Genomic DNA, 66,299 nt, shown 5'->3' on the forward strand with positions numbered 1-66,299 from the left:
CCTATTTCGTTGGGTACATGGGCGCCATGCCGATCTCCAACAATCTTCTCGCAACCCCACTTGGCGTCAGTCAAAGTCTGCCCGTGAAACTCGAAGCAAAAGGCGAAAACAGGTGTGTTTTCTTGTTGCTCACAGAAGCTAAAATGTCTCTGACTTTCACCCTCTGATTTGCTTTGAATCATGCATATCTGCAGTTGAGCAATCGTCGTGTGGATACCTGTGTGGCCTTGTCTCTCCCTACGAGTGTAATTCACATTTTCATGGATCCCGCTTGCACCTCTGACACAGAAGAAGACGGAGCAGGGGACCTCTCTCGAATTCACTTACCTTGGCGCTCCCATGAACTCACTGAGTTTGCTCACAAATTGGACAAAGCCATGGTTGAACGCTTGCGCAAAGAAAAAGGTCCTAGGGTTGTACAGAGAACTAAATTACTTGAATTACGACGTCGCAACCCTATCAACACATCTCCAGATTCGGCGGTCCCCATCGGCTTGCCTCGCAGCTGCTACGATCCCGCATTTCTCCAATCCAGACCAAAAGTAGCCCAGGAAGTCTTGAATATTCAGGATGAACCCTTCGAATTTCCTTCCATCTGATCCTCTTGCTGGCGTTTGAGATTAATTGATTCGATCATCATCCGTACCACTTCCTTCATGTTATCGCCCGGCTGATCCAATGCTAAACTGTGCAATCACTATTGTTTGGCGTGAATTCTTCTTTGAAATATGTAAATAAAAATTGCTTACTGTGCCAATTCCTTCTTCCTGTTTTGTATCTAAAATTTATTATATACGGATTTTCATTAGCCTCTTTTAGAGCTACATTATCAGGTAGAGCTTACCTCTATCATATTCACCTCAATGCTCCCTTCTATGAAGTAACAAATGATGTGAGTGGTGCAGCTCTGGCCCAGACGATAGGCGCGATCTGTTGCCTGGCTTTCTACACTTGGATTCCAACAAGGTTCCTTGAAGCATTTTTTGTCAGTCCAAGGCGCGATAGTGTTAATACACACTGAACTCACCATCAAGTAGACCTTTTGTGTACAGGTCAGGTCAATCCCCACGCCACCTGCTCCAATCGTTGCCAAAAGGACTTGGACATTAGGTTCCTGTCTAATCCTAGCCAAACTTTTTTCCCTCTGCTGTAGTGAGCAGGAGCCGTCTAGTGTTTCAAAGGCTATCTGATTTTCGAGAAGTGCTACACCCACACTGGATCACAATTTCATCAGCGGATTATAGATTCCAGGTAAAAAAATCTAAGTCGGAGCTCACATTTCCAGGAAGGAGGTCCACTGAGAAAAAACCACCGCCTTGGGAATATTACCACCTTGCTCCGAAGTTAAGTGCGTCTTCAGATCTTCTACCAAATGCGCAATGTTTGGACTATCGTGCCATGTAGTTTCCTGCCGTGGTAGATCATAGTGGCTCCCACCAGCCAATCGTGGGTGATTGCAATAAAGTCGGAGCATAGTCAATTGTTGAAAAAATTCTGCTGAATCCCAGCTTTCATTTTCTTGGTCGAGTCCATACTTGTCGGCAAAAATGTGATATCGCTGGCGGTAGTCTTCCGCCCAAGGTTCTGGCATCTGTAAGCCTACTTTTTGTTCTACTTTTGGTGGTAAACGGAGCACATCTGTTTTCAGTCTCCTTATCGAAACAGTTGCCAGAAGTTGTTGAAGCAATTCGATTGCTTTCTCGGATTTTCGTCGTATGTTTGGTTTGATGAACGTCTGCCAAACCTCTTCTCTCATCCACAGGTCCACCTTTATAAATCTGATCAACGTGTAAAGGTCGCTTAAGTTATTCTGCAACGGGGTTCCTGTCAAGCATAGTTTCCGTTGGGTCTCCAACGCTAGAATTGCCCGGCTTCGCTTTGTCGCTGAGTCACGAATCAAGCTAGTGAAAAAAATAACAGTCAGCAGTGCATCCTTTAAGCACATTATACAGGCCAGAATGAACTCACTGGCCTTCATCCAATATGGTACAAAACCAGGTTGCTTCAAATAAAGCATCACATCTGGACTCATAAAGATTCGCTACCGTATCATAAGTGACAAGAACGATATCATTGTCCCAAAGCATTTGTGCTGTCCACTGTTTGCGTTCTTCTCTGTGATACACAGCGTACTTGGTAAGGCTCTGGTCGAGGTGCTTATGGATTTCCGCCTCCCAATTGGCCAACGTCGATAATGGGCATATCACTAAGCGTTCGATCCTCTCGGCTTGCAGACCGCTTTCGCGAAATATTTGAATTACCTCGGCAGAGTGTGAAGAAGCGACAAACAGCATTAAGACTACCGTGAGAGTAGGTGTTGGTGTGGGGGAAGCGACAAGGGTGGCATCCATAATAACGGTTGGGAATGACGTCTTGGGCGAGCTTTGATCATGTGGCTCGCAATTCAAAAATGTATCGAGCTCTGTTGACACCGTGCCAATGGGCCCCACAAGCAACTTTTGCAAAACACCAGAGAGGGGCTCGGAGACATGCCCGGCTTGCGCCCCTAGCCAGGTAAAGACATTGATGCTCTCAGGTCCTTTTTGAAGGAGCTCGCGCGTTTGGCTTGGGTATTTGATTGATCCTCGAAGGCCGGCAACCATTACACAGTTAGCGGAGACTGTTCCAAGGCATTCGAGGTTCTTTCGGTTTTCGCTTTGGGTACTTTTCTCTGGGGGTGGGTTCATTTTTATTTAGAAGAAATCGAACAGGCAGTTTAGCAATAATAGTTGATAGATAGATAGTAGGAGAGGGGAATAACAGATGAAATACATATCTAGTGATCCCGGTCATTGCGGGTGACCTATGTGGTAAGCTTTGGTCAAGTGTGGGGTTGACTGAGTGCCTACACAAACTTTTGGTCGAAAGCTTGTCAATAGGTCCCAAAATTTGCTGCTCAGATTTTGTTGATTGAAGTTGATATCAAACCCAATGTGTAAGCTGACAGTAAACTCGGCAACCATGCAACTAACATCCCATAGCAAAAATCAAATTGTAAGACTATGAATGTCGCGGTTGTGATAAATACACATGGCTTCAAAACCAGTACACACTCATAAGGAATGATCACCCAATCTAGGCGCTCATTGCAATCTCCCAATAACTTTGAAATTTGGATTAAGTTATAAACTTTTTAAGTGATACATTTTGCTTCTTTGAGAGGTAACATATATAATATGTTGCTTGCTACACCATCTTAGAACTTTGAACTGGAACACAGAACTGCCTGCACTTGTTAGCACACAGAAAAACAGGACCAGCTCAGCAATCCTGGCATGCAATTCATCTTGATCAAAATACAACATACTGTGAAAAATTTCTTGAAGATCAAAAGTCAGGCGGCATTCTAGGCATCATGCTTTTTCACCTTGACATATTGTCTCTTTGAATGGCAAAATTATTTCTTTTAGTATTCTTATATTTCTTATATTTCAGATACAATTTGCAAACACATCTTAATGGGGTGTTTCATCCTAAGCTGTCAGCCTTCCTTACAAATTTAATGATTCTACAGTCAACAGAATAACAACAGGGAAAAAAGGTGACTTTAAAAATGAGTACTGTCTACTAAATAAGCATAAAATAAAACTACTGGATTTGAGTAAAACACATCTGTGGATGGTACGTTTGAATTACACTAAATATAACACCAGGATTGAAAGTGAGTAATACAATTGTAACTCAAGGCTATTATATGAGTAATTTCTGTATAATATCAATGTTTCAAGCATGGCAACATGCACATGTTTCCTCCCTTTTTGGGGTGGTGAATGTCAGCAGTGAGTCTTGGGGGTGGGGGCAGGCAAGCCAGTTCAGAGATGGTGTGTTGCACAGCTGTGGCTCACATAGGCCCTAGAATGAGCGGATACCCGTTTAGATACCTTGGTATCCACTGAGGTTTCTCAGAATCTCACATCTGCATCCGGTGGCAGATACTCGCTGAAATTGGCGGGTATCCACCAGTGGATAGCGGACACCCGCAGCGGGTTTTTGAAGTGACCTTCTCTACCAGCTTCCTTTGAGCTTTGGCATCTCAACTGCTAGAAGTTTCTGGAGCTTTTCTTGTAGTGTGCATAGATACAAAAAAATACATGTTGTGATCTGTATTCAGAAATCAGGCAGATTTGGGGAACTCACTAGAACACACTAAATTGTTTGTGGGGCAGGTTCAGCCAGAGTAAAACAATTACTGGGTGTGTGTTCCTGCCTAAGAATGTTGAGCTTTCTCCCAGCTGTCTGCTGGATGCCCAGGAGACCAAACAGGGGTTTCTTGAAGGAAACATGAATCCCTTTTGATCACCAACAAAAACAACCAGTCTGCAATAGCATGAAAAACTGGCCTGTCATTTTTTGGAAAGTATCAGATTGACAGTAGGAATTGAGATACCCATAAGCACCTGGGTAAGTACTTCAGTACATACATACATGTAATCGTTCCGCTTAGATATAGAAAAAAAGCTTGAGTTCTAATATTCTTTTTCTTCAGGTGTACATGTTGAGAAATCAAGTAGCTCATGCCTTCAGAGTAGCACTCAGAAGGCTCTCACCCAAAGTAGGAATGACTGGATCAAATATTCTAGATGGAAAGATCAGCAAAATCTGCTTGTTGGGAAGCTGGAGAAGTAGTATTAGTGGTCCTCAAAACTGAAATCATAAATACATAAACATAAAATCATAAGTGACTTTGGCAGGGACATTTTTACAGAATCACAGTCAAAAGACATTCATAAATTTATGTTATGCGGTTCTGATCCAATCTTGAAGACCACTAGCGTGTTGTACAACAAGCCATGCCCCAAAAACTAGTTAACTAACACCCAAATCATCTTGTAAGAGTGGAAAAGGCTGGCAAGAACTCACAAGAAGCACTGGGTTGCTAGGCTACAGGGCCATGCAATGATATTGTTGCAAACCTTGTGGCAGCCCTGTGAAACTGTTTGTAGTGCTACGCTAGGCTAGAGCACTTTTAGCGGCAGAAAGGGCAAGATGACGCTAACAAGCGTTGTAGTCTAACTTAACACAAGTCCCTTCCTTCCGAGGAGGCGCGAAGCGCCTCCAAAGGAGGGACTTGAATATAATGTCCCAAATCTTGCCTGAGCGCAACCAGCCATTTGGCTGGGGAGGGCATTACAACCTCAATATCCCCCACAACCACCCAGATTCATGTCACGCCTCCTAGACCATTGAAAAGCTGGCCTTTTTCTGGTATCTGTACAGCCCTCAAAAATCCACATACCCATAGCAGTTGGCAACTAGGGGGATGGATAAGTATGACAGCTTTGAACAATCCGCCAAATTCAGGCCCAGATACAATCCCGGATAGATCCGGTCCTTAGTGCATGAATAGTATAAGGTATACATCAAAAGGCATAGACATAATTTTTTGGTTTATTCACTGCTGGCCAGCACAATTCCGGTGCCACCATAGCCTATCATAACCTCAAACAGCAAATACTCGACTTTGAGCTAGATCAATGGCCGGCCTACCACGTACCAGCACAATTGAAGAATTACATGATGTAGACGAGCTATACGAGATGGACAACCATTCAAATATTCAACCACCACGTACCGAAGCCGAAAAAATTCTGCACATCTGCAAAGAACTCCAGAAGATGAAGATGACACCAAAGGTATTCATCACTGGTTTTCTTCGCTCAAATGATTCAGATATTGCCTTCCGACGACCATACTGGCGCACCGGTACTGGGCTAGAAGGAGCTCTGGAAGTTGTTCAAGCTGTTAAGACTACAGCTACCAGTACACCCAAAGGAGCCGCTATGTGGAAAGAATTTATCAAGGATGAGGTCAGTATTTTGTGCTCTTGATCTATTTCAGAGCATTTAGCATATGCATGCTCACTGAAGGATATTTCCAAATAAAGGCTGTTGAGATACTACGTCAAGAGAGACCCCCGAGCGGGTATTACCCAAATGGATCGTTTTATAGCAGCCAAGAGATTGGGCTCCCCTTTTTTACACCCAAAGCCGTGTTGGAACGCAAAAGGTTGCTCACGGAAGAACACACACCCTTCCTGTTCACACTGCTGAAGCGGACCATGAATGATGGTGACAAAGACGATAATGGACCTTCAGAGGATCGCCACAATACAGGTGAAGATGCGCTGTTGAACCTGGAAGGGATAGAAATAGAACCCAGCCCTACTCCGGTTGATCGGAAAACTAAGGTGATGGATATATCTGGTATTAGCTGTTTGTTTTTTTCGGTGCATTGCTGACTGGCCAATAATTCAGATTGCTGCAACCATTTGTTCCATGGTTTCGTTTGCTAGGAACCGCCGACACAATGGACTTCAGCTTTTTAATAGCATACAATTTGTTTCAGCTGGCTTGACTGAGCGGATGAATGAATATCTCCAACTAATTGGTCTTACATCCTGTCGACAAACCGCAATCAGTGCTCTCACGGTTTTATCTTCTTGTGCGGCATCTGAACTGAAGACGGCAATGAAGCTCAATGAAAGCTTTCCATTGGGCCCAAGTTTGTGCATCGATAATGTCGACATGGAGCAACGTGTGCATACACATTCAATTGGCCATCGATCAATGATGTTTCATGGCACCTGGGGCTATATCCATCATCCACCGCCATCCCTTTTAGCCTCTGTTGATCACACAAAATTTACATTAGACTCGTATTACACAGCCCTCAGCCATCTTCCTGATTTCGAAATTCAACCATCTCTGTTCCTACCAACGTATGAAGAGAACATACATTTTGAGGAAGTTCTTAAAAGCCAAATTGCACAAGTCATGTATCATTACATGGCACAACCATTGGATCCAAAATTGGCAATCTCAAGGAAGCCTCCTCCGATTGATCCGATAGACTGCTTGCCACCAAAAATTCAGATGCTGAAGCTCATGGAAGCTTCTGATAATTCCGGGGAAGGCTTTGGACAAGTTATCGAAATGATCATCAATCAAATCGGCCTAAAGCCAGAGGAGTTTTGCTCGCGAGTTCAGCTCATTGATGGAGACCTTGGGACATCTCAGAACTTCAACTCACTTCGGACGCTGCGCACCCCAAGCAATTTTCCTGATCACCGACTTCACAACATCTCTTTTCAGCTGGGGGCTTCACACACCCTGTGGAACATTGCACAGAGTATCTTGACAGCACACTTCGGAGACCAAGAGCAATCAAATGATCTTGGCGCGTGGCAGTACTTGCATGCACTGGGAATCCCTCCGGAGAAGGCTATCCCTAAAAAGGACTTCACGTCTATGATTAACAATATCAAAAAAGTCCATGAAGCAACCATTTTTTATTGTCTTTGGTAAGGCTGTTGTGTTTTTCACTCTGAATGAATACTCTACTCTCGTGCTAATTTTTGTATGTTTTAGTTTAATGATGGGTACCGAAAATGAACCTATTCCCAATGTGCAACCAAAGATTGCTACCACTCAATGGAACGAAACCATAGAAGCGTGCTATACCAATTTTTTTTCACCCGAGGCTCGCCGAGCCACCTCTAGAGACAGCTCACCAAAGTTACATGCACTTCTCCTCCGTTTGCATGACTTTTCCACCGTTGTGGAGGCTAATCGTGCCATGAAGGCAGGAGATATTGGTCGAGTCATGAAAATGTGGAAAATCTGGTCAATCATGACTCAGGCGCTACCGGGACTCGTGAACTATTGATCTTACCTACCTCGCATGGTCCTTCTCCTCCAGAATATACTTCCCCCCGACATTAGCAAGTATATTCTCCACACTCTTCTCATGTCACCAAGTGGCCGGCAAAACCATTTTGTTGCCAAGGATTACTATCTGGAGCTGCAGAATTACTCGCTGAAATTCCTTTATAATCAAACTGGCTTTGGCACCCAGGTCGAAAGGTTGCAGGAGATTTTTTCGTTAAACATGAACTTGGTGAGCCATGTCCACATTTAAAAAGACAAGATTTCACATCTGACTCTCCATCCAGCTCCGTTCAATGTTCCTCAGCCTTAGGATGGAAAGGGGTGGGCGACTGGTCTATCAATCTCACAAGAACGATATCACCACTCAATCACTTGAAATGTTTGTTCGCATGGCTCGTAATGAAGACATCACGGATAAAGACCACAAAGACACAAAGCAATCTGTTCCAGACTGCAAAGACCTCTTGTTAGAAGGACTTAAAGTCCTTCAGAATGATATTACTTCGGGAAAAATATCTCGACTAAAATTGCATTTTTTCTGGGATGCTCCTGCCGGAGAACTAAACCAAAGTATTGTCCAAGAAGATCCAACTGATCTTGAAGAAGAAGATCAGGAAGAAAATGAACAAACAGTCACCCCCAAGACTTGTTTTGAAATGTAACCCGCACATAATTGACCTCTTTCTGATTCGCCTTCGGCCGCCCCGCGCACGCTTTGCTTGTTGTTTCCGGTCCCGTCGACTTCGATAGCCCAGGCATTGTTTTTGGATACCTGAATTCCTGTATTCACACAGCGGTAGAGTTGCTTTGAGCGGTCGAGTTGCTTTGAGAGGCTGCAAGTGCCTTCATTCGCTTGTTTGCTCGGTAGCGAGCAGCCGATTCCCTTCTCTTTGCCTTCTTGAACTCCTCCGCCTCCTCCTTCAGTCGCTCTTGATTCATGATATGTTTTTGATAGCTCACATCGCCTTTGAATCTAGTAATTAAATCCATCAAAAACTGGAGTTGTCCATCTATGGCCTCGCCACCGATCAGTTTTTTTAGATTGGCCATATCTTGTAATTCATCGAGATTAGAAATGATTGCCTTGGCGTGCTCTTCGCGGAATACATCACGGCCAGCAAACCGAGATGATCTGCCCATCCGAGTGTCATAATACTTGTGGAAAGACGAGAGCAAGAGATCTTTGAATTTGTGGACAATGACCTGATCTTCCTCACAACCCAGCGAGGTTTTTCCAGCATGACGAGTGTGCTTTCTCTTGTTAGGATTGATGTTAGTCGAATCTGAGAATTCTAGCTGATCGATCATCGCGTCGTCAAAGTTGTCTTGGGTTAATTCCTTGAGGTTTCGGACAAGTTTGTCTCCGGATTCAACGTTGCAATTGCTGCAACTGCATGGTAGAAACTTCAGAGCTTTCTCACGTTCAATCTCGGCGATGTAGTGCGGATCATCCTTGGAAAGAGGGATATAGCCGTGTTTGTTGTCTATCGCGAATACCACTTGAAGGCATAGAGGGGTAATAGCAAGTGCGTCCATACGATCATCATCCGACTGTTGATGAATATTTGTAAAATCATTCATTGTATTTTTTCCCCCCTTCCGATTTCCTTCGACGAAGAGGATTGCAAGACCATTCTTCCCATCTCTCCCACACCTGGAGCAGGAAATAACTCATGTAAGTAAGCAAAAATGATTATTTCGACAGATAAGAGTGTATTCAGCTGTACCTTCCAATCATTTGAAGTATATTTGCAGGATCGGCCCTGCCCATGTGGATGACACACCTAACGCGCTTCCAATTTTGCCCAAGGCCAAGGGCCATTGTCGAGGATATTATCGGAAATTTCCCGTTCAAAAACCCTTCAACGACCAAATCTTTATCTTTATCGCCGGTACAAGCATGGAATTGCCTTGCCAAAGTATTATTTGGATCCAAACAATTTTGAGGGGTCCCCCGGGCCATGTCAAGCACTTTCAAAACTGTAAGTGTTCGAGCACGAGTTCCGCTGTAGATCAAAGTGGGTACAAGATCTTCATTTGAAGTCTTCTCTTTCAAAGGGAAAACATTTAGTAGGTCCAAGTTTGATTGCAGCGAAGAATTCATTTTGATGCGGATGATACAAATTTCTGTGCGAGTCAATTCACCTTGCATGATGTCAACTAGATCCTGCGTCAATTTCAAGCTTTTCAAGATGGCATCCATCGCAACTGGTCGGCAAGTCGCTGAAAGAAGCAGTATAGGTGCGCTGTTTCGAAATTGTAAGTGCACCGCAATTTTACCGTAAGACGGTCGAAAGATTCCGATGTCTTCCAGTTGAATAAAGACCGCATTCACTCTCCTTCCATTACTCTCCACTAGTCCCCAAAGGTACACCATGTGGGCCTCGTCTACCACTACCAAGGCAAGTCGTTGCTGGAATTCTGTGCTGAAGTATACCAAATCCCAAAGCTTGTTGTTCAAAAATATCTCCGGGCTGAGATACACAAAATTATAATCGCCCTGCTTGATTTCCTCCGCTACGTTTTTGTTGAAAGTAAGCTTTGTTAAATTGATGGCAGTGAATTTGCCTTTCTTCTTGGCCACTTGATTGTCCCCCAAGGCATCCAGGGGGTTCAGAACAAGAACAACAGGCTTTGTGTTTTGAGGCAAGAGCTTAAAGTAGATTTCTGATATTCTCGACTTTCCAAATCCAGTCCCAGCCAACAGAAACGTGGGCCGACCCCGCGCAAGATTTGCAACCGCATCGATTTGAAGGGGTTTGGCTTCTTCGCCGCCGTAGAACCTCTTTGCTTGGGATGCAATTGCCGCCTTTAAATCCGAGTCGTTGCTTTGAAGAAGCTTCTTGAGGATGGTCACGCCGGTATTGAGTTTCTTTGAAGTACTTCGAGTTGATTTCGGACTCGTCTTTTGTCCCGGTTTACTTTGCTTCGCGTTCACGGATGGAGTGCTTAGATGGCGATTTGCCGTCGGGATGCGTTTTGATTTTCTAGTCATCGTTGGCAGAGTTCAACTGTAAAGGTAGATTGTGGACCCAATTTAAAATTCCCATCAAAATTGTATGTTTGTAAGTTGATACTTGAAAAAAACCGTGAGACTTGGTCTGATCCAAAGAAATTATAATCCGGAGGGTCATCAAACTTTAATTCACCAAACCTGCAAATGCCCTTGCAAAAAAGTCTGCTGAGCAGGCTATTTATGGCCAAATTTTACCAAATAAAAGCCAGCAGATTCCCAAGATGGGCAGCTATAATCATGCCAAAAGGCATTTAAAAAGGATTTGTGGTTTAGTTGGAATTCTGTCTTGAGTTTATTTTTCATCATTTCCCTGCCAAAATTTGGCTGTCCTCAGGCCGCGGGTCTGACTTTACAAGTAAGCCTCTCCTTCGGAGAGCGTCCCTTCGGGACGAGGGGTCGGGCCCCCCCGACCCTCCGATCGAGAGGCTTAGTTTCTCCTTCGGAGAGCGTCCCTTCGGGACGCGGGGTTGGGCCCCCCCGACCCTCCGATCGAGAGGCTTAGTTAAGCTCGCGTTGTACACCCGGGGAGTCCGTCCACGGGGAAATCACGCGGAATCTACGAGGACTCCACGTGGTAGCCGCGCGCAAGGTCGGACCAGCGGCTTTTGGTCCAGGGAATCACACACAGGATCACCACCGGGAGGATCACCCGTGGATTCCACGGCAGATTTCCGCACTGCGTGGAATCCCCGTGAATTCCCTGTGATCACAACGTGAAGGTCGGGCCCACGGGTGGATCACGGGTCCTTCAACCGTGGACTCCCCGTGGATTCGCCGTGATACCCACGGGCGGGTCAAGCCCACAACAGGCAATCCGGACACCAGCTATAAAAACTGGATTGTTTTGCAGCAATTCATATTCATCTGGAGTACAGGGTAGCATATGCTGCATTCCATGGATTTAAAAAAGAAAAACAACAATAGATCCTATTTTACAACAGGAGAGAGAATAAAAATAGAGCCAAGAAAATAAGGCAATCATTGCCAAATCTTGACAATCACCACTAGTCCACCAGACTCCTGAAGAGACATCAGTGAGCGCGATGATCAACCAGTTGACACCGCAATGATGACTGCGGGTGGGAGTACCCGGCACAATCTCCGGCGTGCTTGGCGTCTGTCTTCTGCTATTCTCGCTTGTCGTCCGATGATTGCTGTCGTATTCGTCAGACAAAGAGTGCTTGGGACAAGAGGTGGCTCAGAGGCCAAGTAACCCTTGGACAACCTCCTGGCCGATCTTGTCGTGCAGAGCTGCTCTGAAAGCAGCGTTGTTCGAGAAGCTCGGCTTGTTTTCCAAGAGCTCGGTCTCTATCGCGATGAAGACCTAGTTGAGTAAAGCGGGAAACCGGGGCAGGAAGGGAAGAGAGAGGCATCAAAGGCAGAGGGAAGGATCATGCGGCGGCTGCGATCACAGGGGCGGGCTTGGTGGCCGCCTACAAGACCTCGGGCGTAGTGTTGGCAGGAATCTGCGGGGCGGCGTCGGAGACGGGCGCGGGCTGATGGTGCGGAAGAAAGCTGCTCAGCAACAGCGACTCTGGCAGAGGGGGATAGTGTGCTTACCTCAGCGGGGGCTGCCGATTCGGCCTCTTTCTTCTTCTCGCCAACAGCGCCGAACAAGCGGCCGCTGAACCGTTGGGCCAGCTTGGCCAAGTCCTGCACCAAAAGAAGCATGAAGAGATGAGTGGACAGCTCTGGGAGAGAGAGAGAGAGGAAGATGAATCGGCTGACTTTGGGGGACTTTTCCTTCTTCTCAACTTTTGCCTCCTCTGGTGTCTCTGCGGGAGCAGCAGCGGCCTTGGCCGGTGAGGCTTCGACAGCCTCGACGGCGGGCGCTTGAGGGGATGCAGGAGCAGCGTCCTGGGCAGGCAACGTCAGCGTGCAGTCTGATTGGACCCAACAGATGCGGGGGGGGGGGGGAAACAAAACAAGGTTGGGGGTCGGCGGTTGGCTCAGCAGCGACAGGGGCCTTGGGCTTGCTGGCACAAGTCCCTTGTTGCCCTGGGTCATCCAGAGTAATCAAGCCGGACCGGAAGTTTGAGCCGCGGCGGTTATCATCAAATTAGCCCTAATCTCCCGGTGAGCTGCATTCTTGTCGGTTCCACCGGCAATGCAGGGCCAGCCGTGACGGCGTGGGTTCCCCGTTGTTGAGAACAATGAGGAATCCACGGCTGCCCCTGCATGTTGTGTGCTTGTGGGCTCCACTGCAATCCCACAGGCGGCCGTGGAATCCTCGTCATTCTTGACGTGGAAATCCCAGGCGGGTGGAGACGACGGGCTTTCCCGTCGTCTCCACGCATTTTCCACGGGAGGGTGGAGACGACGGGGGGAGCAGTGAAATCCACGTGGATTTCACAGAGCTGGTGATCCCGTCGTCTCCACAAACGCGCGGGCCAGGAAGCACCCCCGCCGTGTAGTGCAGCGTGGCAGTGCTTTATGTTACGCCTTGTGCACGTGGCGCCAGCGCAGATCCGGCGGAAAGGCGATCAGCTGCGCTAAACCATAGCGCAATTTTGCTACGTTACACTACACCAATGCTCCCGTTAACATAGCTGGCCCACTGTTGAAATTGGAATGGTACCTTATCTTCTTCAAATTGGTAACACTTATAAGTACGGTTGCACAAGAATTGGCCTTCTGGCAAGAGTTAAAACAGGTCTAGTTATGATTGCCCCGCACTGCGCCACTACGCTACACTTGTCTATGCTACGCCAAGATGCGCTACGCTACGCTATGCCAAGGCAAGCTGTGCTATGTACGCTAAAGCGTGCGCCATTAGCGGCGAAATCCCGCTAAGACAGGCTGAAACGCAGCGCCGCGACTGCTTATTTGCGGCCTGTGCGCGTAGCGTAAGCGCACAGCTGCTAATAGCTGACGGTGAATCATAACGCTATGAGGAGCTACGTTAACGCTAACAGTGTTGTATCACCCCCGCAAAGTGCGTTGTTTGTGATTTCTTTTTTTTCTGGGGGTTTGTTTTCAACGCCAGCGAGGCGACCGGAGGTCCTGTTTGCTCAATGTCGGACTTACAAATTTGACAAATCTCTAGCTTCCCTCTTGGACTTCAAGAAAAGATGTCGGATTGATTCTGAATGAGAAATGGCAAGACCTGGCTGGAGCTCTCTGTGGTCTGACCACCGGGTGGAGCCGAGCTTGGCCTCAAGGCGAGCACTGACATACATTCACCACTTCTTCAGCACACTGTGTAAAACTAATTGATCCACTCTGAATGCCGGTGGCTTAGCAGCACACACTCTGGTGAGGCATTTCATGGCAACCTTCTGTCCAACGGTTGGGACTGCCCAGTGCACTGCTGGTGTAATACGCGTCATCAGCCCGAACATTGAACCCGACGCGCTCAAAAACAAGAGAAAAAAACCGGCCCGGTGTCTGGTCCTGCTCGGGACGACCGGAACTTACGCCTTGGCCATGTCATAGCCATGCCTCATCTATCCCCAATCCAGCTCGTCGACTTCAGTCACGCCAGCACTTCAAGCCCAAGAGAACAAACACATATATGGGCAACCCCCTCGGCAGCCCGACGGCAATAACTTATCCCATTTTGTTTTCAAACATTCCAAACGCCATCTCTTCTCTTCTTCTGGTTCCTGGTGAACGGAACATACCATTTGTGAAGTGCAGTCCTCACTCCCTCTTACTTGGGAAGATTACGAGTTTCTTTTTCTACTAATCCCTCTAATTGTTTATTCCATTTATTTATTTAATTTATTTGTTTTACTATCACCCAATAGCCCTCTGAAATAAGTTATCGCCTCTCTAATAGTTTCGTATCTGTTCTGCACCCCACCCGCCTCCCTTTTCCACCTCCAACGTACTCCGTTCGAGATGGCAAGCTTCTTGTGGCTTCTGATGGCCCTGACCTACTCTTTACCCAGCGCCATCCAAGCTCAACTGCCGACGGCACAGCCAGCGCCAAACCCGCAACAGTCCAACATGCTACCCCGTCCCATGGCTCAAGCATCCTCCGGCCAACAGCAGTTCTTATCTCAACAGCAGCCAACCTCTAGGCCCGGAACCATGCCCCCAGCTGGAATGGTTCAAGAGAGCGGAGCTTACCCGAGAACCGGCGTTCCCTCACAAACCCCTCCACCTCAAGACGCATCTTCAATCCAAGAGTCGCCAGCCCAGTTTCCGCCCAATAACCCAGCGATGGTAAGAAACCAGACACCACCAATGAGTGATGCTATGGGAATGAATCCCCCTCAGACGATGGCCCCACCCCAGACTATGATGACCTCAGCTCAGACGATGACCCCGCCTCAAACAATGATGACCCCGCCGCAGACAATGATGTCTCCCCCTCAGACAATGATGGACCCGGCTCAGACAATGACCCCGTCGGAGAAGATGATGGCCCCGGCAGATAAGAATCAGACAAAGACGCCACCGATGGATTTCTCTTCGCTAATACCATTCCAGAAAATTCCGCCGATGTACTCGATGAAGCAAGCCTCTAACACTAGCCTTACACCGTCTCCGACAGGATCAACAATCAGTCCCGCCTCCTCTGATCAGACAAAAAATAATAGCCCTGCCTTGAATGCGACGATGTCTGCCTACAACAAGAAGAACGCAACCGCTAAAAACCAGCCCTCCTTGGCGACCAAAAACCAGACCCTTCCGGCGCCCGACAGCTTGTCTTCGATAGGCGCGACGAGCCTCCCGTCTTCAGCCAACCAGACGATGGCGTCTAAAGCTAATCGAAAAGCGCCGCCCACGGATATGTCTCCAGGACTGCAGATGAATAGCTCCATGTCTCCAGGACAGCAGATGAACAGCTCCATGGAAATCTCCCAGGCAGAAATGGCAGGACCAGGGACGGGTCAAGTGTCACCCAAGGCGATGAAATCCGCCCCGATCATGGGCACTTCTGCCCCCAGAATCGACACTGTCACTACTCCTTTGCCATTAGCAGCAGAAACCAACGACAGTACTACTCCTGATTTCGCGCAGCTCATCGCCACTGAAAAGTTCAATGGCATGATTCAAGTTAATGCTCAGGATGATCTAAAGGCTCAAGAGTTGATCAATCGATTGAGGGCCGCTTCTAAAATGAAATTGAATAGCCATCAACTCGGCAATCAAACTGTATTTGTAAGCTTCAAATTTCCTCTCCGTTCCTCTATCTTTGGTCCTTTTTTTCTGACGTTCCGTCGAGGTTTTTCTGGTTTGTTTTTTGTTTTATGATTTCAGTTGAATAGTTTGACAGCTGAGCAAAAAATGATTTTAGAGGGTAAGATGAGAAGCTTAGCATTAACTCCTACTCAGCTACAACTGGAGGCAAACTATCTCGTAAGTCTTTCGACAGAATCCTAAAAGCCTTTCTCATCCCCCAAGGAATTAATCGTTTGTTTTATATTTGGTTTGCGACGCTGATAATAATAGGGTAATTTTGTTTCTGCAACGGACAAGATGGCTCACCAAGCTGGCTTCGACGCCATCAAGAAATATTTAACACCTGAAGCCCAACGCGGATTCGACGCGTCCGAAGGAATGAAAAGTTTAATACTAACTGATGTAAGTGTAATCTCGTCTCAACCACTCCGTAGTAAACCAGATCCTAATGTCCTCGTTCCTTGGTGGATAATAGGAGCAAAAATATCGGTACGAAGAAGGATCAAGAGAGTTTTTGGAGGACCCGGGCATGCGTAACCAATCTGGAGCAAACCACAATTCGAGTCATCTGTCCGACCAAAATCTCCTCGTCTTGTTCGGGCTCTTCATCTCTGGCCTTTTGATCATCAACGCCTAAAGTCGAACGTGCATTGTGTACTTGGTTTTCTGTTGATGATGAGCATTGTAAAATCGGCTTCTTCTTTAGACTGTTGTATTTTTTCTGGACTATCCAAGATAATAAAACTTTTCGCTGAAAACAAAACTTTTCACTGCTTATGTGTGATTTGGCGGAATAAAAAAAATAGTTGAAAAAAGTAAGTCGGACTCGTGGCCCTAAAAGTGAGAGAACCAATGAACAAGGGACAAAAGAAGCAATTGAGCCTGAGGGCACACGTGACATGTACTCCACTTTAGTCGGGCATTGGGCCATGCTTGCCTTTGGCCGTATACCTGAGGCCGTGGGAACATACTCCAGCACATCACTATGAGTAAGATCCAGTAGAAGAGGAGCAACCGTTGTGGAGGCTTTCGGAATCTGACTCTCCGCCGCAAATCATCGAGCCGTCCGGAGAGAGAAGGACTTGTCGTGTTCAAGCACAAGGGTTTGGACAGAGGTTTTGGCAAGGGGGGTTCACAATTGAAATTTACAAAACTTTAGGACACATTTCAAGGTGTTTATGAAGATTTTGATAGAAAATTGATCAATTGGACTAAGTGACCATTACTACATGCTGCTGTGCATTTTGCCAAATTTTTAAAGTTTTGTTCATAAAGGCCTTCAATTTAGCTCCAAAGTTTTGTAAATTTCAATTGTGATGGCTTGGCCTTGAACCTGATCACTCAATGGGCAATGCTTACCCACCTGAGAGCAAAGCATTGATCAAAGAAATGCAAGCTGCTCTTGAGTGGTACCGCACAACCACTGGACCACCGATCACGACTAACACCTTGGCAAACTCGGAACGGCAATGCGAGCTGATTGATCAATACCACCAAGCCCTAGAGAAAATTGAATCCAAAGCTGATTTTGAGTCAACAGCAATGCCAATATTTTGGGATATATGCCTTAGACCAACACAAGTTACAAAACAAAACTGGGCAAGTTATGACACCCTGATTGGAGAATGCTCTTGACTTGCTAGCCACCACAGCCAGCCAACCAGGTGGGAGTAGTGGACTTGGAAGAACCAGCAGCAAATCAGAAAAGCTTCAGGACCAGAAAACTGGAGTTTACAATCACAAGGACCAGCCTGTTGATTATCACCAAACCAGAAGCAATCACAATGGCAGCTCCACTTCTATTCCCTGCAATCATATATTATCCCAAGTTCCATTTGGTGACCCAGCCAGCAATATATGTGGAATTTCCCTTGTACCATTCAAGTCACCTACACAAGCTGAAAATAATAAGTGGTCATTCACTCAAGTTGCAAAAATCAAGAATTGCCCACATTGCTTCCACTTCCAATGCATTCATAAGTGGATGGTCAAGAACTTGCAAAAAAGCTGCCCATTTTGTCGCCAAACATATCCTAATCATTAAGGCCCAGAGTAGCCACAAATGTTCTCTAAAACAAAGACAACTCCCTCTTGATTGATTTCCTTTATCTGATGATAATCATAGTCTTGCTTGCAAAAGAACCATATAATATTGTTTCTATCTAATCCTTACATCTCACTTTTCCTATTACGCTAGCTACAAGAAAAAATAAACCCCGGGCTGCAGTAAGTTATCGCCTCCACATCTGCCACAATGTATTAATCAGAATCAGAGCAGGGTGTTGTAGCAGCTGCCTGATACAATGAACGTCGCCGTCAGCGCGTCAAAGAATGCCACATGAGCGTGGATTTGTTAATTTCAAGGGCCATTAATTGGGAATTACCGATCATTGAGCCTACTTTCTCAGACAGCCATGGATGTATAAGCATGCACTAATAATTCAAAGCCAAAGAAAGATAGACACGAAAAAAAACAAATGGAGTAGCAGTGAGAAGTGTGGAAGCAGTGTTCTTTGCGTGAGAAGAGTCGAGTGGTAACAACGATGGTAATATGGATCTGCGGCTTGGCACAACGGACAGGGTGGGGAAGTCGGGTGCAATCGAAATGAGGAGGGGGTTGCTTGCAAGATGCGTAAGTTTGACTATATTTCATCTACTTTGGACCGCAGAATCTAGAAGGAACCGGGCAGAAAAGCAAGGAAAACAGGTCAGACTGCGAGCGGACTGAAGCAAGCCGAGAAGAAGAGAAAGGGAAGGAGATAGAGGAGAGACGGACCTGGAAAGCGGGTGTGATCCAAGCGCCGCAGCTGCACTGCGAGCCCGCCCAATCGAACGATCCGAGTTTGGCGGCGCAGTGGGACCCCGGACAGAGGAGTTTGCCATGCAAGTGACCAGCCTGGAGGGTGTTTCCCATCCAACTGAGGGGCTCAACGAAGTAGGGGGAGCAGTCTGTGGAAGTGGAGAGGGGGGGAGAATGGAGGTTGAGGTGGAGGGCGGCGGGGGACTCGCGGCTGGTGGCCGACGACGTCGGGGGCGACGGCGAGGATGTGCCGGAATCTTCGTCCGAGCCGGTTGCCCCCGGCTCAGCCGGGTTTCGGAGGCCGTTGGGCGGGACAGCGATGCGCAGACTACTGAGGCCTGCCAGCGGACGGGAAGGAGGGTCGGTGGCGGGCGGCTTGCGGTCCGGAGAGAGCTGGTCGAGCCGGAACTGGGCCATGTCCTGCCGTTGGGGCGCGAAGGCCTGCTGGCCCTTTCCGGGAGAGTGGAACAGGATGTGGTCCCGCCCAGCAAGCTCGCGTCGACACATCTTGCAGCGCAGTCTGCGCCCTTGGATCACCACTTGACCCTTCCCCAGCTTCTCGACCACCGGCTGCGTCTCCGAGACCCGCGCCTTCGTCAAGCCGCCGGAACTCGCGCTCGATTCGCTCTTCTTCGTCAATCGCCGCCGCGCTGGAGGCTGTGCAAGCGACATAGACATAGGCTGGCTCGCTATACTCGCGGCCGTCAGCAGACTCGGCGTGTTCAGCTTCGTCTCCACTGAACTCGTCTTCAGCGCCGTCATCGCTAGGCTCGTGCCCTCGGCCGGCGACGGGGCGGGTGAGGGGTAGTAGGCCAGGATCAGTTCTATAGGTTTGTCAATGCGGTCAAAAATCGGGCACCAAATGCGTCAGTCGTCTTCCGCCTCTCTTTGCTGAACAGATCTCTATGCGACATACTTTGGGCTCCAGCTCCGTCTGATCCATCATTGGTCGCAAAATAAGTTTGGATTAGAACTTTCACTCAGCAGCAGTATTCGAAAGGGGCTGGATCTGGATCGGCTCACCTTTCATTTCGTCGGCCACGAAGCTCATGAGGAACCGGCGCTGCTCCTGATACTTTTGATGCAGGAAAAGCAATACAGAAAATGTCAGAAGATAAAAGACGACGAGGACGTGAAACATGTTCCGAAACATCAGACGGGAAGAAAAAAAAAAGTCACTTTGACAGGGTTCCATTCGCAGTCGCAACGTTCATACATTTCGAGCTGGTGGAAGAAGAAATCGTTCGGTTGGACTTGTGGTCTCTTGGATGCTATGAAGCCAACCGCTTCTGTGGACCGCGGCCGAAAAAAGGGAGTTGATGTATGTCAAGCATGCAAGTAGTTTTAAATAGATACACATACCATCGGTGGTTAATCGGTAGGCTTTCATCAAGTACGCAGCCAACAGGGTGGTGCTGCGACTGACGCCCTATTGCATGAACGAATGTGCACATTCCAAGCGTGAGAGCTGCTCTCTCGCGTCTACACAAGTATGTATCGCCCAAAACTCCTCTCAACTCACAGCAACACAGTGGATCAGTACGCCATATCCGTTGGGGTCATCCAGACGGGCTTGGATCCAGCTAGCGACGGTATCGAACCATTCTGTGCCAACAGGATATCAGCGGCTTGACCAAAAAATAGGGAAAAAGAAAGGGTGCGATTTACCGCATATATTTGTACGTTCGGTGTCGTCGAGGGGTACGGAGAGATGGTTGAAGCCGGGATGGTGGGGGTACGAGTGTTTGATGACGGAGACGACGTTTCTGATTTGGGAGTCCTTCAAGGCCTGGAGGGACTGGGCAGCGGTGAGGTCGCCGATGAAGAGTCTGGGCAGGACCTGTTGCATACGCTCCTCGGGCGGATTAAGCCTGTCGGTATCATGATGGGTGGATGGCACCGCTGGTGAGGGGAATGCTGGGGTGGTGGTAGTGGTGGTGGCCATTGATCGAGCAAAGGGTTTGTGGGGGGATCGCTTTGCGCAGATGTATGCGGGGATAAATGTGCGTGGTCAACTGGGGCCGGGTGGATGCAGACAGCTGAGCCCAGGGCCTGGCTATGTAGTGCCCAGACGGGCGGTTAGTGGCTTGTTTGTGGATAGTTAGCAGCTGAGGAAATACCTCAGAACAGCTCGCTTCGTGTCTCCAGGCAACGACGATCGAACGCGGGAATGGCCTGGCGCCGGAGAGATGGCTCCGTCCGTGATCCAGGAGATGGGCGTCGCGGTACATAGGCCCATCCGTCATTGCTGGGTACATAATAAATATGTATCACCTTACATACCCAAACTTACCCGACTGCAACTCCCAAGGTTGTCGGGGCGGTGCAAGGCATGCATCATAGTTTTTGGAGGACCCGGGCATGGGTGACAATAATTCGAGCCATCAGTCCAACCAAAATCTGCTCGTCTTCTTCGGGCTCTTCTTCTCTGGTCTTTCATCAACGTCTAGACTCTCAAGTCGAACGTGCACTGTGTACTTAGTTTTTCTGTTGATGATGGGCATGTAAAATCGGCTTCTTTTCTAGACTGTTGTGATTGTTTCTGATTAAATGCCTCAAATCGTGAACCCTCCCATGACGATGCCAAACACCACCTAAAGCTTTTCACCGCAAACAAAACCTTTGACTGCAATGTGTAATGTCGATTTGACAAAAGTAAAGTAAAAAACCCGTTGAAAACAGGCAAGTCGTGGCCCTAAATAGTGAGAGAACCATGAACCTCGATGGCCAAGGGACCAAAGAAGTAAGTGGGGGCACTACTCCCGTTCAGTCGGGCATCGGGTTTACACAAAGAGTGATAGTACTGCATGTATGTCTAGCATCAAACCGCCCTCGGAAAAAAAAGAGTGTAAAACAACAAAAGAAAGCACACATCCGGGATACACCGAGGGGTCCCTCACCAAGGCTACGATTGCTTGGCACGGAAACAGGGCCAGCAAAGACGGCCCAAAGAAGAAGAGCTCACACAGGAAAGAGAGAGAGAGAGATGGATGGGCTCTGAATCGATTGGAAAGATGCGGGACAGAGGAACATAAAAGAGGAAGATCATCGGGTATGTTTGATAGCATGTACAAAGCGGCATTAAACGCAAATATCGAGTGTGCGACGACGACGATGATCCCAGAACCCCTCGACACATAGACAAACACAAGTTGAGAAGAAGGGATGGGGAGGGTTATTTCAAGAGCGAGAGCGGGAGGATATTGCCGGCCTTACCGGGCCCGCGTTTCTTGCCCGCGCCGGCGCGAGGCGCAGATTTCTTGACCGGGCTGAGTTCCGGGGGGAGCCCGAGCATGTTGTTCTGTCCAACACCGCCCACAAGGAGAAAGCACAGAGTGAAAGAGGTGAGTGGGTGGATCGGGCTCTGATCGGCCCGCAGAAGACGACGCACCTCTTCGCCCCGATGGCTGGCCCAGGCCAACGCCGGCTTCTTGGAATGGAAGATCTTGCGCCTGCAATCGAAGCCCGCCGATCAGCCCACGCCCGTCCCCACAACACGCGAGCTGGGACCTACTTTTTCTTGTTGAGAGTTTCTTGCAACGCGCGCTGCTCGTCGTCGTCATCGTCGTCCCCAGGACCGTCAGCCACACGCGCGCCGGGGCCCTCGTCAGCCTCTTCGTCGTCGTCGTCGGCAGCGGCGCCGCTCTTGCGTTTCGTGCCCTTCCCACCGACAACCCGACCCGCATCGACCTCGCGGCCCTGATCTTCCCCCTCCCGCGCGTCGGGATCGGGGGCGACATGCGGCGGCGGCGCACTCTTTGCGCCCTTGGCCTTAGCCTTCGTCTTCTTCTTCTCTGCGCCCTTCGTCTTCTTCTTGGCGGCCGGCTCAGGGCTGTCCGGGGCGGCCGGCTTGGCGGTCTTGGCGGTCTTCTTTTTGCCGGGCGCGGGTGAGGGCGAGGGCGGGGTGAGGATGGAGCCGGATGGGGACGGCGAGCGGGGCGGCGGAGCGGGCACTGCTGGGCGTCTGCCTTTCTTCGGCCCGGGCGCGGCCGACTCGACCTCCTCTTCTTCCTCGCCCGCTCGGGACGCATCCTCCTCCTCCTCATTGTCGTTCTCCTCCTGGTCCGCAATAGCCAGAATCGCAGAGTCGCCGTGATCCCCATCCTCCTCCTCCTCATTGGTAGTAACGATCAGATCCGACTCGTCGGCCGGATCTTTCTCACCTGGGGGTTCCGCCGCCCGGGCCTTTGTGGTCGGTTTCCGTCGTCCACGAGGAACGGCGACGACGGGCTTCTTTGCTCCACGGGGTTTGGCCACCACAGCCGCGTGCTCATTACTCTCCTCCTCCTCCACTTCTTCATTGGTATCCTCGTCATTGTTCTTGCGCACAGCGGCTTTGGCTGTCTTTTTGGCGGCCTTGCCTCTCGCCGGTCTAGACTTCTTCGCCGGCTGCTCGTCGACGTTCTTCTCCACACTCGGCTCCCGACGATCAGTGGCTACAGGAGAGCCGACATCCTCGGGCTCTGAACTGGGTTGTTTGGCTTTCTCCTTGCCAGCCCTTTTCTTCGGCGACGTGTGAGCAGGTTGTTCGGGAGCTTCTACTTCTGGCTGTCCGACGACCTCTTCCTCCGGTGCTTGGATGACTGGGGTCGCACTCTTAGAAGATGGTCCAACCCCAGTATCACGCGTAGTCGAGGCGGTCTTGGCGCCCTTTGCTTGGCGGCTCCGGCTGAGCTTTTTGGCGACCGCGCCGATGGAGACCCAGGAATCGGAAGTAATCAGCCTGGCCGGATTGTCCACATCCTCATCCCCGTCTCGCTCTTCCTCCCCCTCCTCCTGCTCCTCTGGCGGATTCTTCTCACCCGCTTTCTCCCGTCCACGTTTTGTCACGGGCCGCGATGGCTGGGAAACAGCGCTGAGATGGGCATTCAAGGTGATGATTTCCTGCTCTTTCTCGGCCAACGTCGAACGTGCTGCCAGGAGATCTTGTAATAGCATTCGCTGGTTGCTCTCTTCACCCCTACGCCATCCACCCAACCCAACAAACACTTGAATTAATCTTCCTCTGGGTAGGGAAAAGGACGAGTGCTTACTTGTGGAGTTGGGACAAGGTCTTATTGAGGTCGGCTGTCTGATCCGACAAGCTCCTCACGCGACATTCGGCCAACTCGAGCTCTCTGGTGAGTTTATCCTTGAGCGCGGACTCGGAGATCAGCTGAGCCTGGAAGTTTTTAGACTGATCGGCGATTTCCCGGAGCTGTTCCTCGAGACGTTCGGCGCGGTTCTCGGCCTTGACGATCTGATACTTGAGCGTGTTGATCTCAAAGTTGGGCTCGAGCTGTGACTGGCGAAGCTCCTGCTCGTACCGGCCCTGAAGCTCCTCCTTCTCCCGCCGTTCGATCTCGATTAGCGACTCAAAGTTCTGGCCGATCTGCGCCCATTCTGTATTGGTGATCCGAAGCTGCTGGAGCTCGGCGTGTAAGGCCTGGTACTGGGAGACGGCATGCTGTTGATGCTCGTTGATGATGTCTGCTAATTGGCAAGCTTGCTGGTCTTTGATTGCAAGCTGGTTTTCTAACTGCTTGAGTTCCAATGCTTTCAGCCGTAATTCCAATTCGTGAGCTTTTGAGGCACTTTCCATCGACCTGATCCGTTCTTCGAGTTTCAGTCGCCCGATCTCTTCCTCTCTACTTCCGTCCCATTCGTCATTCCAAGCCTTGTCCGACTCTTGGACTTGTCGTACCAACTCTGACATATCTCGTTCGTCCTCTAGTATCTTGACGAGCTCCTCCAACTCTTCAATTCTGTGTTCCATGAACTGGAGGTTAGAAGTCAGACTGGTCGCGTTGGATTCTCGGCTGGTATCATAATCGGCCGCAAATGATTTTCGGGATGTAAACGTCTTGTGCCCTGTAAGTTCAGCTTGAGTCGTAACTACTACTGGTGCAGTGAACTTGGGTTGCTCGATGGGCATGGTAAGTTTAACAGCTTCATTGTGTCGACTTTTTCTGCGCGAGGTCTGTTTGGGTGCAGCTTGAGGGGGTAGTGGTGGGGGCTGAGATGATTTGTTTTTGAAGATCGGGAGTTCGATTGGCAGAGGAGTGAGTGCGGGAGGATGGGTAGTCTGAGTGAGGGTTGATGTCTGAGTGGATGGGATGGCTTGATTTTGAAGGGTCTTAGCGGGAGTAGATTTTGGGATGTTACTGGTTTGATGAGTTGGCGGATCTTCGGTTGGTTCGACAGGATGTTCTTCTTGGCCATCTTCATTTTCATCAGCGTGATTTTCATCTCCTTCGCCCTCTTCTTGACGCTCCTCCTCTTCTTCTTCTTGAGGTTCCTCTTCTGCTTCTCGTTCAGGCTCCTCTTCTTCTCGTTCAGGCTCCTCTTGTCGCTCGTCTCCTCCTGTTTGATCTTCTTCTACATAAACATACAAACAGTCACGTCAATAGGTTGATTCCGATGTGTTTTTGAGTGGGATGGACTGACGCTGGTTTGATTGAGCTGGTGCTGGTTGGTTTTTGATGATCCTGGGTGTTTTAGGTTGTCGGGTGAGGATGGGTATTGATGATGGTTGTTGTTGTGGGCTTCTGACCAGTTTTGGTTTCTTCTTGAATGGGTCTAGTTCTTGTAGGCTCGTTCGTTTTGGGATCGACCGCGGTGGCTTGAGCTGTTCTGGTGGTGGTGATGGTGCGATTGAGTTGAGTAGGCTGTCGAGTTCTTGTTCTTGTTCTGGTGGTGGTGGTGGTGTTGGTGACTTGGTTTTCGTGGGTGGTGTTCTCATCAGGCCCATCGTCGCATCAGGTTTGGGTCGAAGTTGTCTTGCCCCTTTAATATTTTCACAGCACGAAGCATTGTACAGCAGCAGCAGGCGGGGGGACGAAGGGGGGCACGGGGGAATCACAGCGGGTACTCAACATGGACACAGCAAACCACGCAGCCACCATCCAAGACAGCACACGATGGACAACACCAACCAAGGTAAAAACAACCGATCAGCAGATTCCATCCAGAAACTGACATCTGATCCGCATTGTCTATCCAGTCGACTTCATCCTCGACATCCTCGAAGACCAGAAGCGAAGGAAGAAGCGGAGGATCGAGCTGATCAAGGACGAGTTCGACGAAAACCTGAACGAACAAGCCCTCATCGACGAACTCATCAACATGCCCGGCTTCGAAGCATTCAACCAACGGCCCCCACCCCCAGCCACAGAGAAAGGAGCGCCCGGCGAGAGCGGAGAAGCAGAACCGCCGACCAGCAACAGGCGACGGCGGCCATCCCAATCATCCCCCTCCCTCGACACCGCCTCCTCCGCCAGCAAACGCAAGGGCAAGAAGCCAAACGTCAAGCGCGACCATCTCGGCGCACACCAGAAGCTCATCGACGACTTCTTCAGATTCGACCCCACCCATCATCACACCAACCCATCCCGCCAGGACCGGGAAGAGGAGCAAGCGGAGGATGCCCGGTTTTGCGCACAGTTCAAGCTGTCCAAGCGGCTCTTCAGACGCATCCACAGCGACCTCATCAAGCACGACCTGCACTTCACCCAACGAAAAGCGAGTCCACCGTCCAGCAGAGCTCAGACCACAATATTACACATGCTGACCTCATTCTTCCCCCGGGGGGTGTGCTGCAGGATGCGCTGGGCAATCTGGGCCATTCGAGCTACCAGAAGGTGCTCGTGGCCGTCCGCCAGCTGAGCCACGGCATCGGGAAGCCCGAGGCGATCCTGGACTGCTACATCCGGATGGCCGAGAGCACGGCGCTCGAGAGTCTGCTGCGGTTCTGCACGAGCCTGGGCGAGCTGTATGGCGGGCGATATCTGCGTTCGGCGACGGCGGCCGAGGCGGAGCGGGCGAGTGTGCACAACCAGCGGCGCGGGTTCCCGGCGGGCTTGCAGGGGTATCTGGGCTGGCGGGCGTGGGAATGGACGCACTGTCCGACCGGCTGGAGCGGCCGGTTCAAGGCCGCGTCTCCAACCACCGAAGCGATGGCCGCGGGCAGGAAGAAGATGCCCCCGACGATCCTCCTCGAGGGCCTCGTCGACTTCCGCGGCTGGTTCTGGGCCGCCTACGTCGCCACCCCCGGCGCCTGCAAAGACCTCGACCTCTTCGCGCCCCTCCCGCCCATCTATGCCCCCGTCTTCGCCCCGCCAACGCTCGACAACGGCCGGCCGGCCTTCTTCCTCGCCCACCCCATCTACCCCGCCCGGCCCCCCCTCTGTCCGCCCCCCTCTTCTGCCGCGGGGCTTCCTCCTCCTCCCCAGGAGGTGCCCGCCGAGCTCCGGAGACGGCTCCAGGACGAGTTCGATCGCGCCGTCGACAGCCTCGAGAACCGCTTCAGAATCATCCATCTGCCCTGCCGCCTCTGGTCCTCCAACTCCATGATCGTCCTCATCAAGGCCGCCCTCATCCTCCACAACATGATCATCGACGACCAGCCACAACCGGACCCGCCCTCTCCTCCTCCTCCGCCGCCTCTTTCGACAGCCGCAACCTCCGATATCCAAGTTCATCCTTCCTCCTCCGCTTCCATTCCTGCAGCTCCTTCGACTCTCCCCTCTCATCATCAACACCCCACTATCCCGCCCCATGTATTTGCTAAACTCAACTATCGCTACCAGCTCTTCAATCCTTCAAGCTCCTTGATCCCTCCCCAATGACTCCCCTCACTTTTTTATATCGGTCAATCTGTTGTTGTCTTTACTACTTTTGGCCATTGATATCAGCTTATAATACAAGTACACAGGCGGGTACAGAACGGGGGACAAGCAGCCAGGCACTCAGAGAGGCCGGTGTGGAGCTGGTCAGGAGAGGATATTGAGGTTGAATTCGTTGAGGATTTCCTGCTGTTTGAGCTTGAACCAGAGCTGGGACTCGGAGGAGTTGAACTGAGACATGATCTTGATCTGGTTGGTCTCCTTTTCGAGCCGGTTGAACTCGGCCAGGAGCTGGTTCTTTGTGGTGATGGCCTGGAGCAGGTCGGCGATCAGCCGGAGCCGCTTGTCGTTCAGCGCCATCAGCCCGTCCTTCTCCTGTACACCGGCGGCGGCGACGGCGGGGACGGCGGAAGACGAGGCGGCGGGGCGGGGAGGCGAGGCGGCGGGGGGCGGGATGAGCTTGGGGGCTTTCGCGGGCGGCGGGGCGGAGAGGGATGTGGGGATGTCTGAGGGCAGTGTGTTGTTGGTGGTGCTGGTGTTGTTGGTGTCGGGGGTAGAAGGATGTTCGGGCAGCCGGTGGTTGTCGGCGGAGGCGGAGGGGATGGCGGAGAGGAGCTGAGGATGGAGCGGCAGGCCGGGGTCGTTGGCGGGGGCGGGCGGCTCGTCGGGGATGAGCTTGCGCTTGAGCGGGACCATGCGGGGTCTCGCGAGATGGTCGGACCATTCCTGGCGGTGGCGGAGGATGGCCCAGCAGGAGTAATGGGCGAAGTTGTGGTCGGTGCGCAGCTTGTACTGCTTGAGGGCCTCGACCATCAGCTCGTCGGCGGTGGCGGCGGGGCCGAGGCGGGCCTCCTGCTCCTCGTAGGACTCGCCGAACTGGCTGATGCTCTGGTGCAGCTTGGCCCATCTATCCACGAACAGGTCAGTGGATGCGCCCTCCCGGCGGAGAGATGAGGGGGCGGCCTACCTCTGCTGGATCGAGCGCGGCGGCCGGCGGGATGCGGGGGAGGCGCGCAGGAACTCGTCGGCGACCCTGGTCCAGAAGGTGTCCTGGGCGCGCTGCTCGGCGTTGGCGGACGGGTTTTCCTGGGAGACTTTGAGCCAGGCCCGCGAGAGCTGCTCGTCCTCCTCGGGCTGCCACTTCTTCCCCCGCCCGAGGTGAGTCTGTTGGTGCTGCTGCTGTTGCTGTTGCTGTTGGTGGAGGTCTTCGGCTGAGATGAGGAGGGGGGTGTGTTTGAGGAGTCGCTCTGCCTCGATGACTGCGGGGTCGACCTCGACTGGGCCTACTCCGCGCTCCGGCGGGGGCTGGCTGGCTTCGATGTCTTCTCGCATCTTCGCTTGTCGCTTTCCGGCCGCCGTTCCAGCAGACAGCTTCCCTACGCTCGAGCAATCGGGGGGAATTATGTAGTCGTTGTGCGGGAGTAGAGGGTGGTGGTGAATGTGGTGCTGCTGATGGGCGGCAGTGACATCCCCAGCCCAGAAACCCCAGGATACTGTCACAGGACTGTCACAGGACTGTCGCAGGACTGTCACACGCCACCCAACACAACACCCACCCAAGCCAAACCCATCATCCACCTGCCCACCCCCCTCCCCCTCAGACGAAATACGAAATGGCTAGCACGAACCCAGCCAAGAACCCCAAGCTGCCCTCCACAGAGCCCACCAAGCCATCAAACACCCAGCAACAGGACACGCTCGGAGAGGACGACGAGTTCGAAGACTTCCCAGTCGAGAGTCAGTCGCCCAGCCTATTTATCCCCCCCCCCCCCCCCACTCTGTCGCTGAATTGGCACTATCCACAGACTGGACGGCCGCCGAATCCGACATCTCCACCCTCGCCATCCCGGCCAGCCATGCCAAACAGGCCACCGCCGAGGGCGCGCCCAAGAAGGCGACCATGGACGACCTCTGGGAGGACAACTGGGACGACGACGTGATCGAGAGCGACTTCGCCCACCAGCTGAGGTGAGCCGCCCTCCCACTCAGACGATCAGATATAAGAGACACTCATCATCCCCCCGCTTCCGAAATGTGTCTAGGGCCGAGCTCGAGAAAACTAAGGCTAATGGCGCCGGTCCTGCGCCCATGCAAACTTGATGCCTGTTCTCCTCCTGAGCCCTCTCGCTAAAAGAAAAAGAAAGAAAATGTTGTAATGCTCCCGCCCCTGTAACGGCCCATCCAGCACATTTGCTGAGGCCCTCAAGATATCTCTTGCGCTCAAGACCATCTTGCGTCTCTTGTTCGAACTTGCGCCCATTAGTCCTCCTGGCCACTCCAGTGACTGCTTTATGGTTGCCCAGCAAACTGACATGGATGGCCCAAATGGGTGCTGTTTACAGACGCACCAGTGGGGGTGGGGTCTCCTGAGTGGAGTTGGGGTGGAGATGCTCTATACTCCAATCCGCGGCTACACCCTGACCCACCACTGGTTTCCGAGAGTCGGAGGAGAGAGAGAGAGAGAGATGACGAGCAGTCCACGACTCGACGGTACGCACGCCCATGCCCACCCCGAAAGACAGACACGCTGACCAGAGAAGAACTGCTCTTACAGTCAAGCCGCTCCTGCCCTCGCCGCCCACACCCACGACCACGACCACGACCACGCCGACGGGGACGGCGGCGGCGGGAGAGAGGACGAGTGGGAAGGGCCGGCGAGGATGCACGCACCAGCCAGCGCGGCTATGGCCCGACGAGCCCGACGCGGCGGTCTTCAAGAGCCTGGCCATCCTCCTCAAGTCGCTCGCCTCGCCCGGCCCGGAGGGCCCGAGCCTGGCCGGCTTCTGTCTGCGCTGCCGCCAGGCCACCGCCCCCCGGGTCGCCTGTCTGGGGTGCGCCGGCGTGTTCTGTCTCCTGCCGGAGCCCGACCACAACGGCGCCTCAGCCCCGTGCTTCCAGCGCGCCCACCAGCCCGCCAAGCCGCCCAAATGTCTCCTCGGTCCGTCCTCTCCCTGCGGTCCTCCCACACCCCATGCCTGAATCGCTCACCGGTCCTCTCCGCAACAGGCTTGGACCTCGTCTGCAGAGAGCTTATCTGTATGGTCTGTGGCGCCATCGTCTTCCCGGACGACCTCGAGCTCAAGATCCTCGCCAGTCCGTCCTCCTCCTCCTCCTCCTCGATCGTCTTGCCCATACACACGTCCTGATTGTATCTGTTTGAGTGGGAGTAGGAAGACTGTTTCCAGCGGTCAAGCGCTCGCAGGCTCCGGGATGTTTGGCGCGGACGACGAGCGCGATCTTTGGTGAGTCGCCCACCCGTCTCGGAAGCCGCATGGACGAGATCTGAGCGGCGGGAGGGCACGGGGATCCAGGTCCGCGAGGGTTCCGCAACCTCGGAAACAGCTGCTACATGAACGTCGTCCTCCAGATCCTCCTCCGGATCCCCGAGCTCCAAGCCTACTTCCTAACCGACCACCACAACCGGCTCAAGCATCGGACGACAACCGGCGAAGAGGTCTGGTGTTGCGCCTGCGAACTCATCGACATCTTGCAGCTCCACCATCTCTCCGCCGCTCCCTCCGAGAACACCGTCAGTCCCGTCGGCTTCTTGTTTGCACTGTGGACGAACTCCGAGGACGGCGATCAGTTCGCGGGCTATCGGCAGTCGGACGCGCACGAATGCCTGCTCGCTTGTACACATCCTGCCCCATTTTTCTCCCCCAGGTCAGGAGAAGCGAGGCTGAAGTTTTTTTGTTTGTGAATGTGGGGGCGAGTGTAGGTCTGAACCAGCTGCACACGGCCACCCAGGTGCCCCTCAGCCAGCCGGTGCCGTCGATCGGCGCAAGCACGACGCCGACGTCCAGCGATCCTTCGTCCGTGCGCTGTCAATGCCCGATCGACCTTCTGTTCCGGTGCGAGTTGACGAGCCTGGTCTGGTGCGGCAACTGCGGCCAGACGAGCCACAAGGTCGACCCGATCCTCGACCTGTCGCTCGAGATCGGCCACTTCGACCTTGCCCACACCCTCCGGCTCGAGGACTGCCTCCATAGGTCTCTCTCTCTCTCTCTCTCTCTTTCTTGTTTATCGAGCCAAGGCGAGCGTTGGAAAGCTACTGATCGACGGACTCCCGCCCCAGCTTCACCAAAAATGAGCGCCTCAAAGACCTCTGTTACACCTGCAACCACTGTCTCCAAACGTCGCCGGAGACGACAAAGTCGCTGTCGATATCCCGGCTGCCCCACATCCTGTGCATCCAGCTCAAAGTCCGTCCCTTTCTCTTTTTTTGGGGGGGTGAGCAGTGGGGGGAGGTGGTTGATGGTGAGAGATGTTTGTAGAGGTTCGAGCATCAGCGCTCCTCGGCTGCATCCAAGATCGACCGCTTCGTCAAGTTCCCGCTGCTCCTGGACATGCAGCCCTTCTCGTCCTCCTCCTCGAGCCATAGCCCTGCATCCGACCCCGCCGACCACCCCTAGTCCGTCCCTCTGCCCCCTGCTCCCTTATCCTAGCCGCGCCCGGCCCGCCGAATGCTGATCCCATCCTCCCCCTCTGGGCGCGCTTAGCTTTTACCAGCTCACTGGGATCGTCCGTGCTCTTCCCTGTCTCCCCACACATCCTGCTGAGCGTATGTTGCGTGAAAGAAGATACGACACTAAAGCTCTATGTGTCTGTGGAATGGTATTGTGTAGGTCCGACATCAAGGAAACGTGTCCTCAGGACACTACCAAGCGATCGTGTACCAAGACGACCAAGTGGGTCCCCCCTCTCTCCCCGTCCCACCCTCTCACATGATTTATAACCTCTGACGCTTTCTTGTGGGGACGGGGGTGAAAGTACTTCTGCTTCAATGACGAAAACGTGTCCGTTCTGAGGCTGGATGAGGTGCTCAAAATCGAGGCTTATCTCCTGGTGTACACGTTCATCGGCGCGGCGTAGCTTCCTCCTCTCCTCGCTCGGGGATTATCGCCATGTCCTCTTCGTCTCTCTATTCTCTACTCAAGCAATCTGGTCCCACTTGCTTCATACCTGGCATCGACAAAAGAAAATGAATGAAGGATCTCTTCTTGGACTGCCGTCTGCAAAGTTGTATTGGATGGTGGGCGGTGGGAGGATTGGCGGACTTCCAGGGGCGATCAGGGAGCCTCCCCGACGCGATCAAGAGTCCCCAAGCCCAGATTTCCGTGCCAAAATCTGGACTTTTAATGGGTCGATATTAGCTTGTGTGAGGGTCCCAGAAACGGGGTGCCATCGAACTTAACTAAGTCCCTCTCTCGCCTGAGGCTTTGCCGGAGGGCTCTCTTGCCTGAGGCTTTGCCGGAGGGACTTATGACTAATCAGGGATTCTTGCATGAGAGATATTTTCGTTTTGGTGGTGATTTCCTTTGAACCACCAGAACTCGTTTCTGACCATTGTAAACCTTCTAAGATTTTGGTGGATGGTACACCTGCATCTGCCCCTCCTTCTCATATAATTTTAGACTCCCTTGCCTCAATCTTCATCCCTCTTTTATTTTTTGAAAAGTCTCATTTTTGAGTAAATTGACCGGATCACACAGAAAAGGTCCGAGCGCGCTCAGCCAAAGCGCTGTACTTTTATTGAATTATTCTTTTCTCAATTATGGTGTTCAAAGTTGGTTTGCATAATTTTATGCATGCATAAATCATAAAATCATAAAATCTTTTTTGCAGGGGATATGACTGTCTGATTATGTAATACAAAATTTCTTCACCAAAATATTTTTATGATTTTATGATTTATGCATGCATAAAATTATGCAAACCAACTTTGAACACCATAAATCAAATGTTTAAAAACTTTGAGTTAAGAAATAGACATCTGAAAAATGTGTAAAATATAAGAAAAAGCATGCAATGTATAAAAAGTTGGTCTTGTGAATGATGGTTGAGAATTACATGAGATATGGCGGATGTAACAAAATGAGGGCTGAAATATCTGGTTCTCTCACGCGAGAATTCCTGATAAGTCATAAATCCCTCCGGCAAAGCCTCAGGCAAGAGAGGGACTTTAGTTAAGTTCGGGGTGCCATGGTATGTGATTTCCCAACAATCCCAGATCAGGAAGATGGTGAAGAAGATGACTGGCATGCACGGGTGGGCAAGAGAAAGAGTGGGAACATGTAAGCTTGGAGGGCGTGCTAAGCTGCCAGCAACAGTAACATCCTGATCATTGATCATTTTGCTAAAAAAACAATCTTGAGTCCTGGCCTGTTTTACTTACGCTACTGGTAACATAACATTTTATCTGTTAGTTAATTGAATGAAGCGGGGAAAATTGCCCTCTCTTGTTAACTTATTTTCTGATTTCTGCCCTTCTGCACAGGCAGATATTTTGAAGGATGTCAGTCAATGGTCCAATATCATGTTGCACATCTGTTACTGTTAACAGTAACATCAATACTGTCACAATTAAACATGAGGATAGGAATAGCAAGCGCTACACTACACAGATAATGGGGGTTATCTTATCAGATCATAATTAACCACTGTTGCTGTGACCCCAAGAAGTTCATGAGGACAGGCTGATGGGGGCACAATGACCCTCTCTTTTGACTTTAAGAAAAAGAAGAAAAAAATCTCCTTGGCCAACTTGCATCAACAGCCCCTGCAGTTATGGTGTTCAAAGTTGGATTGCATAATTTTATGCATGCACAAGGGGAAGCCCCCAAATTTGGGGTTACAGGGGGTGTTAAAGTCATAGGGGTTTGTCAATCACAGGAGGTGAAAGGTAAAAGGGTAATGTGACAGCTCAAAGGAAACAGATTAGATTTTTCAAAACTTTGATGTTGCAATTCCTGGGTGACTATCTAAATAACAGGCATTCAGTCAAAGGAAAGAAAATTTGAAATGAAAACTTGGTAAGAAACCAAAATTAGTGCAAACTGGTGAAATAAATTCAAGTTTTTTGAAGAAGACACAAAAGTTGTGCTGGAAAGACAATTGTTGGGGAAATATTGATGAGGTAATTAATTCATAAACTCTGAACATGAGAAAGAAATTCCTTGTAAAAAATGTTTTTAAGTTTCATATGAAGCCTGGCCAATTTCAGGCTGAGGAATCACTACATTTGTAGTTTGGCTTGACTTGCTTCTTGAAAGTGCAACATAGAGCTGACAATGACTAAAAACAGGTTCATGAAGCACAATACCAACATTTCCAATTCTTTGACCTTGAGATTTATTAATTTTCAGGGAGAAAGCCAGATTGACAGGAAATTGCTTTCAAATGAGCTTGAAAGGCAGTCCAGACTTGTCTGGGTCAGATATGAAAGGAATGTGAGGGATAGCCACAGAATCATTAACTCTGTTACCTGATATGACTCTTGTGTGAATCACATTTGGACCCAAGTTTTCCACAATCAACCTGGTTCCATTAAAAATTCCCATTGTCCAATCAAGGTTGCTGAGCATTATTATTGACACTCCACGTTTTAGTTGAATAATATGAGGTGGGAACCCTGAGATGTTCAACCCTTTGATATACTCTTGCAAATATAGGTTTTGGGGATCATCTTCCACAGAATCAAAGCTTGTGTAAGTTCTCCCCTGAGATGGAATGGATTCTAGAATTCTAGAGTTGATTTGTTTTAAAGAAATATTCTTGCAGTCTTATGAGATGATTCAAATTTTGCTCCTGAGAACCCTCATGAATGACCATAGAAGCAGGTGGGTTGATTTTGTTGTTTGATTGAGTGATAACTTCACATCTCCAATGGATAAGAGAAACTGCTGAAATTGAGGATCACATGCTGCACACATGTTGTCTGGAAGTTGGATGATATTTTGTTGAAAGTATCTCCAGCAGTAAGAGTTGACAATGCTTGCATCAAAAATCTAGGGACATGTTCCCTTCCGCACCACTGGTAAAACCTGACGTAAATAACCTCCAAGTACAATTACCTTGCCACCAAAGGGTTGATCTGAATCCATCAAGTCTTGGAGTAATATGTCTCAGTGTTTCCCAATTCAAGGGCATGTCTATGTGTCATTGGGGCTTCATCCCAAATGATAAGCTTTGATTGCCTCAACACATCAGCCTTTTGAGAATGTTTTGTGATTGAAGAAACTGAATTTTGCAGAAGCTTTGGAGGAATCCCAAAATTCAACTGAGCAGTCCTGCCATATGGCATGTTCATAGCTACAATTCCTGTGGGTTCAGAGAGAATAAAAATTAAGATGGTATGACTGGGAAAATGAGACCTCACCACTTCTTGCACCTGTGATAGCAACTCTTTGGGTTGATCTGACATTTTCCAGTAAGCAGTTGTATCAGAAAGTCTTTCCAGATCCCCCTGGACCATCATTAAAGGAGCAAGCAGGTTGTTCTGAATAGCATGCATTGATGATCTGATCAAAGCCTGATCTCTGCTGATTGTTCAAATGATTTGCATTGTCAATATGAGATATCCACATGTTGAAGACCATTTTGTAAAAGGATTGGATTGATTACTTCAATCATCTGATTTGTCATGAGTGCATCATCTTGAAATCCCTGATGGATCTCCAGTCTTCAGTCATGTAATGGGAGGAAGAATTTCCTAAACACAGAGGGTATTAAGGTTGAAATTTTGCTATAAGTATGCCAAATGACTTTTGCAAATAAGATGGCATCATTTTTTCATTTGCTTCAGCCATTGTGGCTTCCAAATAATGATCATTTTCCAACAGACCCCGGGCCAAAGCAGCTGAACAAAAACTGTTAATTTGTCTCTGAAATGTACAAAGATCATCAAAAGAGGTTGCACCAGTGACATGATTGAGTAGTAGCTGCCATCTTTCTGCATCAGAAGGATAAACTGCATAAATTCTATCAATTAAAAAACCCCTCTGCCTTGGCTTCCATTCTTTGCTTGTGGGGTGCCATGTATAGTCCTGGATGTCAAAAAAAAATATGGAGAGATAAGTTGCAGATAGTTTGAAAGAGAAAATCCTCCAGCATGCTTCTGGAGCTGCTACCCATCAATAATCTCTGAATCTATTCACCCCATCAATATTTTCTTCAACATCCAAGGCTGATTTATCATAATATTTGTACAGGTATTTGACTGCACAAATTTCTACATTGATGTGACAGTGAAATTTGGCTGATAAGTATGAATTGGAGGGCATGACCCAGCAGTTGTCAATGATAAAGTGGTTATTTCCTCTTGTGATTGTTAGTTCATTGTAAATTCTCCTATACAACTGGTAAGAATTTTCATTCATTAGAATTTCAGGGGAGTTGACTTTGGGATTGTTGTTGTGGGTGTTGTTGAAATTGCATTTGATTTGGTGTTCTTGCATAATGTTTGGGAAAATGAAAATCTGGATTAGAAACCCCCCTTGAAAATTTTTGTGATGGAATGGGAAAATGAAAATCAGGGTTATAAAACCTTCTTGAAGTGTGTTGTGATGGTATGTATTCTCTTAAAGTGGCTGGTCTGATGATTACCAAAGTGGCTGTTCTAATGAATACCAAAGTGGCTGGTCTGTTGATTACCAAAGTGGCGGGTCTGTTGAATGCCAAAGTTGTTGTCCAAAATTTATCCTGTACTGGTAGTTTTGTGTACATGAAGATTATCTAGATCATTACAAATATGGGAAATCTTGTTAAACCACTTCTTTGTATAGCAGTCTCATTTTTTTTATTGTGAAAAGAAAGTGAAGGGGAAGAAGATTCTGCAAAATAATGTTGTGTTTCTCTGAATCTAGCTTGCTGTTCTGCAGCATAAGCTCTTCTCAATTGTTCATTGGATTGTTGCATTTTTGCAATGAAAAAAAGCAAAGGATTATTAATCAGAACGGGGAAGTTAATTGAGGTGTGATGAGGAGGATAGTAGTGGGTGGTGTCTGACGAGTGGATTGGTTGGGGGGAACTAAAAGCAGATTGTGTTGATTGTGTTGTTTATATAATGTGTTATGTTGAAGGTTCAGATGGGTACAATCAGCCATTTTCAAGGTTATAGATGTGTAACCAAGTCCAATGAAGCTGATTGCCTCAACAGACTTGGTTGTTGGTGTGAAGCCAAGTCTGATGAAGCAGAATTGTTGTGGAAGTGGTTATCAATGATATTGAAGACAATTACCGGTGTGGATATCTGTCCAAGCAATCTGCACATCCCTAAGGGAACACTGAACCGAGTCAAAGCAAGTCCGTTGAACGGAGTCCAGGGATGGAGTATAAATTTATGGGGTCCTTCCAGCAGACTTGGAGTTGTCCACTCAGTCTTGATGGCCGCAGTCCTCCAGAGAGCGCGAGTATGCCTTGCTGAGGAGGTGTGAAGCGGCTCCAACTTCCTTCACCCAATGGCTGGTATACACCCAACAATCTGCTTGAACAGACTGGGTTATAGATGTCTCACCCTGTCTGTTCAAGCAAAATTAAAATCAATGCCGGCGTTACATGCATACCAACGCCGGCGTTACTTGCATAGACAGATTTTGTATGGGTTTGTTTGGCCCCCAGACCCTATATCTTGAGTTATATGTAAATAATGAGGATCAATAAGACCCCTTTGTATGGCAGCCTTGTTTTGTGCATTTTGAAAAGAAAATGAAAGGGAAGAAAATGCTGCAACAGATCATTTCCTTTTTCTGAATGTACTTTGCCTTTATGCTGCATAAGCTCTTCACAAATGTTCAATGGATTTTTGCATTTTTGCAATGAAAAATGAAAAGATTTGAGAATCAGAATAGGGAATTTAATTGAGGTGTGAATTGATGAGTGGGACAGTATACTCATCAAAGTGGGTGGTGTCTGATGGCCAGTTGTTGGAGTGTATGTAGCCAAGCCTGATAAAGCAGACTGCTTCAACAGACTCAGTTGTTGGTGTGCAGCTGAGTCTGATGAAGCAGATTTGTAACGGAAGTGGTTATCAATGTGTTCACTTTTACCGGTGACACATCTGGAAGCGAGTCCGTTCAAGCATCTGGTGCTGAACGGAGTCTCTTACAGACATGCAGTACGGATGGGTTGAATGGATTCTGTTAAACTTACAGGCACGCCATACAAAGTTGTGGGTGTGCCGCGTCGCCATTCCGTTCCAGAAGACTGGCACACATATTCCAGAGACACAGAGCTGGCTGCTGGGACTTGAGCGAGTCCGTTCAAGCAGTCTGATTTGAACTGAAATGGTGACGTCTCACCCAAAGCTGCTTGAACGGACTCCTTAATACAAAAAGAGCATTGACGCCGGCGTTACATGCATACCAACGTTGGGCCGCTACACTACACTACGCTACAGGGCCACTTAGCGTTAGCGTAGCGTCAAAAAGCGCCCGCCCATTTTTGAGTAGCGTTAGCGCGCTGTTAGCGCCGCTATGCTGCGCTACGTTTCAGCGGCGCTAACAGGGCGCCAATTTTTTGTTAGTGTTAGCGCGCCGCTACAGTCACTACGCTGCGCTACAGCGCTTTTAGCGGAAAAAAGGCCTTTTTTTCCAGCTAAAAGCACTGTGGCGCACCGTAGCGCGCGCTCTTTTGCGCCCTGCGTGTGTAGCGTTAGCGCAATTGCGCGCATCTGCGCTAACGCTACGCTAACAGCTAAATTAGCTGTGCACCCTTTGCGCGTAGCATTAGCGCAGAAAGGCGCAATTCCGCTAACGCTACGCTAAAATGTAGCGGAATTCCGCTACGCTACGCCACGCTAACGCTACGGTTAGCGTAGCTTGCCCACCGTTGTGCATACCAACGCCGGAGTTACTTGCATGACATAAACTTGTACAGGATATTGACGCCGGCGTTACTCGCATGACAGATAACTGTACAGGTTTGTTTGGCCCCCAGAGGCTATTCCTTTAGTTATATGTAGACTAGAGTCCAAGGCGGCTTCGCCGCTGCAGGGAACTAATACAATTCCCAAAAATCTAGCATTAACTCACCCCAACTCCCCTTACTTACCTTCACAATATTTGCAACTTGACGCCCTCTCACACCTCCAGAAGCCCTGATCAAATTGGATCTGCAAAAATAATTCTCTCTAGAGTTTGAAGTGGCTTTGCCGCTGCAGGGTACCAAGGGAGTATTTTTTCACCCTTGACAGGCTGCCTGCCATGGGTGATAATAGTTACATGCAGATCAAATTGCTGGATTTCTAAGTAGTGGTTGATTTAACAGATCTGATTTTAGCTTTCTCTCACAGAATGCCACAAGCACTACAACCCCAGATTTTCTCTCAAGCTACAGATGAATGAGTGTAGGACCCGGGCAATCCTCTGCTGAACTGGCTCATGTAACCAGTCATACAACTTTTTTTTCCAAAACAATGCTCATGAATAACTGCAATTTGGTAGCAATTTTGGATTTTCTTTTTGAACTGACACACTCATGTAGTTGTTCAGAGCTGGCAGTGGTAGCAAAATTGCTTGAGGTCATGAGAAAGATGTACTAAGCAGTCCAAAAATAGTTGCAAAAATAGCACATGGCTGAAAATAAAACATTTCATGGTGAGGGTGAAGATTACATTTGTCAACAGTGCAAGAGCTACGCTACAGAAAGCGGCAGCGTAGCAAAAGCGTAGCGGTTTTAGCCTCGCTTCGCTAAGCTTTTTGTAGCGGACTTGGCGCTTCGCTATTCGCTACATTTCTTAAGGGTAAAAAATTAAAGAAAATAGCGCGCTTTTTTTAGCGCAGAGTAGCGGCAATTCGCTACGCTTCTCGCTATAGTAGCGGAAAAAACGCTACTGTAGTGATTTTGCTGCGCTACCATAGCACCATTCAAACATCAATACTGCACATCATAAAATGATGGAGGATTGATGTTTGTGTACTATTTGTGGCATTTTCCACCAAAAGGCAGAGATGCCCGCTACGCTTTTGGCACAAAAGCGACCCGGTTCGCTACGCTTTTGGCGCTAAAAAGCGCTATTAGCGCCAAAAAGCGTCAATTTTTCCGCTGCGCTATACTGTAGCGAAGCGGCAAAAAAAAGCGCTTCGCTACGCGCAGGCCAAAACTGCAGTAGCGGTTCTGGCGCTTCGCTACCGCTCAAAGTAGCGATTTTCCGCTAGCGCTAACGCTATTCTGGATCCAGAGTAGCGTGTTTCCGCTTCGCTACGCAAAAGCGCCGCTTTTTGTAGCGAAGCGTAGCTCTTGCAGTGTTGCATTTATGAACATACTCATTTAAATGCTATTGGATTTTTTTTTCCAGCACAAACCCCAAGTTTTGCCCGCAACAGAAGTGCATTTTTGCCCATATTTACATGACCTGGTTCAATAGAGGTGTGCTGTGGTCCTATGAACCTGAATCTTACCAAGCCAGTTTGTGTTAATATGGTGTTGAGCAGTAGCAGATTAGCTTACTCTGGGATTAGCGCTAATCCAGGCCCTCAACTGCATTTGCGGGCGAAATAGATGACTAAGTATCTTGTATGCACCTCCAGCTTATGTAAGCTGTTTTTGGCGCATACTTTTGTGGGGAGGAGTGTCTGCATTATGGATGCTCTAAGTCCCTCAAAGAGGCTTGTTAAGCCTACCCCCCAGGGGCCAAAGTCTTGAGGGATTTTTTAGTTTACAACTGGGTAGAAAGATGAAGATTTTAAGTGATCACCTGGTGTGGATTAGCAACCTGATATAGCAACTCCCTTGGAGATGCTCTAAGGTCAAACTCTTCAAGTCACTTAACTACAGCTGAACATGCTGCCTAGCCAGGGCACTTGTACAGTTGAGATATGAAACTGATACCTTGATCAGCAGACCATCAAATGGAATCAATCTGCAAGAACTGTTGTCAATAGGTAAGAAATATAATCTTATCATGTTTAGGTAGATGACATTCTAGTTTGACCTGCTGTTGTGAAATAGGCCAGAAGAACAAAATATCAGTCAGGCATTATGTAAGAGGAGTGCCATGTCAATGAATTTGGTTCTGTGGCCACACCCTTCAGTCTCACCATGTTTAAACTGCTTTTTTGTTTTGTTTGTTGCTGATAATTATGAATATAATAAAGCATAATTAAAAAGGAAAGTGTCGGGAAAGACATGGTATTCTAGGTTAATTTACTGCAGTGAAAAAAGCAAACAAAAAGAAATATCATTCAGGCAATCTCGGCGAATTCAGTATTTGGTCAAGCCTCCCTTATGTCTTGTTACACTTCAGCAAAGGGGGTGTTGTTTACAATCATGCGCCTTGATGGTCTGGAAAAGGCCCGCGCCAAACACGCCAGAGGCCGGATTTCCCGGCTGAGCATCGGTCGCATATGGTTACTCTTGACTTGCCGGCGGAGCGACCGGCAGTTGAGCACCTTGAGGCCCGGGCTGAGCGCCGAAAAGGGCACCCAGGGCCACCAGCGATGAGTGGCCTTCTGAGATCCGAGACGCTGCCCTTCTGGCCAGGGATGTAGTGGAGGACGTTGAAGAAGTGTGAGTGGGCAGCTTCCAGGCCACGGCCCTTGGAGCACTTCCTCCCGAGTGACGGCTTGCGACAGAAGCTAGGTGCTTGTGCTCGAGTTCAAAGTTGAGTCGTGGCCTTCCTGGCTGCCCGAGCCGGCCAATGGGGGACTCTTCAACAAGCCCGGCGTGACGCTAGAAGGCACCTATGGGAATTGCTTGCCGATTTTGGCCTGCTTCTCGGCCAATGAGACCTAATTGGCAGGTCAAAGATTAGGAACGGTGCTGCAAGTAAGGTTGAGATCAGGCCTGTCAGATGCCAGGACAGAGCTGGAGAGGCAAGAGGCAGTGAGACTCACGTTGAGGCGGGCATCTTTCTTCGGCCGGCTGTTCGTTGGAGAGGATGGAGCACTGGTGTAGCCGAGATTAGGCTATATACTACCGAGGCCTTTGCGCGAGCGGGTGTCACCAACACAGCTTTGGGTTTCAACGGATACCTCTGGGGGTGGAGTTGAGAGGGAGAGCAGTCGTCCTCACCTGACTTGGAGGCACAGGCCCATGGCAGAGCCGGGTGGGTGAGCTAAGCGGAGTCCCGCTGTCCAAAGAGCGTGGGCTTTGTCGGGAGGAGCTGGGCTGCATCCAAGCACGCGAACGGCAATGGTTACGCTAGGAGGCGGAGAATTGGGTGTTTTGATTGGCTGCGAGGGCGGTAAGCCAGCTGGGTGTCTGGAGGCAGCCGCGTGAAACTGGCTGATAATTTGGGGCAACGGAGCCATTGGGGAAGCGCCCAACTTTTGGTCCATGTTCATCGTCTCTTCATCACACGCATGTGGCTGGTGGCAGGTGTGCTACAAGGCGACGGTTGGGAGACCCGTGGTTGATATGGCCATGTCGATCATGCCGCAAGGGGTTTGTCAAATTTCAAGATGGCGCGGTGAGGTGGACATGTGCGGTGGCGGAAAAGCAAGGGGTGGTCAGCATATCAACAGGCCGTGGCTGCGGCAACAATGAGCACGACAATACATAGCAGAAAGAAAACGTACCATGGGTGAATTGTATTGACTGGAGGCTATTTAAAGTGAGTGAGGTTGGGGTGCTTGTCCCCCCAGGGGATCCGGTTTTGTCCTACCCCCTCCATGGAGCGCGCTAATCATTTGATTAGGCCCCCCTTGAAATTCAATTTGACCGGCCCACTTTTGCTTGTTGCTGTGGCACAAGCTGGAGGGTCAATCCGAGGTGTCCTCTGGGGTATTTGGGGATTATTTTCAACTTTTTATGTGCTTTTTGCTCATGAGCACAGGCAAAAACCATGATCTTGCCTTCTGTGTTTCTGTGATTTTAATAAACTTGGATAAATCATAAAATCATAAAAATATTTTGGTGAGGAAATTTTGTATTACATAATCAGACAGTCATATCCCCTGCAAAAAAGATTTTATGATTTTATGATTTACAAGGGGAAGCCCCCAAATTTGGGGTTCCAGGGGGTGTTAAAGTCATAGGGGTTTGTAAATCACAGCAAGGGATAAAGGGGAAGCCCCCAAATTTGGGGTTCCAGGGGGTGTTAAAGTCATAGGGGTTTGTAAATCACAGCAAGGGCATAGCCCCCAAATTTAGGGTTACAGGGGGTGTGAAAGTCACAGGATGTAAAAGGCCCAAAAGGGAATGGGACAGCGCAAAGGAAATGACATAAAATTTTCAACCCTTTGATGATGCAATTTCAGGGTGACTATACATTCAGTCAAAGGAGAAACCAAATTTCAACTGAAAAATAGGTCAAAACACAACATTTCAAGTGAAAACTGGGTGAAATAAGGGCATTTTATTTTGGGAAAAGACACAAAATGTCTTACTGAAAAAGTAAATATTTGGAAAAATGGTGATGAGAGATACTCAAAAACTCTGAAAATGTGAGAGAAATTCCTTTTAAACAATTTTTGAAGTTTGTTATGAAGGGTGGCCACTTTCAGGCTGTGGAATGACTACCTTAGTAGTTTGGCTTGACTTGCTTCTTGACAATGCAAAACACAGGTTCATGAAGTACAATGCCAAAATTACCAATCTTTTGACCTTGAGATTTATTGATTGTGAGGGAGGAGGCCAGATTGACAGGAAATCTCTTGTGTATGAGCTTGAAAGGCAGTCCAGACAGCTCCAGACTTATCTGGGTCAGATGTGAAAGGAATGGGACTCTGAGGGATGGGCACAGAATCATTAACTCTGTTACCTGATACAACTCTTGTGTAAATCACATTTGGGCCCAACCTGGTTCCATTACAAAGCCCCATTGTCCAATCAAGGTTCCTGAGCATTATTATTAAGCAATTTGGTCACCTGTTGGGAGTTTGTAAACTCTTTGATCCACATTTGCAGCATTATCAGTAAGCCTTATTGAGTGATTTGGATTTATTTCAGATGGAACAAATTCAAACTGTTGCATGAGAGGATATTAATGGTGAAGGATTGTTTAGATTCTTTGCATAAGTCCTGGAAGTAGATCTTGACCATGAACTCTGTGGTTTTCAAACTCATTTTCTGTGTCATATATGTTCAGCTGTAAGAATTTGGGGAATTCCTGTGAAAGTGGAAGCAAACTTCCAATGTTAACGGTGAATTGTACCCTTCACTTTGAATGTATGGATACCTTCACCTTGATTGTTGAGTGCATCTCTGGTTGAGGCATTGACTCCAAGAGATGTAAATGTGAAGTTGCTATTCATCAAGTGGATGGATAGAATGAGTTGATTTCCCTCAGGTATATTGGGTTGATATGTAATTTTGAAGATCTGAAGCAATTCAGGGGGTGGGGGTGGTTTTTATGAAGTGATCCTGCCTTGGCGGCAGCAAAGTTAGGTTGTTTATCCTGTGAAGATTATGGCTTGACACTTCACACAACATCTCACTGCCCTCAAATTTTCTGGCCTGAACCCAGGAGGCTCAGTCCAACACCATGCATTTGGTCTGTTTACATGATTCTTGGAATATTTCCAAAGGAATGGTTACCTGTGAAATCATGTTCAACCAAATTTCCAGCAGGAGGATTATTTAAAAATCCTGCTCTTGAGATAAACTTGAATCAATTTGTTCCTGAATAAGGCCCAAATCAATTCCAGGTGGGTCATTCCAGTTTGCGGGTATTTGCACAGGGGATAGATTTGAAGAATATTCATAAGTTTGAAATGGACTCTGCATATTTCTTGGTGAAGCAATCTGGGAGTTGAGCAAGTTAAAAATAGACAACCTGGAGGTGTGGTTGCCATGATTGTTATTTCCATGCTGGGATGGAGATTTGTGTGAGCTGTGTTCAGATTGGTTTTGTGGTTGAGGATTGAAATTGTAAGAAGATTCATGATTTAGATGATACTGTGTTTAGATTGGTTTTGTGTTTGACAATTGAAATTGTCAGGAGATTCATGATTTTGATGATACTGTGTATGCGGGGGTCTGTTGTCAATGTTGATGGAAATTTGGGGATGAAGACCACTCATGATTTGGATTATTTGATTGTTGAGTATGAGGAAAATCTTGAGGCTGATAAATAGAATGTTGATGCTCCTGCCACAGAGAAGAAGAACATGGGAATGTGAATATTGCTAGTAATGATGGGAGGGCAAGAATTGATGATAATGGGATTGTTGAGAATGAAGAGAGTGTGAAAGTTGATGATGATGGGATTGTCAAGCATATATGATGAGGGGAATTATGTAGGTGTTATGATTGCTGAATTCATGCAGATCAATTATCAGTTTAACATTGCTTGAATGGAACTGGGGTCTGTAAGAGTCTGTTTGAGCAATCTGCTTGAACGGGATTGATTATTGATGTGTGATAAGAGTCCATTCAAGCAATATGGTGGAGCGGACTCGGTGAAATTTGATCACCAAGTCCACTTGATGAGTCTGCTTGAACAGACTTGACAACATGACTCTGGAGTCTGATTTAATGGAGTTGCTGGTCTGTTCAAGCAGAAGAGCAAACTCTCTTACCAAATCCTTTCAGAGAGTCACACCAGGAGTCCGTTCAAGCAGAGTCAATTCAGAGGGAACGGACTCTGCATTGAACGGACGCGGTTAATACAAAAAAGTATCAACGCCGGCGTCACTTGCATACCGACGCCTGTGTTACTCGCATGACAGGTATTTGTACTGGTTTGTTTGGCCCCCAGAGGCCATTTCTTTAGTTATATGTAGATGCATGCATAAAATTTTGCAATCCAACTTTGAACACCATAAGTGCATCAAGCAATTTATTCAGCGCACAGAGCATTCCCAAGTCTACATGTTTCATGATTTCTGTAGTAAGGAACACAACACATTTATAGGATTTTAGAGCATAATCAGAGACATATTTTGGGCAGCAAGAAGGAAGGGAGTCCCGCAACAGGCCAGAGAAATGATGCATGCTTTGAACAAGAGTTATAAAAACGTGTATGTATGGTGATTCTAGACAAGCAGAATTTCAAGTGTCAAGCTGGGAGGAAGTCCTATCTTCTGAAGCCTTTACGGCAAATGTTCAGCCTCAGGAGTTGGAAGCGCACGACAAGTTGGACATCCATCATTTCTGTATTCTACCAGCCACGGTTGAATGCATTTGGGGTGAAAGTAATGTCCGCACTGCCTCATCCTTGCAACGGTAGAGAAGGCCCACTGATTCATGGCATCTTGGACGGGCGGCTCAAATTTTTCCAGACAGATTGCACATGGATCCTGGCCTTGATTGCCGACAACTACATCCACTATTTGTGGATTGGGTGGATTAGAAGTTGAGTTTTCATCGTGATTGCTGTTGGGTTCATCATCATTGGTGCGCTTATCCTCCTGACTGTAAGCTTGGGCTTGTTGATGCTGAAGGTTCTTTGATTCGCTATTGGCGCTTTCAAGTCCACCTCCGGCATGCTGAGGATTTTCAAGTGCATTATTTTCACAATGCTGGCTAGCTTCTGTGGTGGCTAGCATGTGTACAGCTTGGTCCAATGAGATTATACACTGCTCAGTGCTTTTGGTGTGCAATTGCTGGTTATAAGGCATATATGCCGAAATGATGGTATTCCTATCAAAAGCCAATCTCCTGGCTTCCAACTCTTGCTGCTGGAGATCGTGGGACGCTAAGCCCTTGCAGGATAGATTAGTAATACTAATAGCAGCAATTTCAACATTGGGCCAGAAACACAAACTCTACTTACTACAGGTAAGGATGCTTCCATCGTAGAGTACCATATACCAGCCATGCTGTGCCGTGATTGCCATTCGCAAGGGATCAGAAGCACGTCGCTCGCTCATGGGACCACGGCGGCCACGAAGGCGCCGACGTATCCATGCCAATGCTCTTGCACCTGGAAAACGAGACCTGCTTCTCTCACTGGTTGGCGCGCGAATTTCCTGCCGAGGATCTGACTCTAAAGATGCTCCAGGCAGGTGAATTTCCCCTCGTAACTCAAAGCTATCTTCCAGATCACTTTCTGGCAGCCGCGGGCAAACGGCCGTAGCTAGCAGGATAAAAGAAGACTAAAATTAAAAAAGGCCAGGTGACAGGTTCTATGCATAGTCAGTTTGTGGGTTTGCTAGTTTCAGTTTTATAAAGTCTACTTGAACTCAACTAGAATTAAGATGAAAAGCTTCATTCCTGGCCGCCAAGTGTTTGTGAATCTTTGACTTGATGGGTTTGTAGAACACTTGATTGTTGATAAGAAATGTGACAGGTTGGGTGTTTTTGAGTCAGTGCTTCATGTTGGCTTGATGGGAATCATGGGTGCCACACTTCATGTAAAAATAACTGCCCATGAAATATAATAGGGGTGATGAAAGTTGAAATCAAAAAACATCTGAAACATAAAATCATAAAACCATAAAACAATTGGGTGATAATTTTCTTATGTACAATCTTAGAATCAATGCTCTACCTTGAGTTTTTGGGTGTTTTTCTGCTTGGAAGTTTATGATTTGATGCAATCAACTTACATCCCCTGCATATTGAATTGAAACTGTTTTATCCAGACTTTATTCAGAGTACCTGCTGGCAGGTTCTGGGTACCTGAGTGCCAACAGGTGCCTACATTGCATCTCTATATCAACCTGAAGCTGTCAGCAAGCAGGAAAAATGTGTTTTATAAGTAGATTGCATGTCTAAATGATGAGAAGCTGCATTATCCGGGTCATATCTGGTCCTATGTGGGGTGAAAAACAGAGTAACTAGAATCTGCAGGTGTCAAAATGAATTTTGAATGTTTTTTAACAGTATGGACCCCAATTTTTTTCCAAGACACTCCTAGTGATGTTTTTATTCATTTTTATCTGGTTTTCAAACCAATTGCAGGAGGACAGATATTTCATCACATTTTTTGCGTGAAAGATCTGCAAAAGTTTTCTGTGCTTGGGGGTGCAGTGCTGCTGGGGAAAGAATCCATTTTTTTATAAACTATTATCCAATCCTTCCTTCTCAATTATTTTGAACTCGCCCAAAGAAAGCATAAACAGCACCTTTGAATTTCCCTTTCAAAAACTGCCTACTGCCTGGAAGTTGAACAGTAGGAGCTCCACAATGTGGTATTTATAAATTTTTCCTCCACAAAGCTGTGCATTCCAGAAGTGGAGGCAATTGATATTTCTCCTATTTTTTATGGAAATTCAGCTTGTGCTTGCTTGATCATTTTTTTTCTATTGCTGCCATATAAATTGCTTGGAGGGATTGATAGTTTGATTATAAAGATGACCATTGGGTACCCGGAATCCATTGCCAAGCAAAAGACCCAAAAATTTATCAAAATCTTCAAAGTTGGAATTAGATGTTGGTGGAAAGAAGCTTTCAATTTTTCACTGGGCACTGAGGCCTTGAGGTTGCATCAAAGGCCTCTGTAGTACACAAGGCATTTGGAAATTTTATGTTTTGTGATTTCAGAGAAGCAGAATCAATCCCCAGTGACTTAGTGAGAAGGAAATCAAATTTTTGGGATGTGGGATACTCCAAAGACATATTTAGAGCTTGAAGAAGGGATCAAAACTAGATTTTGGTAAACGTTGTGATATAAGGACCAGGGGAGATCTATTCCCACTCTCCAGCAACAAAGGGTAGTTGTGTTACGTTGTGATATCCACACAATTTGGTTAACATAACTACCCTTGTTACCTGGGGCTCCAATTTACTAATAAAGGGATCTTTTTAAGCCCCACACGTAACGCAATGGGTCTCAAAGAAGAGTCACATTATTGCATTATCCGGCCTGTTATTGCTTTATCCCCTGGATAACGCAAAAAAGGACCATTTAAGGCTGTTTTGGCCTCAATACTTGCTTGTTATCAGGGGCCCTGTGTGCCCTGATAACGCAACAAACATAAGAAGAAGGGCTGTAATGTGGTGCAATAATTTAATTGCACCACCATTATATGTAAAGTGTAGATAATGACAAAATATCTGTGAAGTTACCATTATCTATTTGTTACATGTAGCGTAACTACCCTTTGTTGCTCCAGGGAGTGTCATATGTAAAATTCTTTATATAAATGTGCTGGAGGCCTTTGATGAACATAATAGCACTCTTCACGTAAGCTAAACATCAGCAAGATTGAAATAAAGTTTATCCCATTGTGCCAGCCAATTTGGCTGGGAAAGTATGCTGATGTATATCTCTCACCATGGTCATAGATTTCTTACGTGAACAGTGCTAATGTTAAGAAATAATGATCAAATCTGGAAATCATTTGGAACTCATCTAAAACTCATGCAGAAATTGGTTGGAACCAATAAGCTGGAAGTCAACTGGAACTCAGTTGGAACTGTAAAGACACAATGGCTGAAATGAAAGTATAAGTCACTGCAAAAAAAACTGTGTCAACTGGGAGCAGTTGACATGCGGTAACTCTGAGGAAGCTTGTGGTTTTACGCCAGCCTTACTCAAGGTTTGACTAAACCCAAGCTTCAATGCACAGTCACTGGGCACCTTGCACATTGGCTTTGCCAAAAAAGGCACTTGTGCATTCAGGTGGAGTTACAATGGCAGCTTGGCTTGAGTATCACGCATGTCAACTGCAAGAAGTTGACCAATTTTTTTTTGCAGTGAGTGAATTTCAAATTTTTGGAAATTTAGATCATTTATTGGGTTTTAGTAAAGATGAATCTGTTTAAAGTGAAGGGTTATATGATACAGGCATTCCAAAATGAGCTACACCACTGACAAAAAACTAAGAAGTAGCTTTGAAGTTGCTTCAAATGAGAATAAAATGAAAATCAATTCATTACGGCTGTCACCAACCCTGTTCCACAGGAAATTTCCCATATTTTTTGAATATTTCCAGAATAATGTTCAAATATTATTCAAATTCTTGTTTATAACTATCAAGCAGTACCCATTTGAATTAAGCTTCAAGTGAGACCTTAATGGGACATCCGACGCCGTGGTGTCCAGCTGCTTACCTTTGGCGCTTGCTGTGGTCCTTTCGGCGAGTCTCTTCTAGCTGGGGTTTTCCTCAAGCTTGTTCTTCCTGCTTGCAAGTGTTTTACCTGTATACCTCCATAGAATGTTATCAGTTTTCCAACTACACTGCACTGGTTTTGGACTGCGGACAACTTCAACAAGGGCTTACTTTTCTTACCTTTGTTTGCAGCTGAATTAGATCCCAAAATCTTTCTCAAGTCATGAGACCAATGTTGTTCACCTAGGCCTGCATTCTCACATGGAATAAAGCTCCCCTTATATCATGGGAAGTTTCTACAAAACATTTCATTGACTCCCAAATCACTTTCAACACAATTATAAAAAAACTTCTGATTTGTTTCTGACACACTCCAGAATCATTTCCTAATACACATCTGATTTTATGCAACCAAAACTCACATAAAATTCAGCTCTGGAACTCCTTGGAGAGTGGGAACATATCTCCCCTGGTGAAGCCATGGGGGAATGAAGACAGAGGCTTTCAAGCAGACTCAATTGAGCACTCTGGTGGTACACAAGTGACATAATCAAAATTTATGGGGAGAGCCAAGATGAATCTATTTCTTGTATTCAGACTGAATGAGACTATGTAAACGTATGATCAAACTGTGGCCAAGAGAGAAGTGAACAAGATAAAAAAAGAAAATGATGAAAAAGAAAAGGATGTTACAGCAAAAAAAAACAGATATAAAGCATCTCAATCCAAGAGGATAGACAGAAAATCATGAGAGAAAATAGTTACTTGTTATTCAGGGTTCTAAGACTACAAGCTAGGGGGTCATATTTAATAACAGCATGATAATTCAGATTATAATGGAGAATTGTTTCATATTTTGGTGGGTGTAAACCCTGATTCCTAATGATCTCTACATGAATTGGGATTGAGGCAGCAGCCAGGTTGAGGCAAGACACACGTAGAGGCCAAAAATTCAAGAGGAAATGATGAATGATTTGAAAACAATATATAGAAAACATTTGAATATGTTTGATGATTCTAGACAATCCAAATTTCAACTGTTATGCTGGGAGGAAGCCATAGTTTCTAGAGCCTCTATGGGGAATTTTGAGCCTCAACAGTTAGAGTAACACGGCAATTTGGACATCCATCATTTCTGTATTCTACCAGCCACTTTTTAATACATTCAGGGTGGAAGTAATGCTTGCATTGCCTAATCATTGCAGCTTTGGAGAAGGACCACTGATTCTCAGCATCTTGTGTAGGTGACTTAAATTTTCCCAAACAGATTCCACATGCATCCTTATCTTTATTGCCTACAATCACATCCAATATCTCTTTATTGGTTGGATTGGAAGTTGAGCTGTCTTTGTGATTGTTGTTGGTTTTGAGATGCATATCCTCACAACTGTAAGCTTGATTTTGTTGATGCTGAAGGTCCTTTGATTTGCTGTTAGCTCTTTCAAGGCCACCTCCGGCATGATGAGAATCGGCAAGTGCATCACTTTCACCATGCTGGCTGGCTTCTGTGGTGACTAGCAAGTGTAGAGCTTGGTCCAATGAGACTACAACCTGCTCAGTGCTTTTGATTTTTAATTGCTTGTTATAAGGCATATATCCCAAAATGATGGTATTCTTGTTGAAAGCCAATATCCTGGCTTCCAACTCTTGAGGCTGTAAGACATTGTGGGATGGATCAGGAAAGATGGGTCCTATGTAGGTCAATAAATACCCGCCCATCTGTATGGTGATTGTTGGTCGAAAGGGATCAGAAGCAGGTTGCTCGTTGATGGCTTCGGATGCAACTGATTGATCTCCAAATTCTTCGCTGGCTGCTTCGGACGTAGCCGATGGATGAGCATTGGACATTGGGGGATCAAGGCAGCCACCTAATCGCCGGCGCATCCACGCCAATGCTCTTGCACCTGAAAAACAACAACTGCTTCTATCCCTGGTAGGCGGGCTACTTTCGATCAGGCGAGGGCCTGGCTCTGGAGCTGGCACAACCTGTCGAACTTCCAATAGTCGAAAACCAGGGTGATTTTCTAGACGAAGCGGTGGGGAAACAAAGGCCGTAGCTACCAGGATAACAGAAGACTACACATGAGCAAAAGTTCAAATGAAAGGTTAAATCCAAAGTCAGTTTGTTGGTTTGCTTGTTTTGCTTTGATATGTAATGTTTCCAAAAATCTAATTGAACTCAACCAAAATGAAGATGAAAAGCTTCATAGAAATCCAAATTTGCTTGTGAATACTTGAATTGATGACTATGTAGAGCACTTGATTGATATCAATCAATGAGTTGGGTTAGGTGTTTGTGAGTCAGGGAGCCTAGATGGCCATCATGCAGGGTGCCCCATGTCATGTACAGATGACACTGCAAAGATAAAGATAAAGTTCAGACTGTTTTATCAAGGCCTCTAGAATCAGAGTCCCCCCCCCCTCAAAAGAAAAGAAAGAAAAAAAAAAACAGGGTTTCTGGTCCCAGCTGAAACTCCATGAAATGTTATGTGTCCTATGGGAGCTGAACCCACACGGCCCGCAAGCGGGTGACAAAATTCAAATTTTGTCACTTCTGCAGTGACTGCGCACCCACAAAACAAAGTGACAAAATTTGAATTACGTCACCCACTTGCGGGCTGTGCCATGTCTCTTATATCCAATGCCATGTCAAGTGTACTAACCACTGTACATGTCACATGAAGTTACCTAATTGAGGGTAAGACCTGTAAATGACAGGTCATGAATGAGTGACACCAGCAGGTATGATAAAGTTAAGAGTAGCAGAGCCACAACCTGACACTACATACGCAATTGTGTTATGTATTTTGCACTTTTTTTTTTTAAATATTTTGGTTGTCAGAATTGTTTTCTGAAACATATCTTATGTTACATACTTGACAATTATGGTATTCAAAATTGCAAAAGATTTTTTTGCATAAAATCGTAAACTGCAATTTTGGCTGGGAGATGTCACTTTCAGTTTTATGCACGCTGACATCTCCCAGCCAAAATTGGTTTTATGATTTTATGTAAATAGTGACATATGCAATTTTGAATACCATAAATGCCTCATGACATCAATTTTGTAAGTTGCATAAAGCTAATTCAATATTTTGAATTTATGGTGACAAAACATGCCATTGTGACAATGTCTTGGGCGTTAATGTAAATAGAGTTGGAATGCCACCCAACTTGCAACATGAATTTTGATAACTCAGTCCCCCAACCAGACTCTGCGGAAGACCCCTCTCCTCCATATTTCCTCATGAAGGGAACTCCTACAAGCATCATGGAGGGGATTTCTGTACTGTCAGATGTTTAGGGAAGCCATGTCTGTTAGATATATTCCTTCACTGTGATTGGTATATAAAGTGCCATGTTAATTGACTGACACAAGTGCTCTTGTGACTGGTTCCTACACAGAGCAGTCTGAAAGGGGATGCATTTGATAATATGTATAGACATTCAATTCTTGCTTGCTTGATCACTTTTTTTTGCCTTTGTTGTTTTGCTTGCATATTTGCTGGGCAGGCAAGATGGTGAGGGGACATAGTGCCTGTGTATGTATGTACATATTTGATTGCAAGCTTGCACTTGGGTATTTGCTAATTGCTGGGGTGGCTCTCTCCCCTCCACTCCAGACAGGAAGAATTGCAGGAGCATGTCAAGGCATGTCATGAATGGACCAACAGCAAGGGTGTTCAAAGTTGAAATCATAAAATTTTCATTACATAAAATCATAAAATCATAAAACTTTCAAATTATGATTTTATATGTACCATTTTAGAAATGTTGCTCTAATTTGAGTGTTTGGGTGTACATATTTTTTTCACCTCAGAATTTTATGATTTTATGGTGTTATGATTTTATGCAAGTCAACTTTGAACACCCTAAGCCTTTGAAGTTACATAGTTTGAACAACCACCATGACTCCTTTGTTCGGAGCCAAGTTGGCTAAGCAGCAAAGCTAAACCCATACGAAAACTGTCTAAATCTGTTTTATTCCCTCGACAAAACCGGAAAAGGTGTCAAAGGGCATGGCTTTATGTGAATGTCATGCATGAATGTATGTATTTACTTATGTATGTATATATACTCTGCACAGCAACATCCATCCATATCACCACCACTGCCCATCACCCACTTCCCACCATCAACAACTCCAACTTCTACTTACCTTTCCATCCAAACCAACCAGCCCACCACCCACGTCGCCGAGCTGACTTCATCCTGACCAAACTCACCCGCTGGAGTGCTCTCAATGAAATATCTCGAAATCCCCGAGGTCAGTTACACTTCTCCAAACTATCTGTCTACCTTTCTGCCCGCGCCCGTGATACCTGGCTAACTCCCCCTTGATGTATTTATGCACACCCCAGCTCGGGCTGCTGGCCTCAATGCTCTCAGACTCCTCCCATTCAGTTCGAACGATGACAAGGCTTGAGGCTTACTCCTGCAAGTCGGTCGCCAGCGAACGCAAACTGATGAAATCCCTAGACCAAGAGTTCGCCTCTGATCTCGAGATCTCAACCTCATCCTCATCCCCAGAAGCTCTCTCGTCATCCAATGCGCTCGAATCCGCATTCGGAAGACTCGATCGAAAGGACTGTCGAAAGACTTTCTGGCTGCTCATCGCCACCCTCAACGCTGCCTACCCCGACCACAACTTCAGTCGGGTCAAGGTCGAAGACTTCCAGGCTGAATCCCCTCAAGCCGTCCTCACTAAGCTCTCAGAGGCGCTCGAGCGCGACCGATCAGGCGCCAACTTCGCCTCAACCCTCGGCGCACTCTCGACCTCTCCTGAATATATCCCAAAGAAGAACTTCAGCTCCCCCGAGGACTCCCAACCACCCAACAACTCTTCACTCACCGCCATCCACCCTCTGATCCGCCAAGTGCTTGACCCTGTCATTGACCTCTCTCACTGCGAGATCTATTCGTACTGTCCAGACGCCGATAGCGACCCGCATGCCGTAGTCTCCGACGACGAGGAAGACGTCGAGAGTGTTGCCTCCTCGATCTATGGCTCACCTAGACACGACCTCCTTCAACACTCCTACTCGACTGATCTTGCCGAGGAAACCATGTGGGAAATCGAAGGTATCGACCATCCAACCTACAGCCAACCTACCACCCATCCCGTCCGTCTGGCCTTCGGGACATCCAACCTACCCACCCAGACCATCAGCACCCCCTCCTCCCCACTGCCTAACCAGGCCACCCATCCCACTCAATTCTCAAAACCATCCCAAAAACCGACTCGGCCGAACTCCGAGCTCCACCAATCCTTCAAGGCGCACTCAGATCTCCAGACCCCACTTCTCTCCCCGTTATCAAGCTCGGGCGAGTCGAGCTACGAAGAAGAATCTGCCGGCGGACTGCTGTGGAGCTCGCACTACTTCTTCTACAATCGAAAGATGAAGCGGATCCTCTTCGTCTCTACCTGGGTCCGGAAAGCCCTGATACCCTCTACGACGATCAATGAATCCACAGCCAGTCATTCGACACACGAGCCGGTCGACTATCTCTTTACCTCGCATCTCAACCGTCCATCGACAACGATGGCCGACACCGATGCTGTGTGGGACCACCCCTCCCAGCTCGTCTTACCCACTCCTGATAACCCTCATCGCCGTGACTCTAACAACCTCCCCAAACGGCGCGACTCGGTCCAAAAGAAATCGGCCCAGTCCGCCAAACGGGCCGTCGATCGCTCCGAATCTTCCTCCTCGCTCTTGACTCTATCCAGGCCTCAAAAGAAGAAAAAGTCCGTCGGCGCCAGAGCTTAGTCCTTTTCAGTGTCACTACCACTACTCATTACCCGCTCCCTCGATCCCCGGCCGTGTGTGTTGAGATCCTGTGATCATATCTATCCGGATATCTAAGCTTTCTTCTTTTTGCCCGGCTTCACGTTCTTCTTGTGTTGCCATCATCATCATCAGTCGTGCACCGTCTCGTCTGCCCTTACCCCATATTTATTCCCAGCCATAGGCGCATATCATATCCACATCAGTCTCTCTCTCTGCTATCTGTAATTTTTCTCTGTCATCTCTTCTTTGGGAGAGTTGCTCGGACCGGATGTAACTTTGTCTTAGTTGTATGGTATTGTGTAACTTCTAGGTACATTTGTCCTTTCTCTTCGCCCTCTCTCTTCCTCCCACTTTCCGCCTCTTTTTTAGTAGCCCCGAAAATTGCTCGGCGTAGCTCACTGTATATGTATCATACAGACACCCAATCTCTTTTCTGGCTGTCTGCTCTTCTCTCTCTCTCTCTTCCTCTCTGGCTGTGTTTACTTCTGTGCTTGACTGCTTATCTAGTGTGTTGTCTCATTTATTGCCTGCTGGCTGTGTATGCTCTCGAGAGCGGGTGTAATCCAAGGCATTGGGCCTGTGCCATAGCCATAATTACCGTAGTTTTGATTGGATTTCTGCTCACTTTTGAACTTCGAATTTGGAGTTGAACATTGCCTGCGATGGCTCACACAATGACCATGAATCCAGAGAAAACACATCATGATGCAGGCGACTGAGAAAACACATTTATGATGCAAGCGACTTTTATTTTGATAACTTCTGATGCAAGCTAGTTTTGTTTTGATCTTGAACGATTTAGAACGAGTGGAGACGGAATCTGTCAAACAGTGTTGACCTGAAAAGGGAAATTGAAAATAGTCCAAGCTCCCAAGAAAACCCCAGTAGTCACGAAAACAGTAGCGACACTTGCAATAGAACAAAAGACGAGGAAACTATAAGAACGGTAATGGCACAAGCCGCAGTCGCTCGAGGGAGGATCAATGACCCGTCACGCCGCTTACTCCTCTGGAATCGAGTCTTCTGGTCGGCGCAGAAACAGTCCTCTCTGGTCCAGCCTGTCCAAGCCACCGGTCATTGAACACCGCGGAAATCATCTCGTTCCTGTCCACAGCTGGTGGAGTTTAAAGCGTGCAGGAAAAATCAGCATTGATGTCTGTAATCAATTTTTGTTTCTGGTTTAATAAAGCTGCTCACGGCTCTGCAAGTTGTCGAGTTGGGTCCATACGGGACCGGCGAGGCTTTTTGTCCGAGGAGGATTAACGGATTTCCCGATGGGCTGTCTCACGGCTTTGTAATTGTTTGTAGTGCGCGCACCCAGACGCTCCTCAGACGGCGCAATCTGGCGGTTGATAGCGGCGGAGTCATCGAACGAACGCGACAAAGTGCCTCCGGACCATCTTCGGTCTGCCGGACCCGTCGAACGCATGAGGTTTCCCGTCGAGAATTGTTGTTGTGCCCCGAGTGCTTGTGGCGCTTTGATCTCCAGCAATGCATGATTGATCTTTGCCTGTTCGGCCGCCTTCTCCGGCAGTGTTAATTTACCAGGTACCCAAGTTGAAGAAGACAACCGTCCTCCACTGCCGGTGCTTGGTTGTCGCGTGCCATCTGGAAGCTCCGTTTGGTGATGTCTTGGGATGAACGCTCCTGTGCCTGTGGGGGTAGCAGTCGAGTGACCCGGGTTGTTCCCAACGGCCACCCTGATTTGTTGAGTAATGAGCTCAGGCGACATGGTGTTGCGGGCCGGTTGGCCGCTCTTGACCTTTGTAAATGATTGTTGGACAGCAGGGGGCAGTTGATTGGGATATTGTCGAAAGGCCATTCCTGTGCCTGGGGATGTTCTTTGGTCGTAATTGACGAAGTTGGCCGGATTGCCTCCTCCGCGGGAGGGAACCGTCGAACTGGAGTATGACGCCGAAGATCGCATTTGTTCTGCAGAAACCCTGATGTCGGGCGCTGCAGAGAAGGCCTGCATGCGTTCCCCGGCCCGCACGGTATTAGATGATAGTGCTCGGCGACGAAGCGGGCTGGCCAATCCATGTGGGACTGAGAACCTCAGGCCATTGTGCATCTGCTCTCCGGCTTTTATCGCACCCATCGAAGTCGTAGAGAGTGGCGTAGGTGCAGAACGAACCGGGGCCAAGACATGATGCCAGGAAACTAACAAAAAGAGGCTAAAGTAATGCTTCATGACACGAGGAGCGCGGTTGGATGTCGCTTGTTATTCTGGTTTCTAGCGGTAGCAAGTATAAGGAAAATGAACGTGTTTTCTTGACGAAGCGCCAAAAGGAAGGTGTACGGAAAGGAATGACTTGGGGTAAATATTTAAATAAATATTTATTTTTGGGTTTTTTAACGTTGATGGGTTGGTATGATGAGGTGATTATAGCAAAGCGTGATGGGCGGGGTGAACACAGGCCGCCCGGTGATACGATCTCTTAAAGAGCCCCTTCGTGGTTACCGCATACATCGCTCCTGTTTCGAAATTACATACTCGACCCCCATGAAGTGATCACACACCGTTCTGCCCGGAGCCCACTGCCAACGAAAACACCAGGCCTCGAAACAGACACTGATACATGTCACAGAGACATCCAGGTGAGAAATCTTGAAACGGTTAGCAGTGTACGAGCACCCCGGCGAGGTAGAGCCGCTTAAACAAAACAAACAAGCTTCAACAAGAAGCAGGCAGTGCACGCTGGATTGGTCGGGGAGAGGTATGCGAACCCTGTCGTCGATGCTACGCGGCAACCGTCGGAGTAAATGAGAATTGCCTTGTTAATGTTCGACTCACCAGCTTGGGTAAAAAAGGAGGTCAAAAACCTCTAGGCAGGCGCAAATCAGAAGCAGAAACAGACATGTATAGAGATGTTAAGTCCCCATACTTTGCTCTTCGGGATGGTCGCAACAAGTGAAGGGAAAGTAAATTCCACCATCCTAGGTCCATACTTGAGTCTGAGAGAGCTGTACTTGAGATAAAAAAAGTATGTAGATTGCTATTAGGAAGGATAATAACAGTCTGGTTGATCTGAGGTTATGTATAGTGCATCAAGCCCGTCTGGGCACATGCACAAGTTCGGGGGTGAAAAGCCCAAGCCCGCTTGGCCGAGCCCAAAGCGCGCGTGGCACACCCGAAACCCCCGCTTGGCACATGGCCAAGTTGGCGGGGTTCGGCACAAAGCCCCGCTTGGCCGAGGCCAAACGAGGGTGCCACGCACACTAAAGCTCACCATTCCATGGTGAAGGGGTCATCGCACCCCTTCCTCACTGTCATCACTTTCCAGATTTGCATGTTAGGGTTATTCATTGCTAGCTATATCACATAGATGTATATTACTACTATTTAGATACATTTTTTATCTTTATTTTTATTTTTATTTATTTATCGATGTGTAATACATAATAATAATAGTAATAAGCATTAGAATACCTAATTTTAGGAAGGGGCAGCCAAGATGGGCCCAGTGATTTCCTGGTATTCAGAACATGGGCGGTAAAGACGCCGACAATGAGAAAAAAAATGGGTTGACTTTTCCGGGGTAATTGCTTCGTTGATTGCGTTCTTGATCTCGGTAACTAAAGCTGTTTGATTGGGCGGCTCTTTTGATCGGACATAGGTTTTAATCGAGTGAAAGCTGTACTCGATTGGATTGAGGAACGGGGAGTATTTCGGAAGGAATTCGATCTGAATCGATTTCGAGGTGCTGAGCGATTGTCGGACCTCGTCAAAGCGCTCGCCTCGGTGGATCGGAGCATTATCGATGATGATTATAGAATCGGGAGGAAGCCTAGCACCAAGGCTCCCAAGGAAGAGGCAGAACTGATCCGCACCTACCCCCTTAGCCTTGGTGTTGTCCGCGTTGAGGAGTTCGTGATAGACGAAACCCTCCTCCGACAGGGCACCTATCAAGGTCACCTGCTTCGCCTTGGGTACAAGACTCAAGACAGCAGGTTGGCCTTGATTCAACGCAAAAGTCAGCAAGAAACCAAAAAAGAAAGGAAGAGAAAACACCTACCGGAGGGAGCATATCCGTGAGATCGACCCGAGTGAAGATCGAATCCAGCCTCATCGACGTACACGACCTTCCGCCCAAGATCAAGCCCACGGCGATTCACAAAATTAGCCCGTTGCTGAGTAAGGTAGGGCTGATTCCACGACGCCGGTATGTTGGTAGCCTGTTTCCATGATATGTCCATATCATGGATCAGGTTGCTGATTGCCTGAGTCGATATTTTGACGTCGAACTCGTCCTTGAGGAACTTAGCAAGCTCTGGAAGTGTAGTCGAGGATCGCTGATCAAGCTGCATGAGGATCTCAGTCTTCATCTCGTCGGTGAACTTGCTGGGGCGTTTTTTTTGCGTCTTGACAAGGTTTGGATCTTCAGCTTTGATACGCTGAATTTGACGTCGCGATACTTTGAAGGTTTTCTCAGCATCAACCACCTTCATACTGCTTCCAATAACATTCTTGCGTATGAGTTCGCGGACCTCGGGTTTAATCATTGCATTCGGTTTTCGTTCTTTATGGGCAAGTCGATCGTTTTCGTAGGTTCGTTTATCATCGATCTTGGCTTTGGCCTTTTTGATTACTTCCTGTTGAGCAATCTTCTTGTTCACATCCCGCAGATCCTCGACGAGCGCCTTGGCCTTTTCTTGATTTGCCTTGAGCTCCAGTTCCTCGGAGGTGGACATCTACAAAAAAGTGGTCAACAAGAAAAAAACCCTCAATCAGAAAAATGGACTCAGCAGTCACTAAGTAGTAGAAATTTACTCACCTGGAAAGATTTTTTGTTCTTGTGTTGTTGTTGAGTGGGTGTGGTGGGTGGTTGAGGTGTAGTTGCCGGCACGGCTGCCGGTGATCTCATCGGCCCAGAGCTTGGGGCCGGCCAGGCAAGACTTGGGCATGTGCCAAGATCCGCGGCCCGCCCAACCTCCCCGATCAAGCCCCCTGGGCACCCCCCAAACCCCCGGTGGCGCTCGGCCACGCGGGACTGGGGCATGTGCCCAGACGCGCTTGATGTACTATATTTGTTTGTAAAAAAAAAGGAATCAAAGTATCATAATTAGGATTCAGGAAGTTAAATGGAGGACTTCCCGTCGAGTCTGGGAGCCTCCCAGATCTCAATTTACACACCCAAATTCTTAATTTTTGACAAAAAGGGAAATGTTTTCCTAGCCCTACAGTTCATTACTTTCATGTGCACTGGTTGAGTTTTTGATAGGTGTGTTAATTTAGGATTTAGAGGGGCATCTAGAGCTCTCTAAATGATGACGGGAAGTCATCCAATAATGGCAGGAGTGCAAGTTCCTTGCAGCTCACATTCACTATCACTATTAGGTTTGTTGCTATTCTTACTAGCCACATCTTGTGTCAGTTTTCTCTTCCCCAAAACCTTGTGTCTAACTACCATCTTCTCAGATGCAATCTGTGCCAGAACCTTGATGTGATTTTAATTTACGTAATCGTGATTTTGTCCAATGTTTTGCAACTTCTGCATGTTGATTAGTTCACTGATAACCCCTTGTAGAAAATCAAATGTCTGCAGGGCCTCCTGTTTGCCATACTTATCAAATTTGATTCATTGATTTTGGAACAAGTATACTCTATCTGCAATTGTCTCACAAATGATGCCTCAATTTTCAAAGAGTTCATATGAACACTGGTCTCTGAAAAACACAGTTTAACATTAAGGCCCAGTTTGGATGCATTTTTATCCATCAGCAATATTCATAAATGGGCTTCCATTTGATGAATAAACTCCACCAATGTAGGGTTTGTGCATTGTAAATTTACCCATTTATGACATATAACAGGGACTGGGTGTCCAAACAGGGCATAAGCACCCAATCCCCTTTCTGAAAATAAATTCATCAATAATGTCATGAACACAAACCAGTCCAAACAACCTATCTGCTTTTTTGAAAAGATTTCTGTAGCATTTTTTTTCTGCTATGTTCCCTGCAACAGAACATATGTCCTAACTAAATATCTGGTTGAATTTTTGGCAAATTGTTTGGTATATCAGTTTTGGAAGGAAAAAATGGTATTTAATTGTCATGAAATGGTCCATGCCTCTTGACATATGCACATGAACAAAGAAAAAGTGAGAAGCATAAGTGTCTGTGTATCATTTAAGTTTCTTTCAAGAATTTGAGGCCCTGTTTGGCTGCCGCGTTGTACGTCATAAATTGTCAAATTTATGACGCGCGACCCCCGGGGGTTTCAAAGTTTTGGTGGCAACGGGGGGCAAACTTTGGGTCGCGGCGTCATAAATTCAACCATTTATGATGTATAACGCGGCAGCCAAACGGGGGTATAATAATGTAGCAGAAAGAAGTGAAATGGTAACAGTAGGTAATTTAACTGATTGTTGAAGCAGAAAAAGGGAATATGATCCAGGTTGAAACTGGCTAATTGATGAAAGAGGTCCAGTTTGGTTGATTGGTTGTAACTTGTTGTAACAGCTTTGATCCAGTTTCTGTGAAACTTGAATCTTCCAGGTTCATCTTGAAAAAAGATAGATATGTACATGGACTGAAACCATCAAATAAACAGTGAATCTGAAGACAATTTGTCCTGGAGGTGTGTAATGCTAAAAATTGCCTGAGGAATTATAGGATTTGAAAGTGAACATGTGGTCAGAATATGAATGCATCCTAAAGTTTGTAGGGAAAGGCATGAGTGTTTTATAATGATCCTGGAAACTAATTCTAAGGTTTTGGGCTCCCAAAGTTAGTTGATTTGGCTGGTGGGAGTACCGGAGGGTACAATTCTTTTAAAACTGCTTTTTTGGGATCTGGTTTCTTGGGCTTGCTAATTGTGTTACTGAATAGCTCTTCAATAGTCATGCTTGTTGGTGATAGAACAGGCTTCTTTATTTCCCCTTTTTTCCTTCCCATAGATGCCAACAGTGGAGACGGTGTTAAGCCATTGTGAACTTCTTGATGAGACCTCTGTTCTGTTGGCTTGAAAGATTTCAGAAGCGACGAACTTGGAAAATCATATTGTGACGGTGTTCTAGTGTGTTCCATAACAGTAGCTTCAGGGGGAACTGGCGGCAGAGGGTGACCACTTGGAATCGTTCGCTGGGCTGGCTTTGCATTTTTCTGAAGGAAGGGCGAAGTTGCACGGGAACCAACTGGCAGATTTTCTGGAGTCCGAAAGAAAATGGAATCTTTTGGCTCAGCAATAGAAGTCTTGGATGCTCCATTGCCACCTTCCGCAGCTGGATGCGGAAGAGGAACTTTGTGATTATTTGCCAATGAGTGTGGCAGAGGGTTTCTGTTTTTCCTATGGGAGGCCACAGCTGCGTTGAAACTGGATGGTGAAGTCTCTTGAGTCCGAAGTACGCGATTTTTTGTTCGGGATGGCTTGCTGAAAGCAGTTGAACCTTCATACAAAGAAGTAGGAGGTGCTTTAGTCCCATATCGCTCATCTGGATGCGGAAGGGGGATATTAAGATTATCCGCCAATGGGGCCTTCTGCTTGATGTCCCGCTCTGGCTTTGGTAGAGGCTGAGGTTGAGACCTATCTGATTGGATGGGTGTCTTGGGAGGTTTTTGCCCCGCAGTCAGCTTGGAGGATGTGGTTGGTTGAGATGGCATATGTTCTGCAGGTGCAGGTAATTTCATTTACAAATCATCCGTGGCTGGCCTGAAGTTGGGATTAGGAGTCCTGTGTAGCGTTGCATCAATTCCCTTGGCTTCTGAGAAGGGAGAAGGGCTGGGCTGCGGGAGATTCGTCAATTTTGATACGGTTTTTGCACCTTGATTAAACATAGGAGCAGAGCGGGCCGGGACCGCTATCTGATGAAAAGAGAGTGATAGGAAGATGAGGTGTATGGCATTGGAGACAAGATAAATGCGGTTTTTTATCATTGTTCATACACCTTCCTCCTAGTGACGTGCAAAAAGGAATGTCTGATGAAAGATTGCTTGTAGTTACCCGGTTAAATAGAATATGTCTTTGTTTTTGTATTAATGTTTTTCTGGCGGATAGCAAGGAATGTGGGCTTAGCAAGGAATGTGGGGATAGCAAAGAATGTGGGGATAGCAAAGAATGTGGGGATAGCAAAGAATATGGGGATCTGTCAGGTTTTGAAGCCCTCTCAGCTCTCCTTATCAAAGATAGCCTCTTGCTGCCAGAGCACCCTCGAGGTTTTCTAATGTTTCATCCAGAAAGACTGAGCCCGGTTGTCATGTTTCATTTCAGTTTGAGCGATCATCTAAACTTGCAACCATAACATGATGGAAGTCCCTCAAGAGCACATTCGGACTCCTGGACAAGTAAGCTGGAAGTTGCCAGTCAGAGGGAAGCAGGTGCTTGACCACCTTTGTTAGTCCGCTACACGCTGCCAGTCAAGAAGAGTTGAAGGTTCTGCTTCACATAAATGGTACAATAATACCCTTTGCCATTTGGAAAAATATTTATCCTTCCCTCGAGCTGGACCACGGAATCAAAGTGTCCAATGCAAAGAGTTATACGGTTCAAATCAGTATGAAATGTTTTTTTTATGTATGACCATCAGGCCCAAAGCAAACTAATCAACTTCAAAATGGTTTTAGGCATAAAATCAAGCCAGATTACCCGGTACAAGCAGCTGTTGGGCAGAATTTTTCAAAGTCCTGTACTTTCCTGATTTTGAACTTCAGTCCATCCTTCAGGTGGCAGGCAGGAGCCTCCTGTAAAAAACCTGGGCTTCTGAAACTACAGGGTCTCTGTCACTAAAAACATCACAGACTCGGCTGGCCTTATATGAGCAAGTTGATTTGGTCATTGATAAGTGTTCATCAATCCCTTCAAAATGGTTCCACATTGTGCAAATTCAATGTACACAGCGGGGCAGATCGGGCAAAGCCGATGCGTCCAGCTGGCGTCCCAGCACTCCATGCGCCACGGTGGCGTAACAGGGACCCAGGGCCGTACAGGCGCCACTCTGTCATGCTAGGGGGCGCCACCGGGACTGTGGGCATAGGTGGCGCCCCTCGGGCGCCACTGAGATGCCACCAACCTGGGCGCCAGATGGCCGCCCCGGTGAGATGCCAGCGTGACGCACCGGTAGGGGAGGCGTCACCGCCGGCTGTCACGGGGGCGTCCATGCGGGTCGCCTGGCTGACGCAGGGGTCCAGATGGCGCCACTGGTTATGGGCAGCCGCCACTGCGTCCTGGGGTCGCCGGAGCGGCTAGGACGCCCGATGGGCTCCCCGTCCAGGTGCGGGCGATCAAAGGGCCCATGAGCCGCCATCCAGTCGGCTTGGCTCCGGCAGGCCCGCGGCATGGATGAGGGTGGGCAGTGTCTGTGGTCCTCGCCCCGGCTCCCCCTCAGATGCCTCAGACAAAATATGTACATACAACAGAGCCCCTTCGTTTCGCCTCATACAAAGGTTGGCAAAACCGGGAGACCTGTTTAGATGGGGAACCAGCCTCCGATGGCTCCAATTCAGAGGCTGAGGCAGATGCAGAGGGGATTACCGACTCGGATGAGTCGGTTCAGGTTCGCAATCTTTTCTAAATCATTTATCTTTTGTTTTTCATTTCATTTCATCAAATAAAAATCTTTACGCGCTCAAAACAATAATCGTGAAGAAAAAGACTAATTGTCTTTGCGCGTCCTTCCAACTCCATTGTCTCATTTATCCAAATCACCCATCTGCGCTTTCGTTGTCGCAGGTGTGTTGTCGAAATAGTCGAGTCGTTTTCCTGAGCTTGTCACTCAGAATTATAATTTTCAAATCCATCTTTCAGGTGTGTTGTCGAAATAGTTGAGTCGTTTTCCTGACCTTGTCACTCAGAATTATAATTTTCAAATCCATCTTTCAGGTGTTGAACAATTCTCCCAAATCTTACACTCCAGTAGCGTCAAATCGACGGCAAACTCGTTGAACAGGATCTGCTCGTCGGGGGCGTACTCTTGCGTCCTTTTCGTCGGCGGCTGTTGAGGGGGGGAGCCCAATGGCGCCATGGGTATACGCCGGTCTGTTTTGCTGGCCCAATGGAATGGTATGAATGGATGATGACTTGTTTAACGGGCCGCCTGGCCTGGGCGGCCCCCGGAGATTGGGGCACCGGAGCTTGGGGGCCGGCGGGCCCCGCCGGCCCGGAACATATCTGATGACTAGGCCCGGCCCGCGCCAGCCCTATCCAATTCCAATCAGTGTTAGGACCCTGGGATGCGGCCCAGCGGCCAATCGGGGGGCTTGACCATGTCTGACCAGACCTAACCCAGACCTGGGAGGAATTGAATAAAACTTCTTTAATTCCGAAAAGAGAGGCAGTTGCGATGATACATGCAATCAGCAACGGTTGATCATCCACCAGGACCACAACAGCGTAAAAAAACTTAACCACGTTGTAGAGCATATTGGGTTCTTGCACCTTCTGAATTCGCGGCTTGGCCAGCGGGTACACCTCATCAACACTGGGATGTGTGTTCTTCGGTGAGCACCTGCCCACCAGGAGGGATTTCACTATGGAGAAGTCCGTACCAGCTAGCCGAGAAAGGCTGCTTTTGGCGGACGGCAGGGAAGTGTATTGGCTGGCCGGACAACAGAAGGTGTCTTGGCTCGCCGGGCCCGGGGGAGGTTGCTCCCCAGCAACCACCTGCACATGCACGCTTGCCGAGGATGATTC

The 66,299-nt window shown here is 47.9% G+C and overlaps 13 protein-coding genes across 13 annotated transcripts; 5 read left to right on the plus strand and 8 right to left on the minus strand.

Annotated features, from left to right (window-relative positions):
• Positions 1-8,227: 8,227 nt before the first annotated feature.
• PtA15_15A306 (uncharacterized protein) lies at positions 8,228-10,662 on the minus strand (the record flags this gene model as incomplete). Its single annotated transcript, XM_053163499.1, has 2 exons — positions 8,228-8,263; positions 10,525-10,662. The coding sequence occupies 2 exons, from the start codon at positions 10,660-10,662 to the stop codon at positions 8,228-8,230; spliced, it is 174 nt and encodes a 57-aa protein (XP_053027468.1).
• Positions 10,663-11,881: 1,219 nt separating this feature from the next.
• Positions 11,882-14,309, minus strand: PtA15_15A307 (uncharacterized protein; the record flags this gene model as incomplete). The annotated part of the gene is made up of 5 exons (XM_053163500.1): positions 11,882-12,007; positions 12,126-12,179; positions 12,244-12,336; positions 12,412-12,540; positions 14,307-14,309. 5 exons carry the CDS (start codon positions 14,307-14,309, stop codon positions 11,882-11,884), a joined length of 405 nt encoding a protein of 134 aa, XP_053027469.1.
• Positions 14,310-14,526: 217 nt separating this feature from the next.
• On the plus strand, positions 14,527-16,453 carry PtA15_15A308 (uncharacterized protein; the record flags this gene model as incomplete). Its single annotated transcript, XM_053163501.1, has 4 exons — positions 14,527-15,795; positions 15,895-15,993; positions 16,087-16,218; positions 16,292-16,453. The coding sequence occupies 4 exons, from the start codon at positions 14,527-14,529 to the stop codon at positions 16,451-16,453; spliced, it is 1,662 nt and encodes a 553-aa protein (XP_053027470.1).
• A 2,005-nt stretch (positions 16,454-18,458) lies between these two features.
• PtA15_15A309 (uncharacterized protein) lies at positions 18,459-20,561 on the minus strand (the record flags this gene model as incomplete). Its single annotated transcript, XM_053163502.1, has 8 exons — positions 18,459-18,488; positions 18,593-19,440; positions 19,533-19,550; positions 19,640-19,691; positions 19,796-19,905; positions 19,979-20,045; positions 20,139-20,221; positions 20,285-20,561. The coding sequence occupies 8 exons, from the start codon at positions 20,559-20,561 to the stop codon at positions 18,459-18,461; spliced, it is 1,485 nt and encodes a 494-aa protein (XP_053027471.1).
• A 1,230-nt stretch (positions 20,562-21,791) lies between these two features.
• Positions 21,792-25,346, minus strand: PtA15_15A310 (uncharacterized protein; the record flags this gene model as incomplete). Its single annotated transcript, XM_053163504.1, has 5 exons — positions 21,792-21,917; positions 22,008-22,068; positions 22,131-23,576; positions 23,650-24,973; positions 25,043-25,346. The coding sequence occupies 5 exons, from the start codon at positions 25,344-25,346 to the stop codon at positions 21,792-21,794; spliced, it is 3,261 nt and encodes a 1,086-aa protein (XP_053027472.1).
• A 169-nt stretch (positions 25,347-25,515) lies between these two features.
• On the plus strand, positions 25,516-27,222 carry PtA15_15A311 (uncharacterized protein; the record flags this gene model as incomplete). The annotated part of the gene is made up of 3 exons (XM_053163505.1): positions 25,516-25,534; positions 25,599-26,116; positions 26,197-27,222. The coding sequence occupies 3 exons, from the start codon at positions 25,516-25,518 to the stop codon at positions 27,220-27,222; spliced, it is 1,563 nt and encodes a 520-aa protein (XP_053027473.1).
• Positions 27,223-27,366: 144 nt separating this feature from the next.
• Positions 27,367-28,551, minus strand: PtA15_15A312 (uncharacterized protein; the record flags this gene model as incomplete). The annotated part of the gene is made up of 3 exons (XM_053163506.1): positions 27,367-27,594; positions 27,913-28,126; positions 28,187-28,551. 3 exons carry the CDS (start codon positions 28,549-28,551, stop codon positions 27,367-27,369), a joined length of 807 nt encoding a protein of 268 aa, XP_053027474.1.
• Positions 28,552-28,832: 281 nt separating this feature from the next.
• PtA15_15A313 (uncharacterized protein) lies at positions 28,833-29,319 on the plus strand (the record flags this gene model as incomplete). Its single annotated transcript, XM_053163507.1, has 3 exons — positions 28,833-28,956; positions 29,025-29,187; positions 29,262-29,319. 3 exons carry the CDS (start codon positions 28,833-28,835, stop codon positions 29,317-29,319), a joined length of 345 nt encoding a protein of 114 aa, XP_053027475.1.
• A 2,246-nt stretch (positions 29,320-31,565) lies between these two features.
• On the plus strand, positions 31,566-32,091 carry PtA15_15A314 (uncharacterized protein; the record flags this gene model as incomplete). The annotated part of the gene is made up of 4 exons (XM_053163508.1): positions 31,566-31,630; positions 31,719-31,740; positions 31,845-31,907; positions 31,990-32,091. The coding sequence occupies 4 exons, from the start codon at positions 31,566-31,568 to the stop codon at positions 32,089-32,091; spliced, it is 252 nt and encodes an 83-aa protein (XP_053027476.1).
• A 13,880-nt stretch (positions 32,092-45,971) lies between these two features.
• On the minus strand, positions 45,972-46,699 carry PtA15_15A315 (uncharacterized protein; the record flags this gene model as incomplete). Its single annotated transcript, XM_053163509.1, has 2 exons — positions 45,972-46,583; positions 46,655-46,699. 2 exons carry the CDS (start codon positions 46,697-46,699, stop codon positions 45,972-45,974), a joined length of 657 nt encoding a protein of 218 aa, XP_053027477.1.
• A 4,252-nt stretch (positions 46,700-50,951) lies between these two features.
• Positions 50,952-51,761, minus strand: PtA15_15A316 (uncharacterized protein; the record flags this gene model as incomplete). The annotated part of the gene is made up of 1 exon (XM_053163510.1): positions 50,952-51,761. One exon carries the CDS (start codon positions 51,759-51,761, stop codon positions 50,952-50,954), a length of 810 nt encoding a protein of 269 aa, XP_053027478.1.
• Positions 51,762-54,120: 2,359 nt separating this feature from the next.
• On the plus strand, positions 54,121-55,648 carry PtA15_15A317 (uncharacterized protein; the record flags this gene model as incomplete). Its single annotated transcript, XM_053163511.1, has 2 exons — positions 54,121-54,144; positions 54,239-55,648. 2 exons carry the CDS (start codon positions 54,121-54,123, stop codon positions 55,646-55,648), a joined length of 1,434 nt encoding a protein of 477 aa, XP_053027479.1.
• Positions 55,649-56,649: 1,001 nt separating this feature from the next.
• On the minus strand, positions 56,650-57,860 carry PtA15_15A318 (uncharacterized protein; the record flags this gene model as incomplete). Its single annotated transcript, XM_053163512.1, has 2 exons — positions 56,650-56,783; positions 56,867-57,860. The coding sequence occupies 2 exons, from the start codon at positions 57,858-57,860 to the stop codon at positions 56,650-56,652; spliced, it is 1,128 nt and encodes a 375-aa protein (XP_053027480.1).
• Between the last annotated feature and the right edge of the window lie 8,439 nt (positions 57,861-66,299).

Source organism: Puccinia triticina, chromosome 15A, assembly GCF_026914185.1.
Source record: "Puccinia triticina chromosome 15A, complete sequence".
NCBI classification, from domain to species: Eukaryota; Fungi; Basidiomycota; class Pucciniomycetes; order Pucciniales; family Pucciniaceae; genus Puccinia; species Puccinia triticina.